This window comes from Schistocerca cancellata, chromosome 6, assembly GCF_023864275.1.
Source record: "Schistocerca cancellata isolate TAMUIC-IGC-003103 chromosome 6, iqSchCanc2.1, whole genome shotgun sequence".
NCBI classification, from domain to species: domain Eukaryota; kingdom Metazoa; phylum Arthropoda; class Insecta; order Orthoptera; family Acrididae; genus Schistocerca; species Schistocerca cancellata.
In genome coordinates this window covers 586,327,939-586,400,027 of record NC_064631.1, presented here as the reverse complement: position 1 = coordinate 586,400,027, position 72,089 = coordinate 586,327,939, and positions in this window count along the sequence as shown.

Sequence of the window (72,089 nt, the reverse complement as noted above, 5' to 3'; positions counted from 1 at the left end):
GTAGTGCAAAACTGAAAGTTATGTAATCCGTTTTCATTGATATTTTACGACAGAAGACCTTCGAAGCTACGCACCTTCTTCATCGGAAACCTTACATCTGAAAGGTCCACAACAAGTCCACAATGAATGAATCTGCAAAGGATTCCCGTCTTCTTCAGGAATTCAGGCGCAGGCAAGCAGAAAAACTTAGACCAGCTGATCCGAAGAGCGGGCAAGCCCACCACAGGTAAAGTTTTCCTTCCCTTTCTTGTACTGTGCTGCTCGCTTAATTTTCTATTATGTGCTTATTGAAACATAGCTGTTCATTGGGAGAAACGTTCTCCCCTGGTTAAATATTTTGCGCTCTCGCTTTCTTGATGGACAACTTGACGGACAACTCGATGTCAGAGAGAATGCTGAAACCATGAATGTCGATGACGTCTACTTCTTCCCATCACATTCAGCCGATTGACACCCGCTGCTGGATGAAGATCTCGTCTCGACATTTCCATTTTTTCCCCTAATTTCATTTACCCATCTTCCATGAGATGGGGATCCTGATATTTTCTTATTTCAAAGGAATACAGCAAACAACTTCATTGAAGCATTTACCTTCCATTTCTCTGGTAAATGCCCCAATTCATTTTTATTACTCTACTTCAGTCTGTCCCTGATTAGCTTGTTTGCCTTCTGTCTCTTCCACTGGTTCTCAACGTGTATCTGACATTGTCCACTGAGGAAGACTCAGTCCATATCTCATCACGATAAATCGGAACTTGTGAATTCAGTAAAATTAACATGGTTCTGCGAATATTTACAGTAATACGACATCCCCTTGTCTGGCACCTGTTTCAATTTTTAATTTCAAAATTTCCCGTTACACAGATGAAGTCTGATGGAAGCTTTAACTTTGACCGATATATTCCTCAGTGTAGTGGCATAACGTGAGTTGGTTTCTCAAGGGCTGCAAGTACTGATTTTGTCGTTAAACTTGAGTTTCTCTAAGTGTGTAGAACGTTCAAATAATTTACGGGAAAGCAGGTGGCTGTACTCTGGTGAGTTTTTTATGCACTTATTTTGCTGAAATTGAGTCGTGAACTTTCTAAAAAATTTATGAATCCCAAACAAAGTGGTAATTCATTATCGCTGACAGATTCTATCATTTCATTCGCGGCTTGTGAATGGTCCATTGTGCAGCATTCAATTATAGACCCAGCTTGTTCCATTGCTTGATTAAAATCAAGTGTCTTTTTTCATGCTTTTGGGGTTAATTTTATTGAATATGTTGTACGTTACGGAGTGAGCATAGATAGGTATTATTTGTGTCTGTCAGCTTCCTTGTGATAGAGAATAATTACAGCACTGTTCTTATTTTTCGAAATTATGACATTTTGTAAATTATATTGGAAGGTCGTTTTGTATTACATTCCCTTAAGTTTGAACTATTTATACTGAAGCATCATCATCTATGGTTCAAATGGCTCTGAGCACTATGGGACTCAACTGCTGTGGTCATCAGTCCCCTAGAACTTAGAACTACTTAAACCTAACTAACCTAAGGACATCACACACACCCATGCCCGAGGCAGGATTCGAACCTGCGACCGTAGCAGCAGCGCGGCTCCGGACTGGAGCGCCTAGAACCGCACGGCCACCACGGCCGGCGCATCATCATCTCCTGGTACCTTTTTCTTCATCACGCAATAATGAACGACATATGAGACTCCCTGGCCTTGTTAAATATAATGTTTGTTGAATACGTACAACAAACTGGACACTTTACTCATTTACAGCATTGACGGTTTCCGACGGTGAAGACCATCACCATATAGCGTGCATGCCTGGTTATACAGTAGTCATCTTTTCCCGAAAAAGGTGCGCGGTAGTTCTATCGAGTAAAAATAATTTCAGGTGAACTATAAAGGATAAATCTTACGAAGCCTGGCATGGTCAAATTATGGAACAAAAGAAAAAAAAAAAAAAAAAAAAAAACACCATCAGAGCACGAAAAGTTAGCTGCAGGAGGTAACATATGCAATGAATTGGAGGGACATAACATGGAGATACACTGCTGTGGATATGTTATTACTTGAAGATGATTGTTTAGTATTAATGAAGACTGCAACCCTCACGTCATGACAAAATCTATAAAGGGCGAATTTGATAGTGAAGTTTACACTATCAAGTCTTCTGGAAAGTAGAGGAAATATGGTCAAACTCTGGAACTTCAAAAGGGTAGATTGTCGAAAGTAGTGATTTTTTCCTTTTTCTTCAGCTTCTGTTCCGCCTGTTGGCAGGGTCCACTGAGTGGATTCGCTGTCTCCATTTTGTTCGATCGTGGGCCATGTCGAGATGAAGATTAACAGCCTTGAGGACGTTGCACACAGTGTCGGTTTATCGCTGTCTTGGCCGTCCATTGGGTCTCTTTCCCATGATTTCCACTGTGTACGCTGCCTTTCAATAGTATCTGTTAAATCCAGCCTAGTCGTCAAATATGGGCTGTCTAGGAAACGTGCTTTCTCGGATCGCCAGACAACTCCCAAACAAGTCGTACTAATGAGTTTTATTACAAAAGGAAAAGATTACAATACTTATCTTTGTCCATTACACAGATGAGTCGTAAGCAAAGGACGACATGCAAAATAAGCAATGTCCTTCAGCATAAATAATTCCCAAGTCCGTGTTACACAGATTGTACAAGCAGAGTAACTAGTGCCGTTGCTGCTATATAACTCTCTACTCTTGAAGCTTCTCTTCGACTAGGTCGCGACCAGTCGGGCGCGGAGCTTATGTCCTCTTCGCATAGGGGCCTCTGCTGTAGCGTTGTCGTCCTGGAGATGGGTCGGTTAGCGTGCGATTGGCTGGTGTCTTTTCACAGCCCTCTCTCCTGTATCGTTCCTGACTGGAGTGCCGGCGCTTGATTTAACGTCGTAATCTTCCTCTGCACGCAGCTCATCTGGTAAAAAATAGTGCAATTCAACATAACTTACGAAATACACTTTTTTGTGAGCAACGTATTTCGATATGTTGCACCGACTCTGTGCCACCATTAAATTATACTGATCATAGTTTAAAAAGAGAAAAGTAAATTTTAAAAGACAACGTATATACCTGAAGATGTGTGTCTATGTTTATAGTGAAAACAAAACTTCTTGTTTTTCTGAGAAGGAAGATTACTTAAAAATTAAAAATCATGAATGCTTATTAATTTTTAATTGTGAATACTCTTATTTTTTAATTATTCCAAAATGCATCATTTACGTGGTTGATTTCATTGTAATGAAAAAAAATGCTTCTATCTTGCGCTAAAGATTTACACTGATAAGAAATTACAACAACAGCTAATATCCAACGGAGCACAATCACATGACGAAAGGCAACAGCGATGTGCACAGTGTTCCCTGCGGAAATTTTTCTCTATATGGGGGTTCAGGAAAAGTCTCAAATAAAAAAAAGTAAAGTATCACGAATATCTTAATATATTTAGGTTGAACCATTTGATCAAAGCAGCAACAAGCACACATACGTGGACAAAGTAGAGAAAAATCCTAGTATACTCCATAACCAAATAAAGAGCAAAAACCACAATTTACGAGAAGAACTGGAAATTTATCTAACAGACTTTTAACTGTCAGCGAATTTCATAATAGGGAAATTGAATTCTTTAGCCACAGTTTCTTTTCGGCTACTTTGTCGATGCACTTCTATTAATTTCTTGACCATATTGTCAAAAGATTAAGAATGACAGACATGTACACGGGTCTAGTATCTGAAATCCCTTATCCACTGTTAGGTCGTCAGTCTTCTAATTGATTTGATACTGTTGTATATGTAACAACTTCATATCTTTACAGAAGCTAATGTCATTAAATACAGCAAGCGCCTTTAAGGTATTACACACTTCAAAAACAGTTGTGCATCACTCCAGTTTGCAGAACTCCTGAAGATAGACGTTTACTGTTGATATTGTATCACAGACACAGTCCCTTTGACTGTTCAGAGATGTCACTAAACCCGCCCATAGATATAAACAATCATGCATGAGCAGCGCCTACTGGAGGGAGGGGGTCTTACAGCCGATCAGTTCCAGTCATTTCAGCAGGAAGGAGGTACACGGCTCGTGTTGTCTGTAGTGCAACCATGCCTAGACGGCCAGTACAGCGGTTCGATCGTGTCCGCATTGTTACTTTGTGCCAGGAAGGGCTGTCAACGAGGGAAGTGTCCAGGCGTCTCGGACTGAACCAAAGCGATGTTGTTCGGAAATGGAGGAGACACAGAGAGACACCGACTGTCGATGCTATGCCTCGCCCAGGCCGCCCAAGGGCTACTACTGCAGTGGATGACTCCAACCTACGGATTATGGCTCGGAGGAAACCTGACAGCAACGCCACCATGTTGAATAATGCTTTTCGCGCAACCACTCAAACTGTGCGCTGTAGGCTGCATGATGCGCATCTTCACTCCCGTCGTCCATGGCGAGGTCCACCTTTGCAACCACGACACCATGCAGCGCGGTACAGATGGGCCCAACAACATGTCGAATGGATCACTCAGGATTGGCATCACGTTCTCTCCCCGATGAGTGTCTCATATGCCTTCAACCAGACAATCGTCGGAGACGTGTTTGGAGGCAACGCGGTCAGGCTGAACGCCTTAGACACACTGTCCAAAGAGTGCAGCAAAGTGGAGGTTCCCTGCTCTTTTGGGGTGGCATTATGTGGGGCCGACGTACGGCGCTGGTGGCCATGGAAGGCGCCGTAACGGCTGTACGCTACGTGAATGCCATCCTCCGAGCGATAGTGCAACCTTATCGGCAGCATATTGGCGAGGCATTCGTCTTCATGAACGACAATTCGCGTCCCCATCGTGCACATCTTGCGTACGAATTCCTTCAGGACAATGACATCGCTCGACTAGAGTGACCAGCATGTTCTCCAGAAGTGAACCCTGTCGAACATGCCTGTGATAGATTGAAAATGGCTGTTTGTGGGAGACGTGACCCACTAACCACTTTGAGCGATCTACGCCGTTGACGAATGGGTCAATCTGGACCAACAGTGCCTTGATGTGAATAGTATGCCACGACGAATAAAGGCATGCATCAATGCAAGAGGACATGATAATAGATATTATAGGTACCGGTATGTATAGCAATCTGGACCACCACCTCTGAAGGTCTCGCTGTATGGTGGTACAACATGCAATGTGTGGTTTTCATGAGCAATAAAAAGGTCTGAAATGTTGATCTCTATTCCGACTTTCTGTACAGGCTCCGGAACTCTCGGAACCCTGGTGATGCAAAACTTTTTTGATATGTTTGTTTTCGAGAAAAATACTTTTATCGTTATTGGTTTGACACCCACCGTTCTTAGGTTATTGTTATCACTATTTTAGAATACAGAACCGTTTAGGTATTTAAAAATTTACAGCGTATCTACTACAAGTTTACAGGATTTATAGAAAAATGTTGCGCATCTTATGTGTTTTGAGGCACAGGATTCAGTAGTCTTGAGTCCTCGGACATTCACTGAACACAGTTCATGAAAGCCGCGCGGGGTAGCCGTGCGGTCTCAGGCGTCTTGTAACGGTTTGCGTTACTCCCCCCGTCGGAGGTTCGGGTCCTCCGTCGGGCATGGTTGTGTGTGTTGTCCTTAGCGTAAGTTAGTTTAAGTTAGATTACGTAGTGCGTAAGCCTAGGGGCCGATAACCTCAGCAGTTTGCTCCTATAGTCCTTACCACAAATTTCCAGTTTCCCGTTCATTAAGCGTGCTGGTAACTTCGGGCAGGGCAAACGACGTTTTGCATATTGAAGTTGTTGAAAGTCACATTTTACGTCTTCAGATGTGTATCCCCATCATTTCAGATTCTATTTGAAGCGCGTCTCTCCAGTTCGCAGTTCACTAGTCTTCCGCGTGTGTGCAGGGAAGGAAAAAATATGTAAATTTGTTGTAAGTTCTTATGGGACCAAACTGCTTAGGTCATCGGTTTCTAAGCTTACACATTAGTTAATCTAACTTAAACTAACTTACGCTATGGACAACACACACACACTTATGCCTGACGGAGGACTCGAACCTCCGACGTAAGAGGGAGGGGGGAGGCGGGGGAGGTGGGTGGTGGGGGGTGGTAGCCGCGCAGACCGTGGCAAGATGCCCAAGACCGAGCGGCTACGCCGCGCGGCTGCAGGGGCCCTGGAGGACGGCAACATTGATGTTTCCTGCTTGGTGTTTGAACCTAGTGACCAATTTTAAGATCACATGAAGGTATGGTCTCTAGAAGTCGCCATAAGCAACTTCCAGTATTTCCTACTGCTTTTGTTCTTGCGAGGTATGAAATTGTGTTTTGTTCAGTATTTGTAGATATATTCAGCTATGTACATTTAAGTGCAGCATAATATAGTAAAGCTATTTGGAAGATATGCTGATACCTCAGTTATAGAATTTCATGGCGAGGAAAACTCTTATATTTTAAAAACTAGTTATACAATGTGTGGACGACTAAGTTATACTTGTTCTGTCGTGCGCCATCTTGTAACCATGGAAAATGTGATATTTGCAACTAAACTGAGTTTACTTAATGTCTTAACAATTTTACTTGTCCTGAATATGGACAATATGCATTATTCGTCAATATATCCTGTTTCAAAATGTATTTAACTTTTTATAATAAATAAAGGTATCCGAAGTAAAGAGAAAGGGTGGGTGAAAACCAGTGACTACCAGCCGCACAGGGCATTGTGGAAAAGTAAGGCCAAAGTTGATAATTTGTGCCGGAACGGGACTCGAACCCCGATTTACTGCTTCTCGTGACCGGTTGAGCTAACTGTTTCAGCCATCTGGACACATTCCCTGACTGAGCCGAATTTCCAAACTATAGCACGCTGCAATTTCAGCGTCCCTCGTCCGTAAACCCCCTCCCCCCGCCCTCACTCCGAAATTATTGATTCCCGTTTTTGTAATGTCCGACTGATTAGCTGCGTGGTAACGTCCTCGCTTCACATGCAAGCGGGCCCGGGTTCGATTCCCGGCTGGGTTGGAGATTTTCTCCCCTCGGGGACTCGGTGTTGTGTTGTCCTCATTATCATTTTATCCTCATCACCGGCGCGCAAGTCTCCCAAGGTGGCGTCGAATGAAATAAGACGTACTTGGCGGCCGAACTTCCCCGGTAGTTTCTCTGCCTCGTAATGACTGGGTGTTGTGTGATGTCCTTAGGTTAGTTAGGTTTAAGTAGTTCTAAGTTCTAGGGAACTGATGACCATAGATGTTAAGTCCCATACTGCTCAGAGCCATTTTTTTCCCCGGTAGGGGCCTTCCGACCATCGATGCCATACGCTTATTTCCATTTTTTTTTTTTTTGTAATTTCAGAAAAAGATCACAGGACATAAAAAATGATATCATTTCAAAATGGAATAATAAAATATATTAAATTTCTGTAGCAGGGCTGGCCAGAGGCGAAAGTCTGCAAAGTATTCCAAGGTGCAACACTCGCCCTTAATTGGAAATCATTTCTGGAATCGTGACAATTGCATTCGGCATGCGGAAGATGATGATGCAGGTAGTTCACTCGTTCGGATAGTTTCTCGATTTGAGTCTGAGAAGTTGTGCTTCACTTCCAGAGTTGGGATGCCTGCGGTCTTTTTTGGTTTTTTATTGTTTTTTTTCGTTTTATTTCTGATATTTGTCCTTTCCGGGGTTGTACCCCTACAAAATGTTATATTTTTTTCAGCCGGAGTTGGTTACAGGAGACCTGTTATGAAGCAGCCCGTCTCATTGACATTACATACTATGATGCTGCATTGTAAGTTGTATCATAGGTTGTAGCGAAATTTTCAGCGGCCGAAAGCACACAGCAACAAAAACATTTAAACGTTGCAGGAAACATGAGTCAGTAAGCGAGCCGTTTATGAGATAACAGCGAATGTGCCGCCACTGACCTGCAAATGAATCATTGTACCAATTGGTAAAAAGATATTTTAAATGTCAGCTCTTAAGTCTCCATTTAACTGGGTACAAGTTTCATCATTCCCCATGACGTGAGAATATGGTAGATGCACTATGGGACACCATAACACAATGTGGCTGAGGTAAAGGACATGTATCGCGCCATTATGGTCCAAAATGGAAAGGTCGTTCGGGACACTTACCTAGGCCTCCAGCGCGAATTGGCAACAGTCCTCTGTATTTTTCTGTTGAGTTGGGTTGATTTGGTGGAGGAGACCAAACAGCGAGGTCATCGGTCTCATCGGATCAGGGAAGGATGGGGAAGGAAATCGACCGTGCCCTTTCAAAGGAACCATCCCAGCATTTGCCTGAACCGATTTAGAGAAATCACGGTAATCCTAAATCAGGATGGCTGGACGCGAGATTGAACCATCGTCCTCCCGAATGCGAGTCCAGTGTGCTAACCACTGCGCCACCTCGCTCGGTATATTTTTCTTTATTGGGTTATTTCAAAAGCTAATTGTACGCCAATCCCATTGTTACGGTTGAACAAATCGAGCAAAGAGTTGTCTTGTCAAGAATTACGAGATGTTCCAGGGGTATTTTAAAGTTTGTAGCTCACTACAGAGACGAGAGCAGTATTTTATCAAAATGCGGGTTCGCCTCGAGGCGCACCTCCTTTAACAGGTACGGGTGCACAGTAAATTGCAACACGTAACGTGTTAAAACAGTAGTGTACGTATTTATCTTTAAGGAAGGCTATAGGTGAAATTCGAGCTCAATTAGATGGGGACTTATTTGATTAGTTTACATTTCAAAGTCATTTGTACTACTGGGGGCAATATTCCATTCTGAAGCGGGCGACGGCTTGTAAACGCACTTTAGCATTTACCTCACAAACACCTTGTTTGCGGATCAAAGTTTACTTGATTCTTTTTGCTTCTAATATGGTGTGATTTCCTGTGCCTGTATTCTATATACTGTATGTATAGCTATAAATTACTACTATCTTCTGTGGCCCTACATCTTCTTTGTGTCACCTGGACGCAAAATTTTGAGCCTATATTGACAGGTGTAGTTAAGTTACTGTAACGCAGCATAACGTAAGCAGCAGAATGATCGGGTATTTATGTTGGGAACAAGCCGAGATGGTGTTTCTGTACGACCAAGTAGATGGAAAATATCAAAAGGCAGGACGGCTATAACGAAAGAAGTACCCTCACATACACCACCCACTTCACACAACATTTCAAGCCCTTTTTAGCGTTTTTACAATCATGAATCCTTTCAGACAGACGAACGCGCAGGAAGGCAGCGGATTGTGCATAAACCAGATTTGGAGGACCGTGTTCTACAGGATACTGAGACGAACCCTAGTACAAGATCCAGGCAAATGACACGCCAACATTGTGTAAGCGAAAGTACGATTTTTTTCCTTTATTGTGATTTCATTCCCTTGCTCCATATGGGTAGGGGAGGGCTGTCAGCGGCACAATCCGCCGCTCTTCAGCCGAGTGACATGACAACATAAAATAAGAATAAAATGTTACATACATAAGGCGATAAAGGGGAACTTAAAACAGAATAATGGGTTAAAGTGGAGGTAAAAAATAGACTAACACAGAGACGTTCATGGAGGACAGTTAAAAAAAGTCACCAGAAAGTTAAAAAAAACACACACACACAACACAGTTGGCGATTCTTCAAAACTCAGAGAAGACACTGAATGGACATGCACAGGTTAAAAGTCGGCCACAGTAGTAAAAACACTCCGGTACAACACACTTAAAACCTACTTGGAGCACACATGACGAAGAATAAAACTGCCAGGCGGGACCAGCCGAGGGAAAGGGCAGAGAGGATGGAAAAGGAGGGGAGAGCAAGGGGCAGCAGGGGAAGCGGCGGGATGAAGAGAGGAGGGGCATCAGTGGGTACACGAAGAGGCAGGAGACACGTGGGGCGGGAGAGGAAGAGGGAAGACAGGTCAGGAGGGAGTGCAGAGACACTGTAAGCGGGCACTAGAGAGGGAGGGGGAGTAGGAGGGGGAAGCCGCTCAGGAGGAGGGAGGGGGAGGAGAGGGAGCCCTGAGGAGGAGGCAGGAAGATCGGGTTAGAGTTGATAGGAAGGGTAGATGTCAGTGCGAAGCTCATCATCCGGGATTGGTAGATGGTGGAAGTTGCGTTGGGAAAGGAGATGGCGGGTGTGGAAATGGAGAGAGGGTGGGACACAACGGTAAAGGCGCAGCAAAAGGTTGGGGTGGAAAGTACGATTTGTGTACCCAGTATGACAACCGCTACTATTCCTATTATTTGTAACGAGTGTAAGGATTATCAGCAGCGGATTTCCTTCTGAGAAAGGATTTTGTCTATGGTTTTGCACCTGACCATCACAATTATGGGATTTCTGTCATTAGCCCTCTTTACCTACGGAACAACCTTTACCAAGAGTGGCTGCTTACAGCACGCTGCGTCAATCACACAGCCTTCAACCCACAAGGAACTGACGGCAGGTGGCCAGAGGAACTGCCATTCGTCAGCGCCCTCTACCGTGGCAACGATGCGTATGTGTGTGTGTGTGTGTGTGTGTGTGTGTCGCGCGAGCCAACGTGTGGTTTTACGAAAGAATTAAAAGTGCTAGTATTAGTAGTAGGTACATTCATCGGAGGCTCACTTGTAGATAAACCTAAAATACAAACTATGAGACGTTGCGGGTCAATTTCAACTTAAATGACACTTAGCGTTTTGTTTCATACGTAATGTAGTTTATTTTGTACACCTACGCTATGGATGTTGCAGCCAGCGAACTTACACATGCTTGCAGCATCCAGTGAAACAGCTGAAATTAAAACATTTGTCTGACACCTTCCGATGGCGCCTTCCGCCTGTTGTGGCTTCGTCGTAATTGTTCATAAATCAGCGTGCAAGAAAGAAGTCTGAAGTAATTTGATGCCTAGTTAAAGCCGACTGTAACTGTAATCTTCTTGGGTTCTGAGATTTCATCTCCTCCACTTACATGGAGTTGCTTATGTAACCTGCTTATATAGATGATTAGTCGTAACTGATTGCCATTTGCGACAGATCACGCGACTCAGTGATGATTTATACGTTTATAATCGACAGAAAGAAAGGAGGGAGAGCAAATCACAGCTAACTTTCCATCGACATCAAATTTGTCTTGGTTGCAGTAAAAGAATCGCTTTAGTTCCCAAGAAAGTGACTTGACATCGTTTGAGGTGGCTGTGGTAAATCACGGGAAACGTAAATGAGGTTGAATTAGGATTAGAACCTCGATCTTTCGAAACAGAAGTATGTTATCTGAACTACTACAATACTTCGCCTGGTGGGAAACATAGGGTTCTTAGACGTTCGTTCAATGCAGTCCGTCAAGTTAATCGTTCGTCACGTTTTTACGACGTCAGTCGCAAGTACGTAAGAACAGCAATCCTGACTACATTCGCAGCTGTCGTGTGTACTTTTTCCCTAGGTGCATAATTTATATTGGTATAATATGGCCTTCTTTTTTATTTAGACAGTTAAAAAATAGTTACTTTATGTTTCGGTTTATTTAACCGACAGACCTCTTACCGAACGATGATAATCTTTCTTATAGATTCATAAAAACTCTAGTGCCTTTAGAGTAACAATATTTCTATTTCTTAGAAATGGATGATCGTACTGATGTATGAAATATGTAATAATCGTGAAATTCACTTGCGCTTCATTCGCTACATGGTCTGGAATCTGAAATCCATTATTACACAATTATCTTTTACGGATGCGTTCTATTTGGCCACCTACGTTGAAAGTTCCTCAAAAACTGTGCTGTACTCGTCTCAATCGTCTGTAAACGACTGCCGTATGGTTCTCATGCCTTCAAGTTGAAGGGAGCCTTAGAGAAGTTTTCGAAGAGATGACTGTTACCAGAGAGTTACGGTACGTGACTGAATACATGCCTTAAAACGTGTTCTGATTTTCCCAGTAGGATCCCATGAGAAATACCTTTATTGTCTGAGCGATATTCTCTGAGGAAACCAATGTTGGATATAGACTCATATTTTTTGTTTCTGTTGCAGGTGAGTACTCTCGTTACCGCTACGTGGACTGTTAGTCTACGTCTACATGCGTAAGTACTAAATTTTTACGATATTGAACGTCTCTTTTCGTTTAACTGAATTTAAAAAAAACTGACATATGAGCGATGTAAAGTGTTTTGTCCAATAAGGATCGTGGTGGAAGACATAAAACGAAATTTATTTAAGATACATGTACAGCGAGCTAAAGCTTTTCGAAATATGACCCTGCCACATTAACAGGTCACTGTCAGCTCTTGTTGCTGTCCTCATGAACCGACAAGCTCAACGGTGTTTAGGGACGACGTCGAAACTGTTTGGACCATTTCATTCACCTTGAACCTATGACTTATGAGGCTGTTGGAAGACTCACAGGCCATATCAAGAGTCTCGGTAGCAGATCTGTTTAGTTTGACGCAAAATATCGTAGCACACCGCTGCTCGAAGGCTCATTACGTCTAGACCGACGACACGGGCGCTAAACATACTTTCACGTAACGCTAATAACTTCGTTGTTGAACGCCGTAAATCAGCAAAGAGACACACATCATGGTGGATGCAGTCTAATCATTCCCATGGCTGGGAGGAATCTGCGATGCAAGTCATAGCCTACGTTGCATTTCTAACCATCTATGCAGTGCACACGTACTGCCCGCAATCCTTCTCATTGATCGATACTTACTGGGTACATCCCATTAATGTCCATATTCGCACTGGAGAGTCACTCAGGATACTCATTAAAGGCATAGTTGTTGGTTACTTCGTATGCGAGTCGATGAATGTATATAGTCATCCATAACTGCCTCTAAGGTTTCGGAAAATGAGTGTGTGAAAACGCAAGACATACAGAAAATAGACACACATTAGTGGACAGAGCACCTCTCCACGTTTTTAACATACATTACATGCGCTCAATATGGGCACCGTTTTTGAGCGCCAAACACTGCAGTAAGGTAACGAAGGACATGGGATAGCAATATGCACATATACGGGTGGAGGTAGTATCCCGTACAAAAGATACAAATAGGCAGTGCATTGGCGGATCAGTCATTTGTGCTTACGTGATTCACGTGAAAAGGTTTCCCATGTAATTATGTCCGTACGGCCGGAATTAAGACTTTAAACGCGGAATGGTAGTTACACCTAGACGCAAGAGAGATTCCATCTCGGAAAGCATTAAGGAATTCAGTATTCCCAGATTCACAGTGTCAAGATCGTGCCGTGAATATCAAATTTCAGGCATTAACTCTCGTCACCAACAATACAGTGGCCTATGGCCTTCATTTAACGACCGACAGCAGCGGTGTTTACGTACAGTTGTCAGTACTAACAGACAAGCAACACTGCGTGAAATAACCGCAGGAGTCAATATGGGAAGTACGAAGAACGTATCCGTTAGGACAGCGCGGCGAAATATGGCGTTAATGGACTATGGCAGCAGACAACCGACGCGAGTGCTTTTGAAAACAGCACAACATCACCTGCAGCGCCTATCATGGGTTCGTGACCGTATCGATTCGACCCTAGATGCCTGGGAAACCGCGGTGTGGTCAGGTAAGTCCCGAGTAAGTAAGAGCTGATGGTACAGGATTCGAGTGCGGCACACCCCACGAAGTCATGAACGCAGGTTGTCAACAAGGCACTGTGCAAGCTGGTGGCGCCTCCATAATGGAGTGGGCGGTGTTTACGTGGAATGGAACGGATCGTCTGATCCAATTGAACCAATCGTTGAGTGAGGCAGCCGTCGACCTCCTGACGCTCTTAGGCCCATTCCTCTGGCAGGTGGCGTATCGGTTACTTAGGGCTCTTGTAAAGTGCGTCATTTAGCAATTCAGACTAGCGTGACAACAACATCTATTCACAAAGCTATGCACATACGCATATTGAAATCTTATAAAGTATCGGTAGTGCTTAGACTGATTAATTGGAATACTGTTGCTTGAGGTCTTCTGTACGGTGCGTGGTGGAGGATATCACCATTCCGTACCACTACTAGTCATTCCTTTCCTGGCCGGCCGCTGTGGCCGAGCGGTTATAGACGCTACAATCTGGAACCGCGCGACCGCTACGCTCGCAGGTTCGAATCCTGCCTCGGGCATGGATGTGTGTGATGTCCTTAGGTTAGTTAGGTTTGAGTAGTTCTAAGTTCTAGGGGACTGATGACCTCAGAAGTTACGTCCCATAGTGCTCAGAGCCATTTGAACCATTCCTTTGCTGTTCCACTCGCAAATAGAACGAGGGAAAAACGAGTGTCTATGTGTCACCATAACAGCCCTAATTTCTCTTATCTCCGTGGTCCTTATGCGAAATGAACGTTGGCGGCAGTAGAATCGTTCTGCAGTGGGCCTCAAATGCCGGTTCTCTAAATTTCCGAAGTAGTGCCTTGCGAAAAGACGTCGTTTTCCCTTTAAGGATTCCCATTTGAGTTCCAGATGTAACAAATCCAGCAGCCTGCCTTTGAAATGCTTCGACGTCTTCCTTCAATCCTACCTAGAGGAGATTCCAAACACTGGAGCAGTATTCGAGAATAGGTCACTCTAGCGCTCCATATGCGGCCTCTTTTACAGACAAGCCACACTCTCCCAAAATTCTCCCAATAAATCGAAGTCGACCATTCGACTTCCCTATCACAATACTCACATGATCGTTCCATTTCATACCGCTTGGCAACGATACGCTCACAGATTTAAACGACGTGATTGTGTCAGGCACTAATGCTATATCCGAACATTATGCATGTTTTTCTTACTCATCCCCATTAACTTACATTTTTCTGCATTTAGAGCTGGCTACCGTTCACCACACCAACTAGAAATTTTTTCTAAGTCATCTTGTTTCCTCCTACAATTACCAAATTTTGAGACCCCGTACGCCAAAGCATCATCAGCAAGCAACCTGCTGCCACCCTGTCCGCCATATCATTTATATATGTATACCCTTGCCTCTGATGAACACATAGTCACTACTGCAACTGGCCACTGTAGTCTCTGCATGACAGAGACATCAGTCGTTAAATGAGCTTATTTCCCGATGAATCACGCCTGCATTTATCGTGATATGTGAACTCTTAAAATAATAGGCATACTCATCCGTAGCACAAGAGCCGCTACATGATACGAATACAGGATTGTGGTGTACAACCAGTGCAACACTAATTATTGGACCAATGTTTTTCCACCAGGGCGTAACTTCTGAAAAGTTTGAGAGCAATATACTGCAATTTGTATTCAGAGACCAAGAATTAACGAAAAGGCACTCTGTTACTTCATGCCCCTTTCGGGAGCTCTGTCGTTGAGCGATATTCTCAACAAAAGTCACACAGAACAGTTGTAACTGAGTTCCATTTGAGAAAACGGAGAACCAGAGGCGTCTTTTGATGCCATTTCTCGATTCGATGCACTGTTGGCAACGATCTGACGAACTAGCTGTATTAGAGACCCACACTTTCACCTACATGAGCCGGGAACTTAGAACTGGTGCCAAGGTAAGCTTTTAGTTTCGATTCGTAAGCTTAAATTCACCCCAAGTCCCTGTTTTTATTCGTATAGAAGATATAATGCTGCTGTAGTCTTCATTCCATAGACTTGTTTGGTGCAACTCTCAATACTATTCTATCCTGTGCAAGCATCTTCATCTTCGAGTAACTATTGCTAACTGTTCTCGACTCTTGGTCTCCGTCTGCAGTTTGTATTCCCTCCTCCCCCTCCACTTCTCTCCAATAGTAAATTGACGATTCCTTGATGTCTCGGAAAATGTCATATCAAGCGATCCTTTCTTTTACTCAAGTTACGCAATATACTTCTTTGCTCCCCAACTCCATTCAGTACCTCCTCATTAGTTACACAATCTACGCATCTAACCTACAGCACTTTTCACAAGCACCACATTTGAAAAGCTACTATTCTTTTCTTGTCTGAATTGCTTATCGTCCACGTTTGCCTTCGGTACTAGGCTACTCTCCAGACAAATACCTTCAGAAAACATTTCCTAATATTTAAAATTATATCCGATGTTAACAAATTTCTGTTCTACAGAAATGCTTTTCTTTCCATTGTCACCCTAAATGTTATGTTCTCTTTACTTCGGCAAGCATTAATTATTTTACTGTACAAATAGCATTACTCATTTCCTAATTTAATTCCCTCAGCACCTCCTGATTTAATTCGACCACATTCCATTATCTTTGTTTTGTTTTTGTTGATGTTCATTTTATTGCTCCTTTCAAGACATTGTTCATTCCGTTCAACTATTCTGTTAATACCTGTGCCGTCTCTGAGAAAGTTACAATGTCATCGTCAGAACTCAAATTTTTTATTTATTCTCCTTGAACATTGATTTCTTTCGCTAATGTTTCTCGGGTTTCCTTTACACCTTGCTCAATGTACTCATGCAATTCGACTCTCATAAAGGCCATCTGGTTTGTGTACAATTTTTACATAACCTTTCACTCTGTCATTCTCAAAAGCTTTCTCTAAGTCCACGAAAACTATAAATGTAGGCTTGCCTTCCTTAAATTATCTTCTAAGATAAGTCGTAGGATCAGGATTCGCATGTTCAAACATTTCTCAGGAAACAAACTGATCTTCCCCAAGGTCGGCTTCTATGTAATTTTTGAGACTGAATGAATCTTTTCTAACCACTTTCGAACTTAAAGACATTTTTTATAGCCGAGTTATAGTTCATAACTGTTTTTTATTGACCAGTTTCGACAGGTGAGGCTGTCATCTCTAAATGTTTAAGATCTTTTTTGGTCGTATCTCATCTTCCATTGTGGCTTCATTATTCATGCCATGTTAACATTTTAGTGGACAGCATATTGCAGATTTGTTAAAAATAAAATTACAAACAAGTTGGTCTCAAGTAAAAATAAAATGAACCTTATGGAACTTAGTAAAAGTGCACATCTTATGCCAATGTTTACATTTACATGACGAGTTCAGTACGTGACAAATACATGGTGAAGGTATGTAGTTCGAGTTCCAAGACGTGCTTCATTCATCTTGTAAATATAAACAATGGCATAATTGTGCACTTTTACTATGTGTTATGGATTTTAAGGACTGACAAGAATCAAAGCAGTAACATGTGTAGACATGCAAAGCTCCACAAGGTGCATTTTAGCTGTGTATATTTCTACTTGTGACAAACCTGTTTTTCATTTTACTTTTGACAAACATGTGTGTAATGTGCAGTATATTCTCCCCTAAAATGGCGTACAACCAAAAAAGTTTTTAAAGATCTGGAGAGGACAGTCTTACTTGTCCAAACCGGTCACTAAAAAACAGTTTTGTACGCGATTTTGGCTATAAAATATTTCTTTAAAGTATGTACAAACCGCTTCTTCTCGTTTCTTAGTATGAGAAACTTCTGTCAAAAAATGGCTTTGAGCACTATGGGACTCAACTGCTGTGGTCATAAGTCCCCTAGAACTTAGAACTACTTAAACCTAACTAACCTAAGGACAGCACACAACACCCAGCCATCACGAGGCAGAGAAAATCCCTAACCCCGCCGGGAATCGAACCCGGGAACCCGGGCGTGGGAAGCGAGAACGCTACCGCACGACCACGAGATGCGGGCAAACTTCTGTCACTTTGTAATTTATTTATACTATCTATTGTATAAGAAAGGTTCAAGCATCGTTGAACAGATGCTATTATGATTGATGTTTGACAGCAACAGGGTACATTCTAGACTCAAAAATGTCACAGGCTTATCGTAGCTGCCATAACGCAAAACTGACGCATCTGATGACGAATATCTGAAATCTGAAAACATGAGAGAAGTGAATTTAGCTCAGTGATTGAGCGTTATCGTTTTTAATTATATAATAATCGCAAAACAGTGGCTATGGAGCTGTTTGTGACTGATGATACCGCGTGACACTACTTGCATAACCCGTCCAGCAGTTACGGCGTCCGCAGATACAGGTCTTAATGATGTGAGATAGCAAAGCGAACGGATACGGTGTGCGCTCTCGTGTGAGGTGGGCTTATCTCCGTGGGAGAGTGCCAGAGAGGAGTCGCGAGGTGTCGACTGGGCAGAAGCATCGCGCAGCAGTGACGCAACTCCCCATTGTCAATCCGCGTCGGGAGAAAGCGAGCTTCGCAGAAGACGCGCGGCCAACGGTCCACGCTTGCGGACGGCCATGTTTTATTCATCGTCGCCGGCTGCAGCGGATGCTGACCTTGTCTTTCATACGTCTCTGCTGGACTGCTAAAGTCGTCTGCTCGCTAGCCGTGACGCCCGCTGATAGGAATGCATTGCAAATTGCTGAACGAAAATAGGGGTCCCATGGCCATTCGGACCGCCGCATACGTTGGCAACGCAAAGAGTTCCTAAGTGACGGTTTCATCGTCAGAGGAAACTGCCTTCAAGACTTCCTTGCAAAGTCATATTTGCTTTGGATTTGAAGTCTGCCGGCCAATGTGGCCGAGCGGTTCTAGGCGCTACAGTCTGGAACCGCGCGACCGATACGGTCGCAGGTTCGAATCCTGCCTCGGGCATGGATGTGTGTGATGTCCTTAGGTTAGTTAGGTTTAAGTAGTTCTAAGTTCTAGGGGACTGGTGACCTAAGATGTTAAGTCCCATAGTGCTCAGAGCCATTTGAACCATTTTGATTTGAAGTCTCTTTGAATTTGGGCACGACAAAATTGCAGACATTGACTGCAATTATTTATTGCAAACCCAAGATCAGTAAATACAGCTTCAAGCCGTTATGAAGTAAGTTATATGCTGAAAAACAGCAGCAGGCAATATGTGTAAAAGAAATGAAATGAATTTGAGGTTTTATGTCTCTTGTCAGCCTTTGCTATGTACAACGAACGCTGATAAGAGCCTTACAAACTCACACCCGTTTTATTTCTCTTACCCATATTGAAAGTTGTCGTGTTTCAGCGTCTAAACCGCTTCATAAGGGCCTAAAGCTGAAACTGAAAAAAAAAATGTTCAAATGGCTCTGAGCACTATGGGACTTAACTTCTGAGCTCATCAGTCCCCTAGAACGTAGAACTACTTAAACCTAACTAACCTAAGGGCATCACACACATCCATGCCCGAGGCAAGATTCGAAGCTGCGACCGTAGCAGTCGCGCGGTTCCAGACTGTAGCACCTAGAACCGCTCAGCCACCCCGGCCGGCCTGAAACTGCAATCAAGGCAAAAATTTTCCCGATAAAATTTTTTTCAGACTTTCGTTTTTGTGCCATTTGATGGCGTCAGGAGTGGACTCAAGAAATACAACCCTCAGAACCTCCTCGAATCAATACGTTACCAAAAACTGTCTTATGATAGATATTTAAGTGTACACTTGATCAGTGAAATGAGAGTAACGGTGTATCAACCGTCGGGAGAGGGGGGTGAGGGGGAAGGAAGGGGGAAGAACGGGGAGGGGAGGGGGTCACTCTGTCAGCACTTTAAGGCCGCGGGTGATGGGGAGTGGGGGACGGATTTCTGCCCCCACCCCCCACCCCTCCCCAAATTAACTTAGGCAGTGGTAAATGTTACACTGCAAGTCTGTCAATATGTTCTTGAGTGTTTTGGGTGAAAGCAGCTTTTGGTTGTGGCCCATTCGCAGTGCCACGCCTTTGAAGATCGTGTACTTTCAGAAAATTCTAAATGTCTAATAGCTCCATCTACGTTCTGACCTGCTTCTTTCTCCTCTGTCCTTTCGTCCTTTTCTCCAGTCCGTGCCTCTTAACTCCCCACAAAAAGTATTCGTGGGAGACAAGCTCCATCGTTATACAAAACAGAAGTCAGACACCAGTTCTATCTAAAGAGCTCTACTGTTTAGGTAGTTGCTTAGGGCCCCACAATTAATTTGGGACGTGGGGGCGCCAAATAGCGGGCATAATGACAGAAAATGCAACAAACTGATATTTTTCACCATTTAAGTCGTTAAAGGGTTTCCTAATGATCTGTGCAGCAATAATCCTACAGCCACCCAATCACCAGCCATGGACGCAATGTTCGACAGTGATGCAAACCAGCACGCAGTCTCCAAGTAGTAGTCGGTTAGCCTGTATCTTACAGGCCCGCTGGCATTACACTGTGTTACGTGTCACTTGATTCCCAAACTCTACCGAAAGCTGTTTTATAATTTAATATGCATATCCCAATAGTCATTCAAGTCAAATCAGTAACACTGCATGAAAACTGTGAGCAATATTCGTTACTACCAATCACTGCACATCTAATTATTTCTGCATCTCAGTTAGCAATGAGCTTTGAAAGGTCTCTGTTGGATTCCTTTCATGTTTAATTTCTTAAATCTGTTGTCATTTACGGCATAAATTCCTCTTCTAAATTTACTGTGGCGTTTCTATCTGGGAGGAGACTGAGTAGTGGAACGTGTTACTTTTACACATAAACAAGAACGATCTGTCACACTACTACACTTTAAAACACAGTTTATATGTAATTCATGTCACACAGTCTCATACGGAACCTACATCCGCTTTCTTTTATACACTGTGTATGATAAGATACTGTCATCCTCCTTCTGTGTTGTGAGAGGATGAATGAGCAAATGTATTTGTAGTTGCATGCTTGAGGGTAGCAGACAAGCCTGTCTGCTAGAGAACAGTAGGACCAACGTCGGAACAGGTAGCTACGCTTTCTAAAAGCAAAGAGGTTTCTATCCTTAGTATGATCGTGTCCGTCCGTTGTCATGTTGGTACAGGAAGCTGCCCCTCTGGTCACTTCCGTTTGTATTTGGGAAGCACGCTCGGTAGGAGCGCAGGTCAGGGGGTCCGTGGCGAGCGTCTGAAGTGGTAAGATCTCCGGCTAAGCGCGTGTCTGCTAAGTCCGTAGGACAATGGATTTCTTAAGTTCAGCCTAACTGAAAATTTAATCACCTTTATTTCAGGTTTAGCTCTAAAATATCTAATGTTATCTTAAATTGCAGCGCAGTGTAATTCTCGTGTGAAGTTCAGATTATTTTCCGGTAGTTGCTTTGTCACTACTTTGTGAGTAAAGTGGAACCACGTGTTGATCAGTAACTCTAACTAAGATCAATCTTAAATGCGAATGCTTGTGTGATTATAACGTCTCGTCTTGACAATATTTTTCAATATAGCAACTTTTCTTTATGTTCAACCCACGTGGGGTGTACTTTGCGAGACCAGTACCACGTGCTTATATAACTGTTTGACCCGTCAGGTTAACAGTAAGACGTTAGTAACCAGTTCGAGGTTTTTCTTTTGTAAATTGCTTTTCGATCTAATTTATTTTAATTATCAAAATTATTGTGGAGTTACACTCTTTGTGTAAACCAAGCTGACCACGTGAAGCAAGTGGTGTAATCATCAAAGTAGACCTCAGCTATTCTTTTCGCCAAGATTTCACAGAGTTAATATGAATTTAGTATGACGGACAGGATTGTGCTACGAACGTATCTTCTTTGGGTGAAAATTTGAATCTGTTGGTAGTGGTTAACTTTCTCTTGCATACGTTTCAACGTTCTTTGTATGTTGTTTTATGAATGCAGTGTTGTATGCAGTCTCCCGATCTTGCCTCCATATTTGATGTGTTCCGTAAGATTGCAAACTCACATTTTCACAGTCCTAAATAAGGCACGAGCTCAGTTATAACTCACGTTTAATATGCTGAAATTTCAATGATCAATGTTAAAATAAATTTCCAAATATAAACTGATTTATTTCTTTTTATTTAAATTCACTTTTTATATATATATCACCGGTTGTCGTATGACTATTAAAAGATTATAATTAATGTTAGTCTGGTTGGGAATTTGGTAAGCTAGACTGGATACCTGGTGAAACAATTGCGCAGTAAAGCAAGGTTAACTTCCCCAGACAGCTCACAGCTTTTAACCCACTTTTATTGTCCATCAGTACCGCTTTCATCATAGCAAATTAAAGTAACAAACTTACAGCTTCTAGGCGTCCAGCCGAGTTGTTATTCTTTTTTCTGCACAATATTTCAACGATCGACCATCCGTCTTCTTCAGATGCTGAGAGTTTTGCTGATATGTGTCTCACGCCGCTAATTATTAAGTTCGAATCCCGACCTCCACATCACCCTTTGATACTATTTTGGTTCACAGAGCATGATACTCCATGAAACGCAAATTTCCTCACTGTCTTCCAACTCTGATGGATGTGATATTGGGCTAAATTTAAATCTATCGAGTGCCGGACCGCAAAATGTTATTTATCTGTCTAACAGGAAACAAGTTGATTTCAGAATGTGCCTGAAAAGTTCTGCAAAACAACAGTCGAATTGCTCCACGATGAGTTCCAAGGAATCATAAAGTGAAACTCTGGTAAAGTGGGAGACTACATCGTAATTGACCATAATACACTCATTCTGAAGCCGCAGTCGACTGAGGCGATGTACAAAGTCGGCAGAATTGCGACTGAAAATACTATGAACAAACCGATGGCGTGGCGATGGGTAGTCCATTGTCACCTGTCGTGGCAAACTTGATCACAGAACACTTTGAAACAAATGCACTACAATCCGCCAAGTTGAAGACCACGTGTTTTTGTCGATATGTGGACGACATGTCTTTGGTGCGGCCACATGCAGCGAAAAAGCAACAAGAATTTCTGGAACATTTAAACTCCATCCATCGGAATACAAAATTCACGATGGAAACTGAAAAAGAGGGCCAACTACCTTCCTTCGACGTGTTAGTTAAGAAAAAGACTGGATGGACCTTGGGTCATAGTGTATAAAGAAAACCTACACACACTGACCTCCGTCTCCACGCTTCGAGCCATCACCATCTGTCACAAAGAAATTCGCTGTTAAAGACAATGAACAGTTCCAGACAAGGAAGGCCTCGCTGGAGACTTACAACACTTTCGATTGGTGTTCCGAAGGAAGGGATACTCAGACCATCAAATCAAGCAAGTGGTGTAGTCAAAATCAAGAACGGATGTGAAAGAGGTTGAGGCTGAGTCCAAGGAAGAGAAGCCAAAAATCTCTTATCAACTTAATGATCGGTAGGTTCGTACAGCGTTTTTCATTCCTTTCAAATAAGGTAGAAAGTATTGTTTCTAATGTTAAAGACTATCTTGGTCTCCGAAAGCTGGATCGCATTTCATCTGAACGTGGAAAGTCTTATGCTGAGCAGACTCAGAATATTCGAGGAGAGCTGCAAGAAACACCAGCGATTCACCAGACTAAAACAACGAAGCAAATCAGCTGTCGCAGAGGACGGTACCGAATATAATTATTAAATAAAATACGATGAGACCAGTATCGTGCTGTAAACGGCAAGTTTCTGGTACAGCATAATCAAGGAGACTATCGAAATAAATGTGCCAGGAAAACTAATGAACAGGGATGGAGGATTCCATTTACAAAACTCTTGGGGTCCTTTATTCAGTTTATTAAAATCTCACCCTCAATGACGTCCACCAGAAATGGAAAACACTGAGGGAATTTGCTTTCCACACAGTGTCAGTGTGTGCTCTGTAAAAAGAAAAAAAAACCATAAGAACACCAAAGGACGCAGTGGACGTCCCGAACTGAGCTCGGCTACAAATAACTGTGTGAGGCCAACCGTTGGCAGACTTGACAGACTGGTTGGAGTCCAGGGAGCGAGTACACATAATAGCACAACCCGCAGCACCTGAAGAATACGGCTGGCTCTGTCTTCGAAATATTGTGCAGAAAATGGAAACAACAACTCAGCTGAATACCCGAAAGTTAACTGTGAATCAGTCATGTTGAGAGAACTTGAGAGATCACATTATTTTCACACCTCATTTCCTGTTGGTACAGTGAGGAAGTCTTATTTCGGCAGCCTGGAGATTTTAGATGGCTTTCAAAAGGGAAGTTTTCACTTAGGGGAACAGAGCATTCATAAAATTTTTCTCTGCTGAAAGTGTTCTCCACGCAGGTTGTGAACAGTTGAGGAGAGTGTCTGCCTTCCCAAACCAGCAGAAGTGTCGAGGAGTCCGGGTGGCGTGTCATAAAATTGCATTACGCGAGAAGTGCAAAGAATGCTGTTTAAGATAAGAATCTGAAAGGCAGGAGAAAACACAATGCTGCAAAGTATGAGAGCAGCCGTTAAGGCCAGGCACGGCTTGCTGAAACGATTGTTCAAACTCTAGCAGCTGGTTCTCTCAGGGTTCAGTGTGGGGCGGCGGTGAGATTGGTGGACTGCTGTGGCCTATCGTGAACCACTGAGGGCTATGGCCTCCGTCGCTTCTAGGTCCCCAGTTCGATACACGATACACAATACACAAAAGTGATGGTTTGCGTATGTGTGATATTCTGTATAATGGAGGAGGCACAATAGCTGTTAGTAAACAAACAAAAATGTCATTCCTGGCATTACCATTTAAAATGCCTCAAAAACTCATCTTTCCAAGTTTCCATTTGTAGTCGAAATTCGAAACGACGCAAGAGAGGAAGAATATCATACACGCAAACATCACAAAAAATATTCTTGTAACCAATTGTACAAATGCACTTTAAAATGGAAATAAATTCTCGCAACACGTTGTGACAAGCAGCAAAAAATAAAGTAACTCGTGCAGGTTTCATTATTTGTATCGTGAATGAAACAGTGACAGACTTTCCCGAAACATCTAACATGATAACGAAATTAACTTTCGTGCTTAACTGGACCACTCCTAGTAATTTCCACTTAATAAGAGGTGTGTTCCACTGCCTTGTTTCTTTTAAATTTGCATGATCTTATAGAGTTAGGGGATATGATCTGTAGCATCTTAGAGATATGCTGGATAGCTCAACCGACGCATCACAATTACTACCACCGTGAGCGTGTCAATAGTACTCAAATGCTAGCTATCCGACTTTAATACGATAGTGCTGGGCTGGGCTCTGAGCACTATGGGACTTAATTTCTAAGGTCATCAGTCCCCTAGAACTTAGAACTACTTAAACCTAACTAACCTAAGGACATCACACACATCCATGCCCGAGGCAGGATTCGAACCTGCGACCGTAGCGGCCACGCGGTGCCAGACTGTAGCGCCTTTAACCGCTTGGCCACACCGGCCGGCGATAGTGCTCTTATCGCATTGGTACCAAGGGATAAAAATGAGCTTCCATCCCACTGACTTTTTTTCAGTCCACCGACTACTGTACGTGATGACCTGCTTGCACTGCAGCTTGCGGAACAGGGAATTACATAAGATCAGGATGGAAAATTGCGTAGCGTATTAACGACTGGCAGATTAACTGCTATTCTGGCCAGCTCCGGTGAGATTTGTAGTCGGTTTCCCACGTTTGCACAGGCCCATACTGGGCTGGCTATAAATCTCAGCTTCAGAAAAAGACGATACACAAAGCTTTAGAATACAGTAACACGCAGGACAGATATTACACCATTCACAGGCTGATGGTGCACACGACTTTCCGCTCTAGCCTAATTGAGGAGTGTGCCTGCAGCGAGCGCATCCAGCCACAAAAATTAAAAATGCAAAATCATCAAATAGGAATGCCGATGCCGTCACCAAGTGACAATAACTAGGAAGACGAAGAAGGAGAAGAGGAGGTGGAGGACGAAGAAGATTGTGTAGGGTATTACAGCTCAGTGGTTAAAAGTGAGGCCAAACCAGGATATCGATTGTAATATTTCAGTCAATTGACATGAAGCACAACGATGCTGACTGCTGATGACATTTGTCGCAACCAGAGATGCGACTGTACCTACCTACAATACGTACAAGTCAGACAGTGCCAAATATGGTGAATGTCCGAGCAATGCGTCCTTCAAAACCATCACATATCCCATTGTCAAAACACTGTTTTGGGCACGTAAATTTTTCTCTTACGTTTTACCAATGCTCTTCCCACTCATTTTCATCGCGCTGATACAAAAGCCTTAGTACGTACTATTCGTTGGCTTTGTAACTGGAAAAACACTGACCAGTATACTCTTGTAAGTAGACTGTATAGGTTTTTTGATAGGTAACGCCACATAGCGCTCTGTATGAAAATCACTGGATGTGCTGTGTGCAGTCTGTGGCTGGTTTGCATTGTTGTTGGCTATTGTAGTGTTGGGCAGCTGGATGTTAACAGCGCGTAGCGTTGCGCAGTTGGAGGTGAGCCGCCAGCAGTGGTGGAGGTGAAGAGAGAGATGGAGTTTTGAAATTTGTAATACTGGATATCATGAACTGCTGTATACATTATGACTTTTGAACACTATTGAGGTAAATACATTGTTTGTTCTCTATTAACATCTTTCATTTGCTAACTATGCCTATCAGTAGTTAGTGCCTTCCGTAGTTTGAATCTTTTATTTAGCTGGCAGTAGTGGCGCTCGCTGTATTGCAGTAGTTCGAGTAACGAAGACTTTTGGTGATGTGAGTGATTTGTGAAACGTATAGGTTAATGTTAGTCAGGACCATTCTTTTGTAGGGATTTTTGAAAGTCAGATTGCGTTGCGCTAAAAATATTGTGTGTCAGTTTAAGCACAGTCATGTATAATTGTTCTAAGGGGACGTTTCATATGGCGAGAAAAGAAACGGCAGTTGTACTGTGATGAATGATCAGGACTGTCTTTATGGACTGTGAGAAAATTTTAGCTTTTGACCAACATTGTATTAATAAGTGTGTGCATTTGATTTCTTTGTTATTGTAATTACGAAAAAATTTTTCAAATCTGTATTGGCCGCTGCCCAAAACAATTTGTAAAATTTTTTGTGGGGAGCATGGGGGCTATGTAAGTAGACTGTATAGGTTTTTTTATTGGTAACGCCACATAGCGCTCTGTATGAAAATCACTGTCTGTGCTGTGTGCAGTATGTGGCTGGTTTGCATTGTTGTTGGCTATTGTAGTGTTGGGCAGCTGGATGTTAACAGCGCGTAGCGTTGCGCAGTTGGAGGTGAGCCGCCAGCAGTGAAGGTGAGGAGAGAGATGGAGTTTTGAAATTTGTAATACTGGATATCATGAACTGCTATATATATTATGACTTTTGAACACTATTGAGGTAAATACATTGTTTGTTCTGTATTAAAATCTTTCATTTGCTAACTATGCCTATCAGTAGTTATTGCCTTCCATAGTTTGAATCTTTTATTTAGCTGGCAGTAGTGGCGCTCGCTGTATTGCAGTAGTTCGAGTAACGAAGACTTTTGGTGAGGTAAGTGATTTGTGAAACGTATAGGTTAATGTTAGTCAGGGCCATTCTTTTGTAGGGATTTTTGAAAGTCAGATTGCGTTGCGCTAAAAATATTGTGTCAGTTTAAGCACAGTCATATAGAATTGTTCTAAGGGGACGTTTCATACTCTTTTAGATGAAATCGACCGCACTTTTTAAAGTATCGATTTCACCTTAGTCGACCGTATTCGGCACTCCCAGAGCCACTCACAGTTACACCAGGAAGGGCACGTTTAAGTCTCACACCAGTGAATGAATGTCGTGTGACTAGGGCCTCCCACCGTCAGGTAGACCGTTCGCCGGCTGCAAGGCTTTCGATTTGACGCCACTTCGGCGACTTGCGCGTCGATGGGGACTAAATGAAGATGATTAGGACAACACAACATCCAGTACACGAGCGGAGAAAATCTCCGGCCCAGCCGGGAATCAAACCCGGGCCCTTACGATTGACAGTCTGTGGCGCTGACCACTCAGCTACCGGGGGCGGACTCTCACACCAGTGCGTTGCTAACAGGCGAGGTCACTCTTCCCCCATTCGCTGTCTCCGATGGAGGGGGAGGTTGTGATGGGGGGGGGGGGGTAAGAGTGTGGAGAGGCAGTGCCATGTATTCACGGCAGGACGCTGAACTGACACTGGCGGAACTTCACTACTTGCGACCCTGATTGGCTGGTGCGCTTCTTCTAAGTAGCCACAATTTAAGAGTTCCACCCCAGATTCATTGCTTCTGTAGACTTATCGACATTATTACGGAAGGCTGCAGTGAGAATATTATATCGACGTAGCACGACGCTACCAAACATTAATAATATTCAGAGACTCTCAACTGTACCAGTATTCAAGACTATCAGCTACAATCAAGAACTTTACTCTCATTGTATATAATTCAGCACCACAGAAGAACCTATAGAGTTATATGTATCTCACAAGAGGAGACCACGACGTTCGGATCACTGATTTACTTCATACTTTGTAGCCTAGTAATAGTCCGTTAGCACACCATAATGTGCATGTAGTAAGGCGTACTACTGAGGCGATTTCGAGAAAATCACAAGAGAAATTTGACGCGTCAATGATGTGTAACAACTACTACGGCTTCTGACATCAAATGTAACAGCTGTGTTACTAAATGTGACACTTCTGTCACTCAATGTAACTGGGTTTTCTCTTTTGATGCTGTCAATTGTCAGGATGAGCATTCTCAAGCATTCTGTCAGGGTGAAAATATTAAATAAATAAACTTTTCTCTCTTACAAAATGTGGGCAGGGTGGGTTCTTCCTTGGCTCGGGTATGAGGTCGAATGAAACATCATTTTACAAAAGATAACTTTTATTGAAAGTTTCGTACAGCTGTTATCTTACTGGACGTTCTGGTTCGGAGAGCGGCAGCCGTGTCGTTTGCGTAGCCTTCTGCTGCGGCAGCGGCGGCGGCGGCGGCGGCGGCGTCTGATTACGCGTAGCGGTGTGTATCTCGTGTCGCCGTCTCGCCCAGCTGACCGGAGACGCGCAGCGCGAGGTGGCCTGTTTAATTATTGCGAGCGACGTCGTGCATCGGGTGGTGATACCTTGAATGTGGCGTCCCAGTGTTTCTCTTCTCTAAGCGGCCGCGTGTGTTGTGCGTCGACCAGCGGAGCGGCGCGGCGGGGGAAGGCCAGTGTCCCGGACTCGAACCACGGACTCCCGCTTGCCAGTCTTCGGCTGTCAGGTCTTCATCCCAGATCACAGGTGACTGCTGATGTGAGGCCGTCTCCTTCCCGTCCTCACGAGTCACCCGGGTATGTAAAATCAGACTTCAAAATACCTTTTAACTTCTTCTTCTGACACTGAGGCTGCTGCTTGCTATTCCATTACAGCGGCGGACTTGGTGCGTCTGTGCATGAGGTAGTCTCTTCTTGCATGACGGTCTTCAGCACCGAAACTCACTTAAAACAACTGCTACGCTTCTTCTTCGTCTTCTTCGTCGCTCGTCTCCGTCTTCGTCTCCGTCTTCGCCTTCGTCTTCCTCTCGTCTTCATCTACCTCCCTCGGGCCCACTGCGTCTCGCGTATTTATTCACTTCAGTTTACTGGAGGTGAACGACTTCACGGCCATTGCCTCTTCTGTCACGTTGAAAAGATTCTCGAAGATTCTTCTTAACGTCGGTCATTGGCTCTTGGAATGTAGGCGAGGGCCTTTGCTCACATACGACAACTGAGAAACACGTGAGCCGGTCATTGCCTCTTCTGTCACGTTGAAAAGCTTCTCGAAGAATCTTCTTAACGTCGGTCATTGGCTCTTGGGATGTAGGTGAGGGCCTTTTGCTCACATGCGACCACTGAGAAACACGTGAGCCGGTCGGGCGATGCCCTGACGGCTGAATCGACAGCGCCCGCTTATGTGGAACTTGCTGACTTCACGGTCATTGTCTCTGCTGTTCGGCCCGCTGTGAGCCAGTATGTAACTCTCCAAACTAAACCAAGTTTTCCATTTATATTCTAATTTCTAGTTCACTTTGATTTCACTAATTTATTTACTTAAGTACCACTCAACATTCCTCCACCCTTCGGAGAAATTCGCCCTCGAATTTACCACTCAACATTCCTCCACTCTTCACACGGAAGAAAACACAAGCACTGAAAACTCTCGACTTACACATGCATCACATTAAGTATGTTGAAAATACTGTATCACTTTATAAAAGCCCTGTGCGCTCATGAATCACATAGTTTACACATAAATGGTTATAATAAGAGTAACAAATCTTGATGAGAATGAATAAACAAAAAATAGATTTTTCACTTAGAAAATTACATAGCAACAGCTGTTTAATCTACGCTATACTAATGCAAGAATATCTATTCTACAGTATTGTTTATTTTAACAAGAGACTGTTTAATGAAGAATGAAGTACAATAAACAAAATTAATACACTAATGCTCAAAAGTAACTACTGAAGTACACCAGTTAAGAGTGTGGTATCCAATTAACAGGGATTTGATGAAGTGGTATATTGTTATTTGGCTTATTTTTTCGTCTTAAATAAAAGAAAACTGTACAAAGCAGAAACACCAACACAAAGGTTCCAGATATACCCGTTCCTAGCATTATAATTTTAGTTTTGTGTTCACCTTTTAATTTTAAAACATGTTGCATTATAATATTGGCATCAATTTTGTCTTGCTGTGAGTTTATGAACGTATCTAATGACTTCAGAAGGGAACTATCAAGGGAGTCATTGAGGTAGGACAGGTTTTGTGCAGGAAATGCTTGCATGGCGTTTTCTGGCCAATAAATTAGAGGGAAGGATGAATTAACATTAGTTGTACCAGTGATTGTTGCGGGTAAATGAAAATTCGCTCCTGAGATGGAACATAACGTGCCGTTAATTATTAGCCCGCTTCCATGAAGTTCAAAATGTTGTAATGTTGTAGCCACACCGTTTTCGTAACATTGTGCAAAAATATCAGTTGGCTTACTGACCGCATACAACCAGTGATTTTCGACTTGCTCGAAAAAACATGATGTGGAAGTTAATATATCGCGTGGGCAATTGATGGCGTCAGATTGTTCGAAAAATAATTGAGATTCACAACTAGTGGCATGTAATTGGATTGCGCGAGATGGACATATAATAACTTGTTCGGATGTGCAACTATTTAATTCAGAAGTTGTCATTACCGTGCTCGTATTGCTTGTTTGGGAGATTAAAAATACTTGGTGTGTTCTGAACTGTACAAATTTATTCATTTTGCCCCATTTTACCGGAAATGAGTGTACTCTATAACAGTCATACATACCCATTTTATCTGTAACCGGGAAAGATATACGAACTCGTATTCTTGCATTATCTGTGTCAACTAGTACTGTAGCTAAGTGGTAATACTGTGGTAAATGTTTCTTATCCGCAGGAAATATTAACTTTAGTGAATCTGGCAATTGTTTTTCAATTTTAGCTAATAATGAGATGAATGTAACCGGCGATAGTAACGTGGGTGACAAATGTCCCTGTACTGCATAGTGGATGGCTTCCTTTAATTCCTCCGCTGCTAGCCGTGCATCTATCACTTGATCAGTGAGTAGCCGAAGCGATCTTACTACTGCAAGTTTCTTATCCACAATATCGAGCCTTGTTTGTATGACTTTTAGGTCTTTATTCAGTGTAGCAGTAGTAGCTTGAAGATAATCGTTTAATTCTTGGGTGAGGTTCCTGATGACCTTGGTATTAGTAAAAACTGTTTGCTCCAATCCGTTTAATCTTGTCGTGTGCCATTCTATAGTACCTTTATTTAATTCCGCGGTACTCTCTATGTTCTGTAATGAATTATTTAGCTGAGTAATATCTTCGTTATCCGCTGTACCGAAAATGGTCTTTAGTAGTTTACCGCCTGCGTCCACCCATCCACGTTTAGCTCGTTTAACGGTCTGCGGAAGTATATCTTGTAACTGACGCAACTGTTCTCTCAACTGTTCGTATGAGTAGTGTAATGTTTTAAATTCACTGGATATTTCTTCAAAAATCTCTGGTGAACTTGCCCTTTCATGTAGCGTATCAAATTCTAATTCAAGGTTCTTAAGTTCATTACGTAAGGCCCATAAATTATACTCTAATGAAATAGTCCACTTGTGATTGGTCAAAATTACAGTACCCTGTTTTACAAAAATTACACCACTCATCAACTGGTTGATCTGTAATCCGTTGCTCGTATTAGTCAATAATGCAATTATGATGAGCAGTACAGTCACAATGTAGTTGTCCATTATGCTAGAGGCGTTACCTGAAAAAGCAAACAACATGGTTATGGACCTACCAACCTAGTAAAAACAAAAATAAAGAAAAGAAGGAATACATTGTTAACTACAAGATCTACATGTTTCTACGTTCAACTTTTTTTTTCTTAAAAAATAAACCATTATCATTTATTAATTATTTACATATGTATACTATCCACAGTCTACTGCGATTCCACTAGGACATTCGCAGTCTTGGTCGAAGATTGTACTCGTATGGTGGCATGTCTGTATGTTGTGCTGGCGTGGCCACTCTTTTTCCTCTTCGTGAACTTCCTCCACCCTTCGGAAAAGCAGACACTACTGTTGAAGGAATTACATCTGGAGCGCCCTTAAAAGGTTTTAAACGACTTACATGCACAACAGTAGTTCTGGTGGGCAGTTGCAATTTAACGTTGACTGGTGACGTGATCTCAATAATTTGATAAGGACCTCTGTAGTTTGTTACAAATTTCTTTGTTTTTCCTTTCGCAACGTATGGAGCTGAAAGCATAACCCACTGACCGATTTTGTAATTTGGATATTTAGCTTGGGCATTACCTAATCTTTCCTGTCGTTCCAAAGCCTTTGTATTAGATTTTTGAACCTTTTTCCATACATCTTTCATCATTCGACTGAAATCTCTTACTGTTTCTCCGACTTTTCCGTTTTTCTGCCTGATTACATCAAAAGGGGACGGCATTTTTCTCCCATAGACCACTTCATAAGGTGACATGCCAGTTGCGTCATGCGTTTTGGCGTTGTATACCGACACGATTATTGGTAAATACGTATCCCAATTAGAATGTTGTTCGTTAATATAATAACTAAGCATCTTGCCAATTGTCCGATGAACTCTTTCTGTGCGTCCGTTGCACTGAGGGTGTAACGGAGTTGTGCGTAATTTGCGTATTTTTAGTAAGTGGCAGAGCTGTTTCATTAGTTCAGACATAAAATTAGATCCCTGATCTGTGATAATAGCTTCAGGTACGCCAAATTTAAGTATCCAGTTGTTAACTAAAGCTTGGGCAACTGTATTTGCTTGCTGATCTGGGAGACTCACCATAGCTAGATAGCGTGAAAAGTGATCTATAATTGTAAGAACATACTTATTACCAGCAGGTGTTTTATGAAATGGCCCGTAGAGATCCACTCCGCAGATTTGAAATGGACATGAAGCCTCGGGGAGCCTCTGTAAGGGTATTTTTGAACGAGAAAGTTCAGCTCGTTGTGCGCACGCAATGCAATTGCGAACGTACTGCGCAACATCCTGCTTTCTGGTTTGCCACCAAAATCGCTCTGCTACACGTCTTTCGGTTGTCCGCTGTCCACCGTGTCCTGCAAGGATATGATCGTGGGCCTCTGCCATTATTTCTTGTCTAAGGTGTTGGGGAACAACAATTCGCGGTCCAAGTTTTGTTTTACGGCATAATACACCATCTTCAAAGCAAAATTGTTTTTGAGATGCGTATTTTTTGCAATCTGTATCCTCATCTTGTGCCTTTCTCCAGTCCTCAGTATCTCGGCCTGTTGCTTCCAAAAGTGCTATTTTCCGACTTAGACAATCTGCATTCGTGTGTTTTTTGCCTGGTTTGTGGATAACTTCGAAATCCATTTCGGAAAGACATAGGGCCCAACGCGTGAGACGACTAGATGGATCCTTTAACCCAAGCAACCATTTTAAAGCTGCGTGGTCTGTAATGACCTTGAATTTCCTACCATACAAGTAGCATTTAAAGTATTTGATACCATAAATAACACTTAACAATTCTTTCTCTGTTGTGGAATAATTTCTTTCTGCTGTTGTTAGTTGTCTCGAAGCGTAGGCTATGGGGTGTTCCGCGCCATTAATATTCTGACTCAAAACAACTCCTACTGAATGACCACTTGAGTCACAGGATAAAATAAATTCTTTATTATAATCTGGGTAGGCTAATACTGGACTGTGTGTTAACTTATCTTTAAGGGTTTGAAATGCTGATTCACAATCTTCAGACCAATGAAATTTTGCACCCTTTTTCAATAATTGGGTTAAGGGTCGGGCAATTTCAGCAAAATTTTGAACATATTTTCGGTAATACGATGCGAGACCAATGAAACTTTGTACCTCCTTAACGCGTTGTGGTGTTGGGAAGTCCTTAACTGCCGAAATTAATCGAGGATCTGTTCGAATTCCTTTTTCACTAATGACATGCCCTAGGTATGTAACCTCTGTCAATGCAAAACTACATTTTTCCATATTTAATGTTAATTTAGCTTTTCTAAGTCTCTGAAAAACATTACGCAGACGCACAGCATGTTCATTAATGTCTTTGGAGAATACAATAATATCGTCTAGATATACACAACATTGCTGAGTTTTTAGTCCTCGCAATACTCCATCGAGTAGTCTTTGAAAAGTTGCTGGTGCATTTTTCAAACCGAAAGGCATTCTTTTAAATTGCCAGTGGCCTCCAGGGGTAGAAAATGCTGTTTTATGCCTATCTTCAGGTGCAACTTCCAATTGATGATATCCGCTACGTAAATCGATTGTTGAAAAGTATTTACTGTTACCTAAACTGTCAATGATATCTGTAATGTTTGGAAGAGGATAAACATCTGAGATAGTTTGTTTGTTAAGGTGTCTGTAGTCACAACAAAATCTATATCGTTTCGTACCGTCGGGAGACTTCTTTGGAATAATTACAATATTTGAATTATAAGGCGAATCAGAATATTCTATGATTCCATCTTTTAGATGCTGTTCTAAAAATTCATCCAGTACTGGCTGTAAGTGATGCGCAACTCTATAAGGCTTTCTATAAACTGGGGGGCTATTTCCTGTTGGGATCCTATGCTGTGTGATATCTGTTGCTGGCAGTGGACCTTCTGCATTAAATAAATCTTGGAACTCTACTAAAACTGCTTCTATCGTGTCTCTATCCTTTCCTTGCAAATGCTCAATCTTCTGGCGTAATGCGGTTTTATAGGCGTCTGGTTTCTGACCATCATTAATATCTGACCAAATAAAATCTTCTTCTTCAAAAGTACTGACTGTAGCTACTAATATTCCCTTATGCAACTCTTTGTCCTCCACTACGAAATTGTCAATATGTACCGGTACTTTTCTTTCTCCCTCAACGTCTTGAACCCGTACAACACTTCTACGTACAAAACAATGTGATACATCTAATTCCTCATTTTCCTCTAGTGGCTCTATTAGACATATTGTGTCTATAGGTACCTCGGGGTCAACGGTCATCCAGAGAAGTTTTCCTGAGCCAGATGGTATCTGATCCCGCGAATCAACCTTCAAGGACGTTGCACGCAGTGTAGTTGATTTCGCCTTCCGGTTAGGGAAATCTTGCGGCAGAGGGCCCTTTGCAGCGGTGTCACCTAGCTGAAATACTATTCCGCTAAGTTCTACAGTTTGCTGTCTGAGGTCAATTTTAGCGTGATGTTTATTCAGGAAATCCAACCCTAGGATCGCGTCGTACCCGTCAGTTATCTTTGTTACCACTTCTACATCTTCTTGAAATTGTACACCGTGAATATAGAAAATCAATGATGTACATCCTAATGACTTCACTGTACCTCCTCCTACTCCACTCAATCTATACCTTGGAGGGTCATATTTCTTTTCTCCAATACATTCATTACTCACTATTGATACGTTTGCGCCTGTATCCACCAGTATCCTTACCTCTTTATCCCGTATGGTAGCAGATAACCAGCATTCCGCCTTCACATTCGCCTTAATGGCATGAAATTTTATTGGGAACGCCTGGCGGCGGTTCCGACATTCCCGTTTGAGTTTAACTGATTTCTATTTCCAAAAACTTTCTTAGACCTGCATTCCTTGAATGTGTGACCTATTCTTTGACAATTAGTGCATTGAGGTTGTCTGCAGTTTTTTGCTATATGGCCTTGTCGATCGCACCTAAAACATCGTACTCCTGCTGAAAATACATTTCGCTTCTCCTTGTATCTGGTGGCAATGTCAATTTCTTCAAAAGCTGTCGCCACAGATACAGCTTCTGCTAAATTCTTAGGAAACTCTGCCCTGACACGACGGGACGTTTCAGGAGGTAACCCACGTAAAAATGTATCCAGAGCTCTATTTTTGCCTCTTGTAAAATAACTCTATTTGCTTCATCACTAGTTGTCAACTGATAGGTGTTAATATTAACTTTTCTAATCCTATCTACAAAGCTTTCTAACGACTCATTTTGCCTCTGAGTGATAGTGTTTAACTGTTCCCTATAAAATCTACAGCTGTTCTGTTTTTGAAAACGTTTAAGTAATCCTTTCTTCAATTCCTCAAATGTTGGAGCATTCCGTAATTCTTCATGGTATAATACGTGTGCTTTAGCCTCTCCTAGCAATCTTAACTTTGTCATTTGTAAGAGCTGTTCATCTGACCATGATCCTAACTTTGCAGCTGCTACTAAATCATCAAAAAAGGCTGTTATGTCTTCGCCAGGTTTACCTGAAAAAGGAGTTACCAAGGCTGCTGCTGAGGAATCTAGGGTAGGAGGGACTGAACTGGTTTGCCTAACCTCACACAACTGTTTAAATAATGCATTATTATCATTTTTAAGCTGTGCTATTTGATTAACTAAGCTCTGAATAGCTTCCTCAGTAGAAACCGCTTGTGGTGCTGACTCTGACTTTGTACGATTTCGTGTCATCATTTTACAAACTGTTAGTTACACAATCTTACCACACTGAATGAAAAAGAAGTTTAAATATTTTCGCCAAACTCTTAAAATTATGAGAGAGAATACACTTCTAAATAAAGAAAATATTACGACTGCTATGCAAACCTCTATCCTTTCACACATTAAACAATACTAACTGTGGATCTTTAGTGACTGTCATTCACACCTCATATTGAGCCAAGGGTTTTTTCTCTGACACCAAATGTAACAACTACTACGGCTTCTGACATCAAATGTAACAGCTGTGTTACTAAATGTGACACTTCTGTCACTCAATGTAACTGGGTTTTCTCTTTTGACGCTGTCAATTGTCAGGATGAGCATTCTCAAGCATTCTGTCAGGGTGAAAATATTAAATAAATAAACTTTTCTCTCTTACAAAATGTGGGCAGGGTGGGTTCTTCCTTGGCTCGGGTATGAGGTCGAATGAAACATCATTTTACAAAAGATAACTTTTATTGAAAGTTTCGTACAGCTGTTATCTTACTGGACGTTCTGGTTCGGAGAGCGGCAGCCGTGTCGTTTGCGTAGCCTTCTGCTGCGGCAGCGGCGGCGGCGGCGGCGGCGGCGTCTGATTACGCGTAGCGGTGTGTATCTCGTGTCGCCGTCTCGCCCAGCTGACCGGAGACGCGCAGCGCGAGGTGGCCTGTTTAATTATTGCGAGCGACGTCGTGCATCGGGTGGTGATACCTTGAATGTGGCGTCCCAGTGTTTCTCTTCTCTAAGCGGCCGCGTGTGTTGTGCGTCGACCAGCGGAGCGGCGCGGCGGGGGAAGGCCAGTGTCCCGGACTCGAACCACGGACTCCCGCTTGCCAGTCTTCGGCTGTCAGGTCTTCATCCCAGATCACAGGTGACTGCTGATGTGAGGCCGTCTCCTTCCCGTCCTCACGAGTCACCCGGGTATGTAAAATCAGACTTCAAAATACCTTTTAACTTCTTCTTCTGACACTGAGGCTGCTGCTTGCTATTCCATTACAGCGGCGGACTTGGTGCGTCTGTGCATGAGGTAGTCTCTTCTTGCATGACGGTCTTCAGCACCGAAACTCACTTAAAACAACTGCTACGCTTCTTCTTCGTCTTCTTCGTCGCTCGTCTCCGTCTTCGTCTCCGTCTTCGCCTTCGTCTTCCTCTCGTCTTCATCTACCTCCCTCGGGCCCACTGCGTCTCGCGTATTTATTCACTTCAGTTTACTGGAGGTGAACGACTTCACGGCCATTGCCTCTTCTGTCACGTTGAAAAGATTCTCGAAGATTCTTCTTAACGTCGGTCATTGGCTCTTGGAATGTAGGCGAGGGCCTTTGCTCACATACGACAACTGAGAAACACGTGAGCCGGTCATTGCCTCTTCTGTCACGTTGAAAAGCTTCTCGAAGAATCTTCTTAACGTCGGTCATTGGCTCTTGGGATGTAGGTGAGGGCCTTTTGCTCACATGCGACCACTGAGAAACACGTGAGCCGGTCGGGCGATGCCCTGACGGCTGAATCGACAGCGCCCGCTTATGTGGAACTTGCTGACTTCACGGTCATTGTCTCTGCTGTTCGGCCCGCTGTGAGCCAGTATGTAACTCTCCAAACTAAACCAAGTTTTCCATTTATATTCTAATTTCTAGTTCACTTTGATTTCACTAATTTATTTACTTAAGTACCACTCAACAGATGCACCGCTGCGTTGCGATTCGGAGTTAAGAGCTGCCGGCTTCTGTGACCGAGCGGTTCTAGGCGCTTCAGTCCGAAACCGCGCTGCTGCTACGGTCGCGGGTTCGAATCGTGCCTCGGGCATGGATGTGTGTGATGTCCTTAGGTTAGTTAGGTTTAAGTAGTTCTAAGTCTAGGGGACTGATGACCTCAGATGTTAAGTCCCATAGTGCTCAGACCCATTTGAAGTTAAGATCAGGCGGCGGACGAGGCAAAGGGCCTAGCAGTAGGTGACGGCAATCTCACAGCGTACATTCTCAAAGCAGTGTCTCCTCCAGACAACAGGGTCCCAGTGGTGGTCGGTCATATTAATTACAGGTTACCGCATATTACAACATACATTATTGAAATTAGCTACATAAGATGAATGGTAAGGAATCACACAAGCAATGAAGTTTATTAAGTGCTGACGGAAGTTAAGTGTATAAGTAAATTACCGAAGAAGTTTCCCACAATCGCTTCCGACAATCGCTTCATATTGAAACCTTACCGTCGTACGTAAGAGCTACGTGGTATTGCGCTTTATACAACACCGTAAGAACGAATGTTCGTCTGCTCAGGATCGGCTTGTCAAACACTGAACAACGCTTGGATTGACAGCAGACTGATACTCTACTTCACCGTTTACTTGCAGCGCCGTTAACGAGGGACGATAATGGGCACGACATGAGCTTGCCATCATGAACCGTACGACTGATAACAATATCACTTTGGAGTCACTTTAGAAGGACTGCTAGCTCCAACTAGATGGCTTATAGAAATCAGAAATGACATTCAGCCTATTGGTTAATGGGTCGTTCTTTTATATTCACATAAGGACTATGTCTAAATTTTCAGAAAGTTTGTTCATTTATGGGTGCATGGCGCACTGTAAGTGCCTTTAGATCATGTTTTGTTTTTAGAGTAATGTAAAGACACATTTCAGCTCTGAGGTAACAGGCATGCCTGAAACCACCATATCTGTTTGACTGGTAGAGTTCCATTTGAGATAACTTCTAAAAAAGGAAAGAAAAAAAGTGGTTAACGTTAAAGCTCCGTAACTGGCTGGACAAAGACCCGCTCATCCTTTTTTTTTAATTTACATTTTTTTCAACACCAGTAATATTATCCCGTACGTATTAAGCTTGGAAGAAAACATGATAAAAAGAGACGTGTATTTTCATGAATGTCTGTGGCAATTCGAATGCTGGCTGTTTACTGTATTTTCTTATTATAACAAATATTATGCGACTTTTATTCCTATACGCAAGTTAAAAACTTTATCAGGCGGCTTCAGACTTGTTCATATTTGGTTGACAACGAACGAGAAATTGGTTCTCGTGAAGAAACTGGTAAAATACATTCAATAGTATATCGCCAATTTTCGTTATGGATATTTAAGAAAATGTTGCGTTACGCATGGTTTGCATCCATATTGCCGGAAGAAAGAAATTTTTCAAAATGTCAACGAGCATTGTTTTTCCTTAGGAACTAAAGGGAAAGTGCATGCGAGAAAATTACATTCATTCGGTGTAGTAGACGCCGTTTTAATTTATGTTGTCAGGACCTGTATGAAAAGTATAATCTTACAATTTGTAATGACGAAAGCCCATCCGACGATTAATCGTACATTCGCCTCAGATTGTGGCATGTTGTAACTCATTATGTCATTGAATGAAGTTATTTACACTTTTATTTATCCATGTTTGACTTGGGCTTTCCAAGCCTGTCCCTCGTCATGAAACCTGTGTTAGCAGATCGAAGCGTCCAGGTGCAAAGTAGTTCTCCTTGCCTTACCCGATTGTAGGTAAAAGCGTTTCCGGAAATAGCGGCAGCATACATTTACAAATACAATATTTGTTGTGATATCAAAAATAAGGAAACAAGAAAATAACATTTGAAATTTAATAAAAGTTCATACAAATACGCGTGTCTTTTCATCATATCACCTCTCAAATGTAATACGTATGAAAGAATATGACCAGTGTTAAAGAAATATACATTAAAGAAAACTGTGATTGGGACTCGCTGTAGCGATTCAACGATTTCGGAGCTTGAACGCCGCCATCTCGTACTCAGGATCGAAACGAACCGGTAAACCAATGACGCGTAAAACCTCTCTTTCGATTTTCTCGAAATTGCCTAAGCAGAACGCCTTACTACTTGCATATTACGTTGACCTAATGGATTAGTAAAAGTGTACAGTGCTTTAAGTAAATCCGTGATCTGAACGCCGTGGCCTCCTCTTGTCAATTACTAAGTGTAAATTGTCTAAATGAACTTACTGGCGGATTACCTTTTTTTTTAGATGTCTGACTGTCTTTATTAGCCACCTCTGCTACCGACACACCACTTTTTTTTTAATCCATCGCCGCAGGCTTTCGTTGCGAACTTTTCACCTGAGGTTGTAGTTTCGGGGCATTATGTGGTTCATCTTCAACACAAATACTGTCACATTTGAATTCAACTCCCACGTACAAACTCATGAAGGCCCAGCAGAAAACTTCTTTTAGAACCTTCACCTGCTTTGTATGAATTTCCGTTAGCGATAAAGCGTCCCCAACTGAAGAGTTTTATGACGGCATTCGAATTAGCCTTGTCCACTTTAAAGGAACACACAAAACTACTTTAGAAACAAGTATCAACAATGCTGTTCCACAGATAAAGTTGACACTTGGCGTAAATGTATCACCCATTAACAAAGAAAACTGACAAAAAGAGCGTGACAAGACAAACGAAGGTTACTGAAGGCATGACAATGTCTGACATGGCTTATCACCGATCTTCAGCGCTTGGCGCAGTTCCTTGCCCATTTTCCTTGTTACGGACGGCAAGCTGTGGTGTGCACTTGTAGCGTGTGTTGCAGGTGTGGTTTTCCCATTCTCTGCGTTCCAAATTGTTTGTTTTGCTGCCATTTTGACATTGTATAATCCAAAGAAAAAGAAAAGCCGATCTCGGTTATACAGTATTTCCAACGTCAGTTCTATAGCCAGTTAAATCTGTTGAAAGATCTGTGTCTCAATGAGAGAAAAAACATCCAGAATAACCTGCCTATGGACGACTACACGTAACAGCAGTTCTTGGAAAAAGCGCGGCAATTTTTGGAGAAACATGATACATAGTTCAAGGGAGTCATATGTGTTCATGAAAAGAACTATACTCCGATTTTCAGCTACGAAAACGAGATTAGAAGTTCTCAGACATTATTATGCCACTTAATCGAAAAGTTCTTGGTGTGATAAAAGGTATTACATTACGGTTATCAAAGCGAAAACAGCATCACGAAAGCTACAAGAATGTGTTCAGTCGAAGTGATGTACAGTTACTGACAGTATTACAAATCTTGACATGCTTAAGCTGCGGCGTACGGGATCTGATTCTTCAGTACCAGCTTTATTTGTCTTGACTGCATATCACAAACCAAGTTAGCAGTTTCGACTGTTAGACAATTATCTTCAGGTCTTCGAAATCTTGGTTACAATAAGTAGCACGTCGGGAGCAGTACTTCCACATTCTGTGTCACTGCTGTTTGCATTATAGACACACAGCATGTGTTTTCTCTGCTTGAGACATGCTACCTGTTGCAAGCAATTATTTTACGATCTGAAGATGGTTGTGTAACAAAAGAAACCCGTCATCTGAACTTCAGTCTGTGATCAAGACAAATAAAAAATATTAATCACGAAAAACTTTGAAAGATGAACGCAGAACTGTGCTTAGGGCTTGAAAGCTTAACATACTGCAGTCGAGTAACGTAGGCAAATCATTAATAATGCTGTCCTTCTGCGTTTTTTCAATGCTTACCAGTGCTAGGCAACAACAAACAAAACAACGAACGCAAAAATGATACTCTTGATACTTTCGTTGCGTTCCCTCAGTTGGCGTAACGAGAATAGTTCCATCTAGTAGCCGAAAACAAGAAGTAATCATCTCCGTAGTAGCTAGAGTTCGTTATTACAAGGATCCATTGCTCAACACAGTCCACTCTGATTCTCCAGACGAGCGAGTTGGCGCAGTGGTTGGCACGCTGGCCTCGCCTTTAGGAAGACACGATTCAAATCCTCTTTTACCCATCCAGATTTATATTTTACGTGAATTCCCTAAATCACTTAAGACAAATACCGGTATTGTTCCTCCGAAAAAGCAGGATCCATTTCGTTCCCCATGTTCCCTTTTTCCGAGTTTGTACGCCGTCTCTAATTACATCGTCGTTGACGGGGCGTTAAACTATAATCTCCCTTCATTTTGAATCTATTGGTGACTGCATTTCATACATCTCCACCTTATTCCCATTGTGCTCTAATCCAGCCTTTTCTTTCTTCTTCTAATATTGCTGTTACTACTACTACAACTAGTGCCACTACTCCTAAAATTTCTTATTCGCCGTCTTCTTTTCCCTCATCCTAGTTTTTCATGCTTCTTCACCATTTTATTCTATGGTTCCTCATTTTTTTCACCCTTCACAGAAGTGCGCCGCTACGAAAACGACACCCAAGACACTCACTGTAAAGGACATATTAGTCCATTATTGTTCTTTGGTCTCGAAATGAGTCCCTATACTGGGAACAGTTTCATCAAAAGCGATGTCTCACCAGCTGTTGACGTGCATATTCCTACTGACTTGTTCCAGGGCTTCACTGGAAACGTGACATAGGAACGTGACTCGAGCTGCAATTTTGATATATTCATTTAGTATGGTCGCATTCTTAGCTGTAATCGTTTCTTCCATTGCTCTAGAAGTCATCTTGTAAGTAGGCTTGTTTAGGTTTTTATAATGGTAACGCCATGTAGCGCTCTGTATGAAAATCACTGACTGTGCTGTGTGCAGTCAGTCGCTGATTTGCATTGTTGCAATATTGGCTATTGCAGTGTTGGGCAGTTGGATGTGAGCAGCGTCATGAACTGTGTGAACAGCGTCATGAACTGATATATATATATATATATATATATATATATATATATCAGTTCATGTATATATATATATATATATATATATATATATATATATATATATATATATATATATATATATATATATATAAGTTTGATTTAACGACCAACAAAGTGGTTTGCGCACTAGTAAATGTACGTAAGGAATTTAACGTTGTAACATGTCAGTCTTTACCAGCACAGTAATTGATAAATTTTTCTAAGGGGATATATATATATATATATATATATATATATATATATATATAATGACTTCTGAACGCTATTAAGGTAAATACATTGTTTGTTCTCTATCAAAATCTTTCATTTGCTAAGTTTGCCTATCAGTAGTTAGTGCCTTCAGTAGTCAGAAACTTTTATTTAGCTGGTATGGTTCCTCCGAAAAAGCAGGATCCATTTCGTTCCCCATGTTCCCTTTTTCCGAGATTATTTAGCTGGCAGTAGTGGCGCTCGCTGTATTGCGGTAGTTCGAGTAGCGAAGATTTCTGTGAGGTAAGTGATTCATGAAAGGTATAGGTTATTGTTAGTCACGGCCATTCTTTTGTAGGGATTATTAAAAGTCATATTGCGTTGCGCTAAAAATATTGTGTATCACTTTAGTGATGATCAGAATGAGTAAAGAGAGAAATGTCTGAGTACGTTCAGCTTTGCTCAGCTGTTTGAAAATCAGATAACGTAAGAGGTTTACCAGCACAGTAATTGATAAATTTTTCTAAGGGGATGTTTCAATCTTTCGCGAGGCAGGACTGTAGACCTGTGGGTTTCACCTTACTGCGGAGCATGGGACACGTCAGTACTGAACTTCTCGTCCTCTGACACTTAAATGATTGGCCCGGTTGAAACTGCTCCCAGATCAAGATCGGAAAACAGTCTCGCACTAAAACGCGACAACAGTTCCTTAGTAATGCCAGCAGCCTCATGTCTTTTGTGACGGGGCAGGAAAGTATAAACACGTAACTCTTGATAAGCTGCTTCTAGTGAAACGTATCGGGAGAACATACTCGGAAGTGAGGCATAGTGGTATTAACGAGCTCTGAGTTTATGCTTACAAACAATCGATAGTGCTGCCAGACTGTCTATTGAAGTTTGATTTAACGACCAACAAAGTGGTTTGCGCACTAGTAAATGTACGTAAGGAATTTAACGTTGTAACATGTCAGTCTAATAACTCGTGTCCACAAGGCAGCGGAGTCTGCGTACAACACAAAACGGCTCTAAACCAATGTTACTGATTCGTTTTCACAAAGCGGTCGTAAATTATTGAGCCTTTCAGAAACGGTAGCCGTTGTGTGAAATGCATAACAGAAATCTCACAATCAATACTGTGGTGTTGGGTAGAGCAGTGTTGTGAAAAGAAGTCCACTGGACTAAATATTAAAGTAGAACTAGTACCAGGCGTTAATGGCCCTCCACCGCAGATATACACTCCTGGAAATGGAAAAAAGAACACATTGACACCGGTGTGTCAGACCCACCATACTTGCTCCGGACACTGCGAGAGGGCTGTACAAGCAATGATCACACGCACGGCACAGCGGACACACCAGGAACCGCGGTGTTGGCCGTCGAATGGCGCTAGCTGCGCAGCATTTGTGCACCGCCGCCGTCAGTGTCAGCCAGTTTTCCGTGGCATACGGAGCTCCATCGCAGTCTTTAACACTGGTAGCATGCCGCGACAGCGTGGACGTGAACCGTATGTGCAGTTGACGGACTTTGAGCGAGGGCGTATAGTGGGCATGCGGGAGGCCGGATGGACGTACCGCCGAATTGCTCAACACGTGGGGCGTGAGGTCTCCACAGTACATCGATGTTGTCGCCAGTGGTCGGCGGAAGGTGCACGTGCCCGTCGACCTGGGACCGGACCGCAGCGACGCACGGATGCACGCCAAGACCGTAGGATCCTACGCAGTGCCGTAGGGGACCGCACCGCCACTTCCCAGCAAATTAGGGACACTGTTGCTCCTGGGGTATCGGCGAGGACCATTCGCAACCGTCTCCATGAAGCTGGGCTACGGTCCCGCACACCGTTAGGCCATCTTCCGCTCACGCCCCAACATCGTGCAGCCCGCCTCCAGTGGTGTCGCGACAGGCGTGAATGGAGGGACGAATGGAGACGTGTCGTCTTCAGCGATGAGAGTCGCTTCTGCCTTGGTGCCAATGATGGTCGTATGGTTGTTTGGCGCCGTGCAGGTGAGCGCCACAATCAGGACTGCATACGACCGAGGCACACAGGGCCAACACCCGGCATCATGGTGTGGGGAGCGATCTCCTACACTGGCCGTACACCACTGGTGATCGTCGAGGGGACACTGAATAGTGCACGGTACATCCAAACCGTCATCGAACCCATCGTTCTACCATTCCTAGACCGGCAAGGGAACTTGCTGTTCCAACAGGACAATGCACGTCCGCATGTATCCCGTGCCACCCAACGTGCTCTAGAAGGTGTAAGTCAACTACCCTGGCCAGCAAGATCTCCGGATCTGTCCCCCATTGAGCATGTTTGGGACTGGATGAAGCGTCGTCTCACGCGGTCTGCACGTCCAGCACGAACGCTGGTCCAACTGAGGCGCCAGGTGGAAATGGCATGGCAAGCCGTTCCACAGGACTACATCCAGCATCTCTACGATCGTCTCCATGGGAGAATAGCAGCCTGCATTGCTGCGAAAGGTGGATATACACTGTACTAGTGTCGACATTGTGCATGCTCTGTTGCCTGTGTCTATGTGCCTGTGGTTCTGTCAGTGTGATCATGTGATGTATCTGACCCCAGGAATGTGTCAATAAAGTTTCCCCTTCCTGGGACAATGAATTCACGGTGTTCTTATTTCAATTTCCAGGGGTGTAGTAGTGACAGCAAAGTACCAGTGGGCTGCTTATAATCAGCTCAGTAACTCGGATCGTCGTGGAGACGTGAGTGAAGAGCAGATGGGAGCTATTGCGTTTGGATGTGTCCATGATTCCACTGTGCACGATTTACTACGTAAGGAAGAGGGAAAATTTCCGCGTTCTGATCCTTGATGGGGCAATCCGGCCCGATCGACCGCCGTGTCATCCTCCGCCAGTGGCGTCATTATACGCGGTAGGGAGCTGCATGTGGTTACCACACAGCTCTTCTGGTCGTTGTCGGGTTTCTTGAGCTTGGAACCGCTGCTAATGGGTCGAGGAGCTCCTCAGTTGGCTACACGAGGCTGAGTGCTCCCCGTGCCAGTCGTCTCACGAAGGAAAAATTCATGGCAGTACCGAGATTCGAATCCGGGACCTCCGCATGCCTTCAATTGCCAAACAACACGGTCTGGATAGTAGGTGAGTGAAGAAGGGCAGTGTTCTCCAACAAGGGCAAATTTTCATCTTTTAAAATGATGCAGAACGTCGAGAACAACGAGGCGTTTAAACTGAGATGAGTGGGAAGTGGAGTTCCAACCGAAGGTGGTTATGTGATGTTTTGGGACAGTCATTCAGGTTACTGTCAACTAGGATGTTTATCTCAATATTCTCGATGACCAAGTGTGGTCCTTCCTTCTCCACCGAGTGGGGTGGCGCAGTGGTTAGACACTGGACTCGCATTCGGGAGGATGACGGTTCAATCCCGCGTCCGGCCATCCTGATTTAGGTTTTCCGTGATTTCCCTAAAATCACTCCAGGCAAATGCCGGGATGGTTCCTCTGAAAGGGCACGGCCGACTTCCTTCCCAATTCTTCCCTAATTCGATGAGACCGATGACCACGCTGTCTGGTCTCCTTCCCCAAACCAACCAACCAACTTCCTTCTCCATCTTGCAGGGAACATTGTTGTCTTCCAACATGGCAAAAACCGTGTACATAGGGCTGCATGCGTGTGTTTCCGGTTTGACGAACATTCACGCATCCTATCACACGTCGACAGACTTGCTAAATACTCGATGTTAATTGCATGGAAAAAGTGTGAGACTACATGGAACACCGACTGAAACATGTCAACATCCCTGCAGTTCGTTAGTTCTGGAGGATGTAATCACAAAGAGTGGCTTCAAGTGGATATGCCATACTTGAAGAAATTTGTGAACTTTCCTCCTCATCGAAATGCGGCCCCTTATGAATGTTAAAATCGATGTTGCACACGGTATTAGCCTGATGTCTTCTGGGGGTGCTAAATTTTCATCTGTGATGTGCTTATTCATCGCAACAGATGCTTTATTTGCTAGAACTGAGTGTTGTAATTGAAGTTAATCCCCAAACTCTTTGTTACGTAGTAAGTTAAATGTTTTAGCGAACATACCTGTATAGTGAGCAGGGCTAAGAGAACAGTAATACACTAGCGAACTACAACTATGTGGACAAATCGTAAGCCGCATGTTTAGTGATTTCAATTGGTCACATGCTTAATAAAAGGTTAAAAGTGGGACCACTTTAATAGACCGTGTGGGTGTGCAGATACTATATTGACAGAGTAAGCGCTCACCATGAAGAAGTATCTGTTGCCGATACTTGTGGACAAAGACGATTAGTGAATACTACGTCAAGCAGTCAGCACGTCCGATCCCAGTCAGGATAGAAAGTGAAGTGTCACTTTGTCTTACTCTGAGTGACACTTTTCTGGGTATTGTGCTGAGTCAGAATGTTAATAACCGTCAGTGATGAAAACAGCTTTTCGGCCACGTTTACAGCATCATTCTTCTGGGTATGGTACCACGTCGCGTTGTAAATAATTATTTACAATATGAAGCAGTTCCAAACCCGAAAAACTTTCATGTTATTTTCCAGTATTCACGCATCTAGAGTACTTGATATAGCGACATTCTCTTTATTATTAGACTGATTATTATTTTTATTACTATTATTGTTGCCTTGTTGCACAAAAATACTTAAATAACATTGTTTGCAGCAACGAATACGTTCATAACGTTCATTTAAACATCCAGCATTTTTTTTATTCTTACGCGTTACAGTATGTGTACCGTACTATATTTGATTCTGATGAAATAATAGTTATTGTTGATGTAGTAAGTTTATGTCTATTAGTAGTGCATTAAAGGTTCTTCAGTCCCGTTCTCCGACGGTGAAAATGTACTGACAGTCACGGCAAGGCGTTGCAAACACAAGGAAGTTATAAAGAATGGGAACAAAGCCAGTTGCGTACATAGATGGTAGACATTTTATCAAATTGCGATTTCGACGAAAACACTTGGACACTACATACTACACTCGTTACTGTTAAGAAAAATATCAGGACACCGTAGAACAGTGGAATTATGGGAAGCTATTCCACGGTCCTCGTTAAGTTCAAAAATGGTCAAATGGCTCTGAGCACTATGGGACTTAACAGCTATGGTCATCAGTCCCCTAGAACTTAGAACTACTTAAACCAAACTAACCTAAGGACAGCACACAACACCCAGCCATCACGAGGCAGAGAAAATCCCTGACCCCGCCGGGAATCGAACCCGGGAACCCGGGCGTGGGTACCGATAACGCTACCGCACGACCTCGAGATGCGGGCTCCTCGTTAAGTCTTTTAAGAAAAGTTCTGTAATATCGCTTGCACGCTTGTATTTATAACCTCAGTTCATGAAGGACCTAGAAATAGCTCCAGCTACAACTAGTGATCGCATACGGGTAGAAGTTACAGAGCGAGAATAAATAGCAATGGCACTAATTCTGATTCTTGAGACATACTCGTTCATTGCGTCTTTTGAAGTTCACTTTCTTATGCGGTGCTGGGATACAGTAAGATATAATTCAGATCGTGTTTGGAGCATGGTAAGCACTCGGTAGTTCATCATTTTTTAACTGTTATATCTAAATCAACAGCGTCGAAGGCTTAGCTGAAGTCGAAAAGGATTCATTATAGTAGTCTGTTGTCCATCCATAACCAACTTCACATCACTGGACTTTTGAAAGAAAACTGACGTTAAAACTTGTAGAATTTGCCTAAAATTAGAAAACTTAGATATATCATCATCAAAATATGAGAAGGAAATACTATTCAGATTATCTGCTAGATTGCTGTCATTTCTGGAATGACCTGATTTTAAAGCTCCCTTTGCCAGATAACTTGGTGAGCCCGCTTTTACCGCAGTGTCGTTGCTACTGTCCTTAATCTACCCGAGGGCTCGTCCTTGAGTTTCGTAGCGCTTATCTGCTAATGTGTTGAGTCCAGGTAGAATTGCCCATTAGTGTCTCGCGGGCGACATTTGTCGCGCGGCTCCGCAGATGGAAACACCTTTGCATGGTTAATGGGGGGAGCGCCGGATCAGGGCTGTCAGCAGGTGGGGCTAAGCGGCGCTTCTCCTCTGCCCGGCCCGTGGTTTTCCCTGGCCGTGCTTCCCGCAGCGTTAAGTTCCCCGACACTTTTTGCGTAAGACATTTACGTAGGCAATCGGAAAGCGAGTTGACATTGTCTACTTCAGTCCAGCAAAATGCCTACGTGGTGTCGACGTACTGTCACAGGCTCGCATTTTCGACTCTGACCTCATACATGTGTTATAGTTGTTTTATGAGGTTCTAGGCGCTACAGTCTGGAACCGCGAGACCGTTGTGGTCGCAGGTTGGAATCCTGCCCCCAAGCCCTTCACACACACACACACACACACACACACACACACACCATACATATAATGCCATTATTTCTTTCGTTATTTTCTACCACTTCGGGAGGTACACTTCCTCATAACACAACTGGTTCAAATGGCTCTGAGCACTATGGGACTTAACTTCTTTGGTCATCAGTCCCCAAGAACTTAGAACTAATTAAACCTAACTAACCTAAGGACGTCAGACACATCCATGTCCGAGGCAGGATTCGAACATGCGACCGTAGCGGTCGCGCGGTTCCAGACTGTAGCGCCTAGAACCGCGCAGCCACTCCGGCCGGCTGGAAACATCAGTTCAGCTTTCAAAGTGACATCGCCTCTTACTAAGGTACTCTCTCGAAATATATCGCACAATAAATAAATAACATATTAGTTAACAAAATTTGTGACTGGTAGCGGTAATTTAAAAAAAAAATTACATATTTCTTGAGACAGTCACGGTCGAAAAATAGTCGAAATGGCTTCAAACAAATATAACTTACTATTTATGGAACAAATGATGTGAGTGTACGGCAATCCTAGTGCCACCAGGGACAACGTGATGGTGAGAATGCTGGGACGCCTGGAAAAATTTGAAACTTGATAAAACTATGGCTTCTTATCCGCAAGAGAAAAACGCGTTACAGGTGAGAAGCCCCTAGTGTCATAAAATCGGGAGTAAGGATGTGAAAGTTAAAAATCAGCATAACTCTGGAACCCTCGGCACTATTTTAACCGAAGCTGATAGGTGTGTGATTTACTAAACAGAAACAAAGAAGAAAATATATTCTAGGGTAAGACACATAAAGCTTCTTAGTTGCGGAATTGGAAGTAGGGTGACAGGTAAAATCAAGCAAGATTGTAGTTCCGACTCGATAGTTATCCAGTTTATAAGATGAATGCTAACACTCCCATGACCTTGGAAGTAAATTTTCTTTCAGTAGGGTGAAGAGATTGTATGAATGCATGATGTCTTTTCTTTCGGACATGTCCGAAGGAACAGACACCCCACATTCACATAATTGATTCGCCTAGATGGATCCATATTCTTCAGTTCGGATGCACAAGTACGGCCGACCTCCGGCACGAATCTCGGAGAAGAGAGCATGAAGGAAATGGACAGCGTCTCAGGACAGGTGGCAGCTAGGTGGGAGTGTGGGTCGGCCGTCAGGCGTGCCTAGATAGTCCGTCCACCTGCTTAGTAAGCAGGAGTCCCGAGCTCGTATCCAGGTCCGGTACACATTTTCATTCGTCGCCGCTGATTTCGCGTAATGTCCTAATGCAGCTGATATCAGTACTACCTTCCTTCCCTTTCCTTTCTCCCCCTCCCGCCTCCACCTTCAATCTGCATCTGACGTGCATGAAGAGAATTCTTGAAACCTTTTGAGGTATTTTGAAATATACAGAACAACACATAACCTTTTCGAAGAACTCAAGCAGTTATGAAAGTTTCTCCATTGTCTTCAAGTTCTGAGGAAATAGATAATCTATATTTTCCGAGTAATCTACTTGCAGCAGTAACATGTGCGGTTTGTGATGTGTATATATCAGACGGATGTGTGTATCAAACCTTTCTACTGTCTATAAGACCACGTAGCTGGAGGAAGCACAATATATATATATATATAGTTTCAAGTTGCATTGCGCCAGCCCCAGGGCATACGAAGAACTGCAGAATTAGAAAATAGTAAAATATCACACATCGTATTATTGTTCGATATGCCACCGTATTCTAAAACGTAGATCTCAATACTTCAACAGTGAATGTGTCTGGTATATTCAGCAGTTGTTTGCAAGTCTCGCTAGAGTCATGCGAAGCCGGACACGATTCGCGTGGATGCACGTCGCCCCTGTGTGCAACAGGCGCAGCAAAAGAATACCTCGAGTGTTCCTGTGTGTGCATACCTCTATCTGTGATAATTGAACGTGAACGGCCAGAAAGGACAGTGTTCGCCAAAACGCTCACCACGCTCTTGTGACAGACTTACAGCGGAATCTATTGTAGCTCTGAGATTTACTACACGTAGAAACATTGTCTGTTCCACTTTCGTTGTGCTGCGTTATCTGTTCTCAGACGTAAATTATACAATCACTTTTATTGTTCGTGCTGGGACCCCATAAAATGAACAGCTTTCGTATCTCTATTGTAAGCCATACCGCAATGTGGAATCCAGGTAAAGCACGGCTTCGCTGTAATTCAAGTGAACCAGATATCATTCCTAACACATTGGGAGAATGCGGTGTAGCTTTGATTGCTTAAAAGCTCCATCACTGTTTTATAATACCTGAAATAACACGGCGTAATGCAGCAGAAATTGATATTAAATCAGTAGGCCAGTTGCTGCAGGGAAGGACAACGTTTACTACTTTGTAGTTTTCCCCGTTCGCGGTCTCCATATGAGCTTACCAAATGAGCTAACCGTCTATGAGACAGACATATATAGGATATTGTCGGCCATTGGGAAGAAAAGACGCATTCGGGCCGTGAACGTGCTGATCAGCTCCGAATTTTTGAAAGCCTTTCGGGCTATCCGGCGCCATTATCCAGCAGAGAAATAAGTAGAGGCCATACAGACTCTCCTTTTCAGGATACTGAACACAGGAAATTTAGCACAGACTTCAATTCGAGATGCTTATAATAGTTTCCACAACGAGACTTTGTCTCGAAATCAGGCTGAAAATCCAAAGAGATTCTGGTCATATGTGAAGTATGCTAGTGGCAAGACGTAATCAGTGCCTTCTCTGCGCGGTAGCAATGGAAATACTATCGATGACAGTGTTGATAAAAGTAAATATTTCAGAGTTTGAATCAAGAACAACTATCGACGTAAGTAATTTAGAAGCAGATAGCCTCGGGATAGTGAAGCAACTTAAATCACTTAATAAAAGGAGGTCCCACGGCCCAGACTGTATACCAACTAGGTTCGTTTCAGAGTGCGCTGATGCAATAGCCCTATACTTAACAATGATATACAACCGCTCGCTCGACGGAAGATCCATATCCAAAAGCCGGCCGGAGGGGCCGAGCGGTTAAAGGCGCTACAGTCTGGAACCGCACGACCGCTGCGGTCGCAGGTTCGAATCCTGCCTCGGGCATGGATGTGTGTGATGTCCTTAGGTTAGTTAGGTTTAAGTAGTTCTAAGTTCTAGGGGACTTATGACCACAGCAGTTGAGTCCCATAGTGCTCAGAGCCATTTGAACCCTTTGAACCATACCCAAAAACTGGAAAGCTGCATAGGTCATACCAGTATTCAGGAGAGGTAGTAGGATAATCCACTAAATTACAGGCCCAGATCATTAATGTCGATATGCTGCAGGATTTTGGAACATATATTGCGTTCGAACATTATGAATTACCTCGAAGAGAACGGTCTATTGACACACACTCAACACAGTTTTAGAAAACAGCGATCTTGTGAAACACAACTAGCTCTTTACACGCACAAAGTATTGAGTGCTACTGACAAGAGATTTCAAGTTGATTTCCTATTTCTAGATTTCCAAAAGGCTTTTGACAGTGTACCACACAAGCGGCTTGTAGCGAAATTGGGTGCTTACGGAAATATCGTCTCAGTTATGCGACTGGATTCCTGATTTCATGCCGGAGATGTCGCAGTTCGTAGCAACTGACCGAAAGTCGTCGAGTAACACAGTAGTGATTTCTGGAGTTCCCCAAGGTAGTGTTATAGGACCTCTGCTGTTCCTTATCTGTATAAACGATTTAGGAAACAATCTGAGCAGCCGTCTTAGGTTGTTTGCAGATGATGATGCCATTTACCGTCTAGTAAAGTCATCAGAAGATCAAAACAAATTGAAAAACAATTTAGAAAATATATCTGTGTGCAGCTGACATAACAAATGAAAAGTGTGAGGTCATCCACATGAGTGCTAAAACGAATCCTTCGTACTTCAATGACACGATAAATCAATAAAATGCAAAGGCCTTAAATTGAACTCAATTCTTATGAATTACAGATACTAACAATTTAAATTGAAAAGAACATGTAGAAAATTTTGTGGGGAAGGCGAACCAAAGGCTGAGAGTTACTGGCAGAAGATGCAAGAGATCTACTAAAGAGAGTGCCTACACTACGCCTGTCCTCCCTCTATTGGGATAGTGCTGCGCGGTGTGGATAGGATTAATGGAGCATGTCGAGAAAGTTCAGTGAAGAGCAGCACGTTTTGTATATTGAGAAATAGGGGAGGGAGTGTCACGGCCATGACACAGGATTTGGAATGGACAACATTAAATCAAAGGCGGAGGGATCTTCTCACGAAATTCCGATCACCAACTTTCCCTTCCGAATGTGAAAATGTTTTGTTAACTCCGATCTATATAGGTCATAATAAAATAAGGGAAATCAGAGCTCGCACGGATAGATATCGGTATTCGTTTATTGCACGCACTGTTCGGGAGAGGAAAAACAAAAAATTGTTGTGAAGGTGGTTCGGTGAAGATTCTGCCAGGCAATTAAGTGTGATTTGCAGAGTATCTTTGTAGATGTAGATATAGAGGTAGAAAGGAAGGAGATGATTTCTTTTTTTCGCTCTATGGCACATTTGTAATTACTAAAACGCTTTAACAGACGTGATAGCTAGAGGGATTATAAGATGCATAAGTTATTGTTGTTTGTGGCGGTGGTGGTGATGGTGGTCGTCATCATCGTCTTGAGCCCGAGGATTCACTTGGTGCCTCTCTCCACTCTAGTCTACCCTAACCTACGCAGGCCCCTTCATCTCTAACTAACTGCTGCAACTTACATTCACTTGAACCTGCTTGCCGTATTCATGCCTTGGTCTCTCTCAACTATTTTTACCCCACACATTTTCTCGATTATCAGACAGATCAACTATATGCTGTCCTTATCCATCGGCAGATGATCTCTGTCTGTGTGGAAGGCTATACGAGCTTTCGAATGGCTCAACGCTGGCGTGTACAGTTTGTGGAAGGACGCCAATATGTGCGTGACGGACAGCGCACACGTAACGAGGCCGTTACTGCAATTCGGAATATTGTGCAGGAAGATCATTGCATTACCACTGATAATGTCCTAATGCAGCTACCTCCTGGGGCTACAGTTGGAAGCTGATCCATCGCAAAGATCGTAATAGACCATCGCCACTACCGCGAAGTCTGCGCAATGCGGGCGCCATGTTTGCTGAGTAATGGATTTGGCCACAATGTTTCTGGGAGTTCAAAGAGGGAGGGAGATCTGCCCTTGAAATGGATTGTCACTGGGAATGAGACCTGGACGCTTCAGGCGACTCCTAAGACAAAACGTTAGAGCATGGTGTGGAAGAAACCTGGCAGAAGTGCCCCCAAAAAGGCAAAGATCACAGGTCTGGCAGGGAAAGTTATGACAACCACCTCTTGGGGCTGACAGTCGGTTTTGCTCGCTCACTACCTGCCTCTCAGCACTACTGTGAATGCCGAGAGATGCTATAATATCTCGAGGAATCCGCGAGCCGCTATCAAAAGCCCTGGGCTTTTGCCATGTAAAGATCTCTCCGTTTATGACAATTCTCGGCCTCGTACAGCTCGTATGGCCCAGGCTGAGCTCGGGAGATTCCACTGGGGAGTGTTCCCGCATTCTCCATGTCACCGAATTACCCCAAGTGATATTCACCTGTTTCCCCAACTCAAAAGTCACCTTGGAGGTAAGTACTTCAATATCGATGAAGTCACATCAAAAATGAACAGTTGATTACGAGCACAGGACCCCACCTGGTGAAACAGTGGCTTGGAAAAAACCTGTGTCACGTTCCCAAACATGCATGGGAAACATGGAGAGTACGTAGAAAAGTAACAGAAGCATTGTACAGTCTCAATAAAATTATTTTAACATCTTAAATTGTGGGTAACGTTTTTTATAAAACCTGGAAACTTCTTTCTTGGACTCCCCTCGTACATTTTAATGTAACTTACTAGAATGATAAAGCGATGTGCTACAAAGGGACTCGCGGATTTCGAATGGTTCAAATGGCTCTGAGCACTATGGGACTTAACATCTGAGGTCATCAGTCCCGTAGACTTAGAACTACTTAAACCTAACTAACCTAAGGACACCACACACATCCTTGCCCGAGGCAGGATTCGAACCTGCGACCGTAGCAGTCGCGCGGTTCCGGACTGAAGCGCCTAGAACCGCTCGGCCACCTCGGCCGGCTGCGCATTACGAAAGCAGCGTCTTAATCAACTGAGGCCTGTGACTACAACTGATGACCCGCCTAATTGTTCGATATCCCAGCGCTTCTCTCTTGCGAATGCCACAGAAACACCAGATTATAATTACCTACGGAATGGATGCGGCGAAAAATGGCATACACACAACCTACGGGTAGCTTGAAAGTCCTTGGAAGAAATACTGGTAGACTGAACTCCGTCAAATTTCTCGGATATATGGCGTTGTCTACAAAAGACAGATACACTAGTTTTCTAAATCCACATTAGCAACCATTGTTAATATCTTGGATATTCCGCTCATTTCGTCACTGTTGCTGTAAGCTATATCCATACTACAGCCCAAATTCCGTTCCAGTTATGAGGAGAATACACTGATGATGCGAAACGTTATCACCACTTGCTTAATGGTGTATTGTTCGACCTTTGGAGCGATTCTGCCTGACATGCATTCGATAAATCCTTAATAAGTTTCCGGAGGCACGTAGCACCGGATATCTATGCAAAGGTCAGGTAACTCCCGTAAACTGCGGACCATCCGTGTGTGGGAGCGGAGTGTGTTCCATCGGGTTCAGATCAGGCGAATGTCGTTGTTAAAACATCTGTGTGAGATTACTATTATGCTCGTCAAACCACCGCATCACGATTCTGGTCTTGTGACACGGAAGATACGATCGTCGTCGGGGAAGGCGTCAGAAGGCATCAAACAATAAGGGATGCATGTGGTCCGCAATAATTTTAACGTAGTCCGCAGCTGTCGCGTTGCCTTTGATTACTACCACAGCTCCCGTGGAAGCCGAGGTGGATGTCTGCCACAGCGTAATACTGCCTGCAGCGCCCTGTGTGAGTGGCGTGGTGCACGGTAAGAGCAGACGTTCGCGTGACTGATGGAGTATCCAGATACTTGTATGTGACTCATCCGACTGGGCGGCTCGTTTCCATAGATCCACGGTTCAGTCTCGACGGTCCTGTGCCGATGTCAATCGTAACTGACGATATCACTGGGTCAGTGTGGGAATAAATAGCGCCGTCTGCTGTGGAGCTCCATATTTAACAACGTGCTCTGAACAGTGTACTCCGAAGCACTTGCGCCTGTACCAACACTGTATTCTGCCAGCAGATCTGTCACAGATCGCGCCTGTTCTGCGTTACAGAGAGGACAAGCTTCCGATCCACACGTTCTGTGATGAGGCGCGAACGTCCAACACCTTTTCGCCTATTCTTCGTTTCACTGTCCTTCAATGAATTTTTTTAGATGTTCACGACAGTATCTAGCGAACACTCGAACAGCTTCGTCGTTTCTGAAACGCTCTTTCTCGGGCGGAGGACCATAATAGTGTACCCTTGACGAAGGTAGCTTATGCAAATGGACTTCAACGTTTACGGCCTGTATCGTCGTTAGAATCATGTACCATTCGTTTCTGCTACGCTTATACAAGGCCAGGAGGAAAGGTAGATCCATTGAGAGGTGATAGTATTAGTGATACAGAACAAAAAACTTTATATAGACGTATGCCCTATACCGAATGGTTTCCGAGACAGCACATTGAGTATTACGTTTGTTGGCTTTTCTTGAATAACTCTAAAATCGCACCCTCCAGAGAAAACGTGCCACAGTAAAAAAGTAACCTATATTAAATTTCCTGTAAAAAGATCCTGTTCAATTTTTCTGTAGGCCTAATAGTCTGCGCGAAAAGAGCGCGAGAATACTGAAAATCTCCCGCTACGCGCGTATACTAAAACTTACGCAGTTTTTGTAGGCCAAGTTGAGATGGTTCCCCGACGTGATGGATCACAAGTGTCTCCTATCAAGCTGTTCATTTCTAACCCCTTTAGACTACTGTGGTATTTTGTGAACAATGGCAATGTTTGAATAAATAATAATGTAATTAAATTTGTTCCATCTCGCATACCATTCAGAATAGGGCATATTCCCATTTAACATTTTTGTTCAGAATCACTAACAGTTTTATCCCTCAGATATCTTTTCTCCTGACGCGCCTTGTGTAGATAAAATTCTCTCGAGCTTCCAGCCACGTCAAGTAGTATAAAATTCACAAGCTTTCAGCTGAGTACTCCTCGACCACTGTCAATTGGTGGTTGACTTTTGGTTGCTGCTACCATCCTTATGTGGCCGTGCTGCGTCACTGTTGCTCGCTCGGAGCGAAGAAGATACACGGGCCCCGCTACGAACTTGTCATGTCGAACTATAGATGGAACCACGAAGTCGAATTTGGATTTGTTCTGCGCACTACGTCACGGATTCTGCGGCAGCCAGTGCGCGTTTAGTAGTGTTCTGAGCGCTTTGCTGTGAATGCCGTAGCTAACGCGAGCATTAAACTTGATGGCAGCGAGTTGTTTAGCGAACTCCAATTCCAACTGTTGCGAGTTGTCATCGCTGTTGGTGGTGATAAATGACAAATTCTGCACAACCAAGTGGGAGACATAACTTGCAAGATATACACTTTCTCCAAGCGCGAAGCATGCGCATGTGCACATCGCAACTGTCGCTTGGAATCGGCAACAATACAATTCCCGTCCTTCACAGGTAGGGCTACATTCAGCTCAAGGCCCACGAGGAAGACAGGCTGTCGCGCATAGATCTCAGCACAAGACACTGCAGGTCCTACGACTGCCAGCAGCCGTCGCCGGCGGGGAGCGAGTAACTATATCAGGTGAATTTAGTGATTCTTGACTGCGCGCGTAAATGCATGGAAGCTCTCGATAACACACGGCAAAGTTAAGACAGTGAGTGCCTTTTCAATGACACACTGGTTTCCCGCTGGTCCTGCACGGAGCCGCGTGTTCACGAAGTGTGGCGGAGAAGCCGACTAACATGACGTCACAAGTTCGCTGCAAGACCCGCATTTCTCGTGGGCCCCGAGTCGGCTTGTCCACCACACTTAGCGAACCCTCGGCTCCATGCAGGGTCCATGGGAAATCAATGTTTAATTGAAGAAGTACCTGCTGAAGCTCTTAATTTTGTCATATGGTAACGAGAACTTCCATGCATTTAAACACGCAGTCAAGAATTGTAAAAGTCGTCTGAAATAGTTAGTCAATCGCTCTCCACTGCAGAAGGCTGCTGGCACTCTTAAAATCTACAGTGTCACCTATCGTAACGTACGCGCCACGGCTTGTCTTTCTGGTGGGCCTCGCGCTCGCTACAGCGCCATGTAAGGCAACGTTTTCTTTGCGTGTCCGCTGCGGCCACTTCAACCTTCCGTTGGTCGGGTCCACGGCTTTATTGGGGGCACTGTCGCAGATCTTTATCTCGATTGCTTCTTTTATTACGCTACCCCAGAAGCTGTTAGTCCATGTAGTAACAGATGCTTCGTCGAATGCCGGCCGGAGTGGCCGTGCGGTTCTGGGCGCTACAGTCTGGAACCGAGCGACCGCTACGGTCGCAGGTTCGAATCCTGCCTCGGGCATGGTTGTGTGTGATGGCCTTAGGTTAGTTAGGTTTAATTAGTTCTAAGTTCTAGGCGACTAATGACCTCAGAAGTTGAGTCGCATAGTGCTCAGAGCCATTTGAAGCTTCGTCGAATACAATACGATGTCCTTTTTCTGGAGCATGCTCTGCTATCGCTCTCGTGTTCTACACAGCGCTCTTCGGTGGTGCACACAGTGTGTGCGACATAAAACTGTCCATACTGACACGATATGTTATACACTCCTAGAGTTCTGATGCCTACGTCGTCTTTCAGAGCCCTCATGAGTTGTCTAATTTTTGCTGGAGCCCTGAAGACCGAATCGATTTGATGGCTCTTTCGGAGACGGCTGATATTTCCTGCCGCTGGAGCGAGCACCGGTGACGTCACAAAAGGCAGTGCGGCTGTATGAGGACGGTAGCTGCAATCAAAATACAGTTAACACTTGACAATGGCCTACTCGGCCGAAAGCTCGTGGAATTTAAACCACTTGACATGGTTGGAAGCTCTAGAGAATTTTATAAGAATACATCGCCGCGTAAGTATGCATTCATATACACTCCCCGTTATACACGACTTCATACACAACAGTAAAGAGGGGTGAGTTACAGAGTGGTGCGGCAACTGTCGTCATAGAAAAAATGGACAGAAGCAGAAATGATTGGCTAACAAGTTAACACATCTAACAGAGAATTTAACTAGCAACAGACGTAGAGCACAATTTTGTAAAATTCGAATTTTTGTATTGCGTCATTTATTACATTTCTTCTTCAAGAATAACATAGCATAGTTTCATAATCGAATTCCGACTAGAAATAAGTTGGAAGAAAGTTTGTCTTTGTTTGGGCGTCTGCGCATGCGAAGCCCCCTCTATGCTGCGATCCACACCTTCCCTAGGCTATAAATTTTTTTCTGCGTTAGCTTTTCCTTCACACAATGAAAACGAACTGCAGATGGGTCTAGAAGGCTGTGAGATAAATTATCTTTGTTTGTTCCTTTTTTTGCAAAGTCTGTTTTTTTAATAGTACGTGCTACAAACTTATTTCAATTTCAGTTTTGCATGCATCAATCTGTTTTGCTCGAAATGGGTCGTAACAGTGGATGCATATTCATAAAAATGAAGAAATGTCGAATTTCACATGTAAAAGGTGCAGGAAATTTAAATAAAAATTATGCAGATGCTGCTCCTGATTGTGAAGACACTAATATTCCACATTTCAGTTGAAGAATATGGTGTCAGGTATGTGAAGTATCTAGGTGATAGAAATTCCAGTGCTTTTAAGACTGTTTTAGAGAGAAATTATTAAGGCTCACAAACTAACATTGAAAAACTTGAATGTCTGGGGCATGTTCAAAAGCGAATGGGAGGTATACTTTACAGATTTACGTAAGAAATTAAAAGCAAGAAATTAGAAGATGGAAAGCCACTGGGAGGTGTTAACAGATTGATAGCCAAGGAAATTCACACTTTTACAAATATACTATGGAAAAGCTATCAGGGATACCTCACACAGTGTGAAAACAATGTAGCAAGCCGTGTGGCCAATATTCTTTCAGAAACTTGTCACAGATGATAATCCTCAACATTCCCTTGGTGACATATTGTGGTGCAAATATCTTCAGGCAGAAGCCAGTGGAAAGCCATACACCCACGACATGGTTTGGCACTTGCTGTTTAGATGCTATAAAACCAACTTTGAGATACCTAGAAAATCCTGAAATGCTGAAAAAATGTGTACATGGGAGAACACAGAATACAAATGAGAGCTGTAATCTCCTTATATGGATATGTTGTCCAGTAACACCGTTGTGGCTACAGTTGCTATGAAGATAAAGCTGCAAGTGATGCCTGTCTAGTTTTCGGTAGTGGAAATGTAGGTTAAGTTGTAGGCATCCATTCAGGTGCATTCACACTGAAGATACTCAGAAGCGTCGATGAAGCGCAACTCAGGCACCAAGAGAAAAAATGGAAAAGTTAGCGAGGCAAAGGAGACAGGGGAAGAGATTACTCCAGAAAGACAAGGAAGACAATAAAAATTTCATATATGGACAGCGTTAATCATTGGAGGTACAGTAACATTGTCAAAAATTGGAATAAAAACTTTAAATGAGTATAAAATGACTTTTTTTAAGCTACAATGCGCCTTCTGCCAGGAACTGTAAAAGCTGACATCTTGAACTATGTCATAATTCTTAAGAATTACTTACTGAATAATCCTGTGTAGCAATTTTCCTTTGTCTTTCTTCTGAGAAAAGTTCTCCTTTAAAATTTGAGAAAAAGAGAATAGTCGCTGGTAGCACAAAACTGAAAAATTAATTCAAAACAACTATGATCTTCAACAAAAACTGTTTCACACGGTTTGTTAGAATTTTATGCAGATGTAAACTGTGAAATTCCAGTTATTGGATGATTAGTTCTACATCTACATCTACATCCATACTCCGCAAGCCATCTGACGGTGTGGGGCGGAGGGTACTTTGAGTACCTCTATCGGTTCTCCCTTCTATTCCAGTCTCGTATTGTTCGCGGAAAGAAAGATTGTCGGTATGCCTCTGTGTGGGCTCTAATCTTTCTGATTTTATCCTCATGGTCTCTTCGCGAGATGTACGTAGGAGAGAGCAATATACTGCTTGGCTCCTCGATGAAGGTATGTTCTCGAAACTTCAACAAAAGCCCGTACCGAGCTACTGAGCGTCTCACCTGCAAAGTCTTCCACTGGAGTTTATCTATCAACTCCGTAACGCTTTCGCGATTACTAAATGATCCTGTAACGAAGCGCCCGTGGTGGCCGAGGGGTTCTGGGCGCTTCAGTCAGGAACCGCGCGACCGCTACGGTCGCAGGTTCAAATCCTGCCTCGGGCATGGATGTGTGTGATGTCCTTAGGTTAGTTAGGTTTAAGTAGTTCTAAGTTCTAGGGGACTCATGACCTCAGATGGTAAGTCCCATACTGCTCAGAGCCATTTGAACCATTTGAACCATTTTTTGTAATGAAGCGCGCTGCTCTCCGTTAGATCTTCTCTATCTCTTCTATCAACCCTATCTGATACGGATCCCACACCGGTGAGCAGTATTCAAGCAGTGGGCGAACAAGTGTACTGCAACCTACTTCCTTTGTTTTCGGATTGCATTTCCTTAGGATTCTTCCAATGAATCTCAGTCTGGCATCTGCTTTACCGACGATCAACTTTATATGATCATTCAATTTTAAATCACTCCTAATGCCTACTCCCAGATAATTTATGGAATTAACTGCTTCCAGTTGCTGACCTGCTATATTGTAGCTAAATAATAAAGGATCTTTCTTTCTATGTATAGGCAGCATATTACACTTGTCTACATTGAGATTCAATTGCCATTCCCTGCACCATGCGTCAATTCGTTGCAGATGCTCCTCCATTTCAGTACAATTTTCCATTGTTACAAGCTGTCGATATACCACAGCATCATCCACATTAGTTGACGAGTAAAGGTACATTATAGAAACAATGGCAATTAAAAATTAAAATACTTATAAAATGTATGTCGATGCGCATTTTCTAGCAAAAGTTGTACAGAATGTCAAGCGTTATGTTGTTCATAATAGTCTGAAGTTTTACTATTTTAACTGTAATATTTTTGGAGATGTGTGTGTTTAAGTACAATAATGCATTTTGCCGTATGTCTGTCCTTAACATGTATTTCACCAAGCGTATGAGGACTCCTTACAAATAATGCAGCAAGGAACAGCGAGCTGTCTCGATGTCAACAAGGATGAAACATGAACGAACGTTTCGTAGACTAAAATGGCTCTGAGCACCATGGGAGTTAACTTCTGAGGTCATCAGTCCCCTAGAACTTAGAACTACCTGAACCTAACTAACTTAAGGACATCACACACATCCATGCCCGAGGCAGGATTCGAACCTGCGACCGTAGCGGTCGCTCGGTTTCAGACTGTAGCGCCTAGAACCGCTCGGTCACTCCGACCGGCCGTTTCGTAGATTAGTGGCTCCAAGCGTAAGTGGGCCGAACGGCTGCGGCCTGCCGTCCCTTATCACAGTGGCAGAGGGCCCTCGTGGTTCAGAGCTGCTGGACCTGTGGCTCCATTTGGGCCGCCAGATCCCGCGCGACCGCTATCGGCATCAGACAGAAGTTTGTCATTCGTTACAGACTTCGATATACCGTGGGGTGATACTGATACGTGACACCACACTTCCATTACAGCGTCGCGAGCCAGCAACGCCACAAGGAGGCATTTAACGTCGTGGTTGGCAGTGGTCATAATGTTTCGGCTTATCCATGTACGTTGAGGGACAATGACTCGGACATCACAAACACGTGTGGTAGCTGAAGTGGCTAGGTCGCAGCTATCTCCAGCGCTTCCTGGCGCCATTGTATCGAATTAGGGCCAGCGCGTGTCGCCACCGACGGTGTCCCTGAAACCGGCCGCGTTCTGCGTGCGGCGGGGCGAGTTTCGTCATCAGCGCTGTGCGCGCGGAAGCGTCACGGCCTGCTTGCGGCTCTGACAGCGGCGACTCGCCGCTGTCCGCTTTCGCTGACGGGCAGCCCGCGCCGGCGCCCGCGTCCATGCTAATTACCGCCGAGAGAAGCACTAAACACCGGCCGCCGCCGGTTGTTTCTTGGGGCCGCCGGCTGCCTCCGCCGATTTTCACTCCCCACCTCGGTTGCGCAACGCTGCACGATCACTATATTTAAAATGTTTCTTTCCTCCGCACGATCGCAGGAGAACCTTAACTGCCGCCTCCACGTGGTTTCGGCGAGGTGTGACGCACGCTGTTTCGCCATACCACGTAATTATTCCACAACCGATAAGGGAATACTTTATTGGCTGATCTAGAACAACACCTGTCACTAACGTTAATGAAACAGACAAACCGCGGTGACGGATTCCTGGCAGGAAATAGAGGAAAAAAATTATAAAGAATCTAGCAACCAGTGTCGGAAACATAATTTACTATCGAAAACAGTCTTGATCACAATTTATTTACTACGGTCACCGGTTTTGACCACTACTGTGGTCATCTTCAGACTTACAAGTCGTATACAAACCTTTAATTAGAGGGCTACCTACATTAAAGAAAATACATAAACTTATAAAGCTATAAACCGATTAATCAACAATGAGTGAGAACCTCCTTCTGGTGGTAAATCAGTACTGGAGAAACCAGTGTTTTTTTTTTTTTTTTTTCTTTATTGCGATTTCATTCCCCTCCCCCATATGGGCAGGGGAGGGCTGTCAGCGGCACAATCCGCCGCTCTTCAGCCGAGTGACATAACAACTACAACAAGTATAAAATGATACATACATAAGGCGATAAAAAAGAGGAACATAAAACAGAGTAAGGGGAGAAAATGGAAGTAAAAATACACTGATATGGAGACGTTCATGGGGGATAGTTAAAAAGGTCACCAGAAAATTAAAACCACAGTTGGCGATCCTTAAAACACAAAGGCACTGAATGCGCATGCACAGGTTAAAAGTCGGCCACAGTATTAAAAACACTCCGGAACAACACACTTAAAACCCACTTAGGAGCGAGTACACATGACGAAGAATAAAACTGCCAGGTGGGACCTGCCGAGGGAGAGGTCAGAGAGGGTGGAAAAGGAGTGGAGAGCAAGGGGCAGCAGGGGAAGCGGCGGGATGAAGAGAGTCAGCGGGTACACTAAGAGGCAGGAGACACGTGGGACAGGAGATGAAGAGGGAAGACAGGGCAGGAAGAAGTGCAGAGACACTGAAAGGGGGCACAAGAGAGGGAGGGGGAATAGAAGGGGGAAGCTGCTCAGGTGGAGGGAGGGGGAGGAGAGGGAGCCCTGAGGAGGAGGCAGGAAGATGGGGCTAGAGTTGGTAGGAAGGGTAGATGTCAGGGTGAAGCTCATCATCTGGGAGGGGTAGAGGGGTACACTGTGGAAGTTGCATTGGGAAAGGAGATGGAGGGTAAGAGAGAAACCAGTGCACGTCTTACTATATATAATGGAGGCTCCGCCCACTTCTGACGGAATGATGCATTACTAACCAATGGGTTATAGGTCGAATAACAATGTAAATTTTCTTAGTTAAAAGAACATTTTCAAGAAAGGAAAATAAACACACAGTAAACTTAGCTTGTTCAACAGCTATTGTCAATGAAGAAACGTTAAAATATTTTAACATGTAGGTTAAATGAACTTCGTTTTGACAGTACATGGGTTGCCCTCTCAAGGCCTGTTGTTGAACCATTTGGAACCACTGGTTGCCATGGTGAAGGTGGACGCCGTTCCAAAGATGTGGCAGTAGGCTTATTTCCACTGAAGTTGTTGTAAAGTCAATAGGCATATTAGTGGTTGCCATGTTGAGGATAGACACCAGTCCAGAGATGTGGGAGCAGGCTTCTTTCTGAAGAAGCTGTTGCGAAAGTGGAATGGCAAAGACTGTCACGTCAGATGATGTACTACTGAGCAGCAACATGTCTTTATTGAAACGATTTTCTATGAGTACGCTGCAATAATCGTTAACTGACATGTGTAGTACATGCTTCATAGATACGATTTACTGGTCTAATAAGAGACTTCCATTTACATAGGTTACGTAATAACACTTACAGATCATTACTTTAAAAAAATCGAGAGGGCACAGTAGTTGTGCATTTTTATCAAATATTGTCTATGAAGTTCATATGTAGTTTCCATTTATTTATCTTGCTGCAGATCGATTTCGACTGCGCATTTTTCTATTTATGGCATGTATCGGTTAGAAAAATGTGTGTGTGTGTGTGTGTGTGTGTGTGTGTGTGTGTGTGTGTGTGTGTGTGTGTGTGTGCAACGACAACAAATCGCCCCTTGAACACAGTACAGAGCTGCATCGCATCCTCGTCCCATGAGATGTTCAAAGTTGGCCTCCATGGGATTGCAGGCGATAGCGATAGTAGCGGTTGTTATGCAGGATACATATAATCGTACTTTGGTTTACACGATGTTGGCGGGACACTTGCCTGGAGTTTATACTTGGGTTCCTCTTAATATTCTGTAGAAGTGGTCATCCATATCTGGTGTACGCATTGTCCGCCGCCTCCACGCGCATTCGTCTGTTTGAAAGGAACCATTATCACACAAACGCCCAAAAAGGGCTTGAAATGTTGTGTGATGTGGTTGGTGTCTGTGAGGGTACTTGTTTTGGTATAGCCGCGCTGCTTCTCGAGCAATTCCGTCTGCTTGACCGTATACAAACACCATCTAGACCTGTTCCCGACATGAATACCGGGCCGTTCGCCTGCTTACAGTACGCTGCGTGAATCAAAGATCCTGCAGCCTACAAAGAACACACAGCACATGGTCAGAGGATCATTCGTCAGCGCCATCAACAGTGGCAACAATGCATTTCCGGACACATGTTCAAAAATGGTTCAAATAGCTCTGAGCACTATGGGACTTAACTTCTGAGGTCATCAGCCCCCTAGAACGTGGAATACTTAAACCTAACTAACCTAAGGATATCGAACACATCCTTGCCCGAAGCTGGATTCGAACCTGCGACCGTAGCGACACATGTTCATAGTGTTTTGCTCCCTTTGTTTCCAGCCAGGGGATCCGTCCCTGCAGTTCATCTTGTAAGTCCACCACACTGTTTTAAGAGTAGCCGCCAGATTCGCTTTAACCTGGGATTCCGTGTTAATCAGCCGGCTCTTTGGTCACTTTTCACCATCACAGGCACAGCAATCATGGCTGCGTGCAAACAGCCGCTAATGTTTCCATACACTCTGTCTTCTCTACTGTCTTGTCAATGAACACTGTGTCTCATACATCTCCTCGAGTTTAATGCTATTGTCTGAACAACACGCCAGAAACACTAGTTCCCATCAAAGCGAAATCCTTCAATCGTTTAGCCACCTTTTGTAAGTCCTTTACAGTAGCACGATGGTTGGTTCAGATTGCTCTGAGCACTATGGGACAACATCTTAGGTCATCAGTCCCCTATAACTTAGAACTACTTAAACCTAACTAATCTAAGGATATCACACACATCCATGCGCGAGGCAGGATTAGAACCTGCGACCGTAGTGGTCTTGCGGTTCCAGACTGAAGCTCCTAGAACCGCTCGGCCACTCCTGCCGGCACAGTAGCAGGAACGCGTCTATGGAACTACCTCTCATATTATATTATAGAACTAAATAACATAACAAGCTTCAGAAGTCAGGTAATGACTGACATACCGACTAAAACAACAATAAGAATACCGTTGTCCCCGAACGCTCTTACCATTATACATACCTCTTTCCAACCTGATCTTCCTGATTTCCCAGTATTCTTAGCTGATGTAGTCTCTTTAAATTTCCTTTTCCCAGAACTCAATATAATCCTATAAACTACTCTTTAGACTTTATACATTATAAACGGAACGGCAAAAAGCTCAACATCGAATTTCTCCAGTGTTTCATTTGGGCATTCATTAAGTGCACGTAAACTACTTTCTATATGCTTCTGTAGGCATCCTGATCTCTCTTATCATATCTTAATAGCCTCTAAGACCGTCCACTACCGTGACGTGAAAACGCTCGTAGATGTGGAGCTAGTGACGTCACAGCGTGGAATTCCACGTTCCATTACAGAGCGGAGCGTGAAATGAAGAATTAAGATCCTTTCATTGAGAGGACGTGGCCATTGAGGGGCGAGATCGATTTCACGTCCCAAACAGAACTTACGAGCCACCATGTTGTATTGAGTTGAACTTCGTATTTGGTTGGTTTCCTGTATCATAGAGTACGTGGAAGCATCAGTACGTTGACGATATCTCGAAAATGCGACGTTTTGGCTATATTTTTTTTTAATCATAATCTATTGAAAGGTAACTACATATCGGTAGATAAAGGCTTCCCGTATTTGATGTTTTCAGTGTCATAAAATGTGTGCTATGCAAGTATACATTTTCAATGCTACGGCAAAATGATCTCTCAAAAGCGAGACGTTTTGATGCAATTTGTCATAGATAAACACTAAAAACTTTATCTCATCAGTGTACCTAATTTTCAAAATCCTTCTACAGCATCACATATCAAGTTCTTCAATTCTCTTCTAAGACGATAAATAAAATATCGATATATCGCCATGTCGATGACTTCCCCACCATGTATAGATATATAACAGCGATTACTCGTGATACATCGATATCGAAATGTAAATATCGAGGCCCAAATTATTATTTTAATTTTTTTTCGCAATTTTCGGAAAATATTTGAAACTGTTCTTTTGAAATTGTATTAGAACTTAATTTTACTTTCAGTTTGTGACGAAGTCTTACAAATTATTAAGCTTTCGTAACGTCTAGTTCTTCTCTTTGACTGTGTGAAGCAAGTATAGGTGGCACAAAGAAGATATCCGAATGAACGGGTGAGAGCCGGCGTGAATGGAATAACAAGATTCCCGATGTAAAGAAATAGTGCACCAGCTAAGTAAAAAAAAAAAAAAGAAACAAATTAAGCAACTAGCCTGCTATTTCTTCACGTCAGCATTCTTCAAAAACAGTTGCTGAAAATGGTGGAAAAAATCTAAATGACAAGATTGGTCTTTGCCGCTGGTGGAGACAAGTGAGAGAAAATGCAGATGTAATCGGCACTCGACACTACCAACAAAAAATGAAACGCTTAACTTCACCACGCAGTTTTGACACTACAACTGCTAGGTCCTGGCGCTGGCGGAAATGAAAAAGGAAAGTCGACATGATGTGCTTTGGACAAATCCAATTATGTGACGAAACCGAGCAACGGACACCTTTTATTGTGCCATTTACATGCAGTTACAGTTGTTAGCAAATGGTTATCGCCAACTGCGAACGTGCATCGTTTTCCTTTCAATTCTTGCTCTAAGGAGGATAGACAGGCTTGTTGATGTACAAAATATCTAATAATACACTCCTGGAAATAGAAATAAGAACACCGTGAATTCATTGTCCCAGGAAGGGGAAACTTTATTGACACATTCCTGGGGTCAGATACATCACATGATCACACTGACAGAACCACAGGCACATAGACACAGGCAACAGAGCATGCACAATGTCGGCACTAGTACAGTGTATATCCACCTTTCGCAGCAATGCAGGCTGCTATTCTCCCATGGAGACGATCGTAGAGATGCTGGATGTAGTCCTGTGGAACGGCTTGCCATGCCATTTCCACCTGGCGCCTCAGTTGGACCAGCGTTCGTGCTGGACGTGCAGACCGCGTGAGACGACGCTTCATCCAGTCCCAAACATGCTCAGTGGGGGACAGATCCGGAGATCTTGCTGGCCAGGGTAGTTGACTTACACCTTCTAGAGCACGTTGGGTGGCACGGGATACATGCGGACGTGCATTGTCCTGTTGGAACAGCAAGTTCCCTTGCCGGTCTAGGAATGGTAGAACGATGGGTTCGATGACGGTTTGGATGTACCGTGCACTATTCAGTGTCCCCTCGACGATCACCAGTGGTGTACGGCCAGTGTAGGAGATCGCTCCCCACACCATGATGCCGGGTGTAGGCCCTGTGTGCCTCGGTCGTATGCAGTCCTGATTGTGGCGCTCACCTGCACGGCGCCAAACACGCATACGACCATCATTGGCACCAAGGCAGAAGCGACTCTCATCGCTGAAGACGACACGTCTCCATTCGTCCCTCCATTCACGCCTGTCGCGACACCACTGGAGGCGGGCTGCACGATGTTGGGGCGTGAGCGGAAGACGGCCTAACGGTGTGCGGGACCGTAGCCCAGCTTCATGGAGACGGTTGCGAATGGTCCTCGCCGACACCCCAGGAGCAACAGTGTCCCTAATTTGCTGGGAAGTGGCGGTGCGGTCCCCTACGGCTCTGAGTAGGATCCTACGGTCTTGGCGTGCATCCGTGCGTCGCTGCGGTCCGGTCCCAGGTCGACGGGCACGTGCACCTTCCGCCGACCACTGGCGACAACATCGATGTACTGTGGTGACCTCACGCCCCACGTGTTGAGCAATTCGGCGGTACGTCCACCCGGCCTCACGCATGCCCACTATACGCCCTCGCTCAAAGTCCGTCAACTGCACATACGGTTCACGTCCACGCTGTCGCGGCATGCTACCAGTGTTAAAGACTGCGATGGAGCTCCGTATGCCACGGCAAACTGGCTGACACTGACGGCGGCGGTGCACAAATGCTGCGCAGCTAGCGCCATTCGACGGCCAACACCGCGGTTCCTGGTGTGTCCGCTGTGCCGTGCGTGTGATCATTGCTTGTACAGCCCTCTCGCAGTGTCCGGAGCAAGTATGGTGGGTCTGACACACCGGTGTCAATGTGTTCTTTTTTCCATTTCCAGGAGTGTAAATCAATACTTAAATACACAGCTCTAAAATTGGCATTATGTTTGCGATGTGCAGTCAGTATTTTTGTAGGCCGGTAGCTGCAATTTTTTTTCTCGATGTATCGATATGATGAAACGCTTTTCGACGTATCGAAAGCCAGTAATTATGTTTTTTATATAACGATATATCGGATACCCGATATTTTTAAAAATTTCAACAGTCCCATTCTCTTCTTTTCTCGTTTTCGCGCAGCCCATGCTGTGCTCCAAACGTACATTCTCAGAAATTTCTTCACCGAAGTACGGCCAAAGTTTCACTCTAGTAGAATCCATTTGGCCAGGAATACCCTCTGCCTGCGCCAATCTCCTTTTTATCTCCTCCTTGATTCGTTTGTCATGTTATTTTGCTTCTAAGGAGCAGAATTCCTTCGATTTGTCTTTTTCGTGGTCCCAAATTTTGATGTAATATTTATCTCTGGTCTCTCTTCTGCTACTCCTTATTTCTTTTGCCTCTTTTTGGTTTACCTCAAACCATTCTTCCTCAAAATCAGTGAGGATAACAATGCACGTGTTATCTTATCACTGACATCATTCCACCACGATTTTTAATTCCGCTCCTGAACCTTTCTTTTACTTATGTCATTGCTTCTTCATTACATAGAGAGTATGCCAGAAGGAATGCTCAATATTCAGTAATATGACAGGAACGATCATTCGAAGCAAAAAGGTCTTGTACACTACTGGCCATTAAAATTGCTACACCACGGAGATGACGTGCTACAGACGCGAAATTTAACCCACAGGAAGAAGATGCTGTGATATGCAAATGATTGGCTTTTCAGAGCATTCAAACAGGGCTGGCGCCGGTGGCGACACATACAACGTGCTGGCATGAGGAAGGTTTCCAAACGATTTCTCATACACAAACAGCAGTTGACCGGCGTTGCCTGGTGAAACGTTGTTGTGATGCCTCGGGTAAGAAGGAGAAATGCGTACCATCACGTTTCCGACTTTGATAAAGGTCGGATTGTAGCCTATCGCGATTGCGGTTTATCGTATCGCGACATTGCTGCTCGCGTTGGTCGAGATCCAATGACTGTTAGCAGAATATGGAATCGGTGGGTTAAGGGGGTAATATGGAACGCCATGCTGTATCCCAACAGACTCGTATCACTAGCAGTCGAGATGACAGGCATCTTATCCGCATGGCTCTAACGGATCGTGCAGCCACGTCTCGATCCCTGAATCAACAGATGGGGACGTTTGCAAGACAACAACTAGCTGCGCGAACAGTTCGACGACGTTTGCAGCAGCATGGACTATCAGCTCGGAGACCATGGCTGCGGTTACCCTTAACGCTGCATCACAGACAGGAGCACCTGCGATGGTGTGCTCAACAACGAAACTGGGTACACGAATGGCAAAATGTCATTTCTTCGGATGAATCCAGGTTCTGAAATTTCCTCGCCCCTTTCGC